This window comes from Helianthus annuus, chromosome 4 (assembly GCF_002127325.2).
Source record: "Helianthus annuus cultivar XRQ/B chromosome 4, HanXRQr2.0-SUNRISE, whole genome shotgun sequence".
Taxonomy (NCBI): Eukaryota; Viridiplantae; Streptophyta; class Magnoliopsida; order Asterales; family Asteraceae; genus Helianthus; species Helianthus annuus.
The window spans coordinates 5,532,954-5,605,042 of NC_035436.2; the positions used below are offsets into that span (position 1 = coordinate 5,532,954).

Below are 72,089 nucleotides of genomic sequence, written 5' to 3' on the forward strand. Positions count from 1 at the left end.
AAGTTTCCGGCAGAAGTTGCAGGTTTCCGGCCGGAATTCGTCGTCAGAATCCGCTATAATCACGCTATGGAGTCGCTACTTAATAGATTGTGAGACATGGGCGCTTCGCTACGAAGCGCGCGATAGCGAGCGGCGAGCGCTATCTTCGCTATCGATAACTATGGTTTATGTAATTAAAATATTTAGTTTGGTAACTCTGTTCGATGTTTTTGCCATCAACGAAACACTTACAATATTACTAAACGACCAAAAGAAACTACCATTTGACCAGTTACCCAACCCACCTTGAACCGTTCATTTCGTCACCACCACAACTTAGTCGAACCCCTGTGTATTTAATTCCTATACTCATAGTGTTAACCGTGAATAGCGACATAGCGACAGGGTACCTATATCCTATATAGCAAATGGCTATAAATAGCAGGCGTATAAATAGCAATACACTAGAAAAAAAAATTAAGATTTTTTATATGTATATTATATCAAAATAACCTGGTATATATGCTATTTTACATGTATTTAACAAAAACCTAAAATCCAGCTATTTTATAGCTATATTTAATTGCTATTTATATTTAAAAAAAACAAAAAAATAAATAAACTGTCCTAGCTATCGCTACAACCCGAATAGCGAGCCTAGACCTATACGCTACTTAGCGCGCTATAGCTCGCTAACGACAGAATGCCACTAAACTTCATAACAAAAAAACTTGAGTATGAACAAAACAAATCAGATTAGCAAAAACAAAATACCTAAGGCTAAAAATTATATAACAAATTAAAAAAAAAAAAAAAACATGAAAAAGTAAAACGATAAGAAGTTCTTCAAAATAATTAACAAAAACTTGAAAGAAAAAAAACAAAGTATAGCACTACAAAACCTAAAACTGATAACAGATAACATAAACTAACCTAAAACTACGATCTGAAACAATATTCAAATTACAAACTGCTATAAAAACAATAACATCAATCATCTACAATCAGAATCGGAAAACATGAATACAAAAGTATAAACAGATCAATCAAAAGGTAACGAATACCTCATCGTATTCTTTCTTCTCGGCCTTTGGTTGTTTCAACGGCTTTGCTTTTCCTCCTGCACAAGCACAGATTATAAGTTATGTGTGAAGAAACTGATAGATCGAATGTTATGAAGGAGATGAATGAGTGAGTGAGAGTACCTTGCTTGGAAGACATGATTGGAAATTCGGAAATTAGGGTTTTGGTAGTTTGCAGAAAAATGATATGATTTGGGGATGAGTGATAGCGTAAATATAACGCGTTATTGTTCGAATACCACTTGACGAGTTGACGTTATTTATAAGCGAACCATGATTGGTTTTTCAATACCCACTAATTTAAGAACCCGCGAATTTCAGATGATGGTAACTAGGGCGGACCTAGTTATAGTGGGTCAGGGTCTCGTAACCCTAATCTTTTTTTAAAAAGTAGTAGAAACGTTATACAATTTTTTGGATGGAGCCATGGTTGTAAAAGTCCCGTCTAAGCTGCAAGTAATCCCGAGTACTCGCTACAAGGTAGGTTGCCGAGGCACGAGTACTGGTCTCTCAGGCCAATTACTCCCCAAGTAATCTCCGCCTAAGCCGAGTACTCCTGAATCCGCCTAGGGAGCGCCTAACGACTTTTGCAACCATGGATAGAGCCCATAAAAAGTATTTCAATGGACCCCATAGGATCAAACATAAGCTACTTGTCTTTCAAACCAAAGGTCATAGGTTCAACACCCATTATCTATGTTTTTTTATTGGCTTTTTACTAATTTAAAGTAATCCATATCCTATTTGCATAAGTACAAAACATAAACTTGTTGGAGTGTCAAGCTCCTTGTCTTTCAAGCCAAAAGTCATGGGTTTGATACTCATTATCTTCGTTTTTTGTTGGCTTTTTCCTAATTTAAAGTAATCCATATCCTATTTGCATAAGAACCACTAAATTATTGCTAAATTGTTGCCTAAACAGTTATCATATTCCACCTTCGTTCTTCAATACCATAAAATCATATATAGATTGTAAACAAACTGATGCAGGCCACACAAGCCTGTATCATGATAGTACAGACCAAGCCCAAGAAGGAGCAGGCCAGAGGATAGTCAGGCCCAAACGTGTGAAGAGGAAGCCCACAAGGTTCATGGATTAATCCACAAGTTGTGCAGAGGAATATTCGAATCATTAGCATGCATTTTCTTATTTATCACATGTTAGATTAATTGTTGCATTAATGGGTAGTTAGTGGAGCATGGTAGGAATTTGTTACATGCATGTCTCCAAGAAATAAGGAACATGGGCATCATGTGCTCATAACCATTGCATATTTAATTCCTTGTAATTTGCTTTGAAAGATATCCAGAAAATTGTTCCAAACTCTTGTCTTCTACCTATTGTTCTAGGAGTGTTTGCCTATTAAAAAAGACTCCATCATTCTGGTGCTTTCATTCACGAATCATCTCCACCATGCCACCGCGTCGCGACCCAACCGGCTCCGATGATTTCCCTCCATCCATCACGGATCAGCTCAGCCAGTTGATCCAAATCACCACCACGACCGCTACCACCGCTGCCTCCACCCAATCCGACCTCAAAACCCAGTTAGCCGCCCTCGTTCAAGCCACCACCAACCTCAACGCCAAACTTGACACCCAAACGGAAACAACCGCTCGTCTTGTTAATCATGTTCAGCAGTTGACCGACAACCTTGAACCGGAAAAAAAACACTACCCGACCGCCTTCCCCAGCCCGCCAAAACAAGAACCAACCAAACCCACGCCACCCAAAAATTACGTTACCTCTTTTCGACGGGTCAAATCTTCTCGGATGGATTTTTCAAGCCGATCAATATTATACTTATTATAATATTCCTCCGGCGGAACGTATTTCACTAACAACTTTCCATTTTGTTGGGGATGCACTTTTGTGGTACCAAAATCAATTCAACAACAATCTGCTCGGGTCGTGAACTGACTTCAAACGCGAGGTAGAGCTTCGCTTCGGTCCGTCATCGTATGAAAATCACGAAGCCACTCTGTTTAAACTCCGTCAAACCGCATCGGTTTCCGAATATCAAACAGAATTTGAAAAAATTAGCAATCGTATCACCGGCTTGTCTGCGCAAACCTTAACAAACTGTTTTATCTCCGGCCTCAAACCTGAGTTACAGGCCGAACTAGCTGTTTTGAAGCCCACAACGTTTCACGATGCATGTGGATTGGCCAGGAGAGTTGAGGATAAATTTGCACATGTCAATAAGCCCAAATCCTTTTATCAGCCCAGGTCATACCCTACCCAAAATACTACTCCTCAAACAACGATCTCTCCTTCTTCTTAGCCTTCTACTGCGTCCTCATCCAAACCAACTCCCACATCATCTCCTCCATTATTATCTTCTCCACCAAAACCATTACCATTCACGAAACTCTCACCAGACGCAATACAACAATGTAGACGCGAAGGTCTATGTTTTCGGTGTCCCGAAAAATTCTACCCCGGGCATAAGTGCTCACCTCCACAGTTTTTATTAATCGTTGACAACGACGATCAGTATAACTTGATGTGTGTAAAATGCAACATATAAAACACATCAATTAAGGCATAAAACTAACCCTTTTTAAGTACTAATGTTGGAAAAAGAGTGTTTTTGTCTTCCTTTTGTATTTTCAGGATGAAATGAGCTCAAAATCACAAAAGAAGCAAAAAGACCACTAATTCTACCATAAATACAAGAAAAGGAACAAAAGTGGACTGCCCGAACCCTCAACGGCACCTCCCAAGACAAAGAGAAGAAAACAGAGTCTGAACACGCCCCGTGTCCAGCGAACACGGGGGCGTGCCCAGGAAGCAGCAGAAAAGACAAACCAGTAGAAGCTTCCATTGCTCACCACGGGGCCGTGTCCAGCGAGCACGGGGGCGTGGTGAAAGTACAGCAGGCGCATTAATTGTAATTCGCAATTACAATTAATGAAGAGAGAGAGTGTCAGACGGGCACGGGGCCGTGTCCAGCGGACACGGGGCCGTGTCCAGCGTTCTGTCCAGCCTATAAATAGAGGAGCTTGGTTTCATTCTCTCTCATCCCTTGGCACACCACCTCTCTCACACCTCATCCACCACCCACCACCACCATAACACCATCATCCACCACCATCATCCATTGTCCATCGTAGAGTGTGTGAGTCGTCTCGGGATCCAAGATTGATCGTGAGAGTTCTTGACAATCAAGGCCATGTTTGCCTAAGTCTCTTACATCACTTGGTGAAGACAAGTGTTTAGTATAATACTTTTTATTTTTAATCTTTTGCACTTTTTATTTGGTTTTGTATTAATGACTTTAATAACTAGTTACTTATGTTGAAGGTGATCTTTCCTTATCGTTTGTCCGTGGTGTCTTGGCATTATTTTACTGTCTATATAAAATAAAAGATTTTCACCATTCATATCTCCACGGTCTATATGGAGGTATGTTGGCTACCTGGTCGGGGGTTAAGGGAACGGTTTGGTAAGGGTCTTGCCCTTGTTCAGCGTTTAGAGGTCCTGCTTGGGACCTGGGTCAAATTTAGTAGGATCTCCTTCAATGCCCATAGGTATTGGATGGCGGGGATCCAAACTCTTTGACCCCCTCATAAGTTAACTACTATTAATACTATAACCCGGCTATTTAGGACTGTATCCCTGCTGACTCAGACTACTTAGCCGAGGGTAACGTCACCGCCAAAAGCGGGGCCTACCATAATTTGCATTAATAACTTAATTCATTATCTTTCAATAATCCGACCCTTTAGGATTGTATCCTTGCTGACTCAAACTACTGGGTTGAGGGTAACGTCGCCTTCAAAAGAGGGGCCTACTACAATAACTAAGATAATCTCTTAAACAAGTGCAAAAGTGCAAAAATAATCAAAGGTTATACTAATACACGTGTCGGATCCAAGTGATTCATCTTGTCTATCTGTTTTTATTTTATTTTATTTTATTTTTCAACATTTAGTTAGTTTTTATTTTTCTTAGTTTAAAACATTTTTCTAACTTTTTGATTTGGTTAGACGTTGAGGATAAACCGGTATTAAAAGCTCTTGTGTCCTTGGACGACCTCGGTATCTTACCAACACTATACTACGTCCACGATGGGTGCACTTGCCCATATGTGTGTTTAGTGTTAGTGAATATCGTGTTTTATAAATTTAAAACTTGGCTAAAAGTGTAAAAAGGGCTTAATTATATATTAAAAAACATATTACACCTAACGCACATCAAGTTTTTGGCGCCGCTGCCGGGGACACAAGGATTTTAAGAAAGTTAGGAATCAACGGCCTAATCATCTTTTTATTTTTCTTTAATTTTTAGGATTTTTTTTTTTTAGATTTTTCTCAGCTTCTGCAGAGCCCAGCACGGGGCCGTGCCTGGTCGGACACGGGCCGTGCTCAGCAACATTACTGGCAGTTTTTGTTCTTCAAGTTACAGAAGGCTGGCCACGGGGCCGTGTCGGTGCAACACGGGGCCGTGTCCAACTTCCAGTGACTGGGATCTGAAAAACAATCACTGTAACTCGGACCACGGGGCCGTGTTCGCTCAACACGGGGCCGTGGTGAACCTTCTGACCAACATTCTTTTCTGTTTTTATTGCAGGACTTGGAACCCGACGCCAACCTCGCGTAGTGTATGAGCTCCAGTTCCAATAAAGACATAAAGGAACCATTAGAAGAACCCGAACGCTTTCTCAGAAAAAGGTTAAAAGCCAAAAACCAAGAGAAGGTTTCGGGTGATCCACCCCCAATGGCGGACCAACGTACCCTCATGGATTACTTACGACCCACCGTAGGTAATCTAGGCGCCGCTATCAATGCACCGAATGTCGAAGCTAACAACTTCGAACTTCGACCGCACTTGATACAAATGCTCCAAAACTCCGCGACCTTTCACGGGCTCGCGGACGAGGATCCCCATCTACATATAACTAATTTCTTAGAAATATGTGATACCTTTCGGATCAATGGAGCATCAAACGACGCCATCCGCCTTCGTATGTTTCCATTCTCACTGAAAGACCGAGCGAAAGCTTGGCTCAACACCCTCCCAGCTGGATCGGTAAACACCTGGGATGAACTAGCCCAAAAATTTCTATATAAGTATTTCCCTCCTTCTAAAACTGCTAAATTAATGGCTGAAATTAACACATACTCACAAGAGGACGGGGAATCCTTATATGAAACTTGGGAAAGGTTCAAGGAGCTATTACGCAAGTGTCCCCATCACGGCCTCGCAATATGGCAACAAGTATCCACTTTCTACGATGGGTTGTTGCCACATACTAGGCAGACACTTGATTCTAGCTCCGGGGGACTTTTAGGTAATCGACGCCCACACGAAATATATAATCAGATTGAGGAAATTGCTCAAACCAATTTTCAGTGGCACACTCCCCGGGGAAATAAAACTATCGCCCCGGGCGCCCATAAGGTAGACGAAAGCACCTCTTTACAAGCCCAAATCGAGGCCCTTTCTTCAAAAATAAAAAAATTAGAAATGACAAAAACAGTCTCGGTCATGGCTTGTGAGGGGTGTGGTGGGTCACATGAAAATTGGAGTTGCATGAAAGAAACGGACGATCAACAAGAAATGGTAAACTACATTGATAATAGACCTAGGCCGTCGGGTCCTCCAACGGGGACCTACAACCAAGGATGGCGAAACCACCCAAACCTTGGTTGGAGGGAGCCCGGCAATAGTAGTAACCAACAACCGCAACGAACAAACTTTCAGCAATCAAGAAATGAGTCACAAAATTTCACTCAACAACAAAGTGGAAGAGAAAGGCTCGAAGATACTATATCTCGCCTCGTCTCTGACACTGACAAGAAAAATTCGGAAAGATTCCTACAATTAGAATCAAACTTTAGGAATCAACAAGCTAGCATTCAAAACATAGAAAAACAAATAAGCCAACTAGCTCAAAATTTTTCCGAAAGACCACAAGGCGCATTACCTAGCAATACCGAAACCAATCCGAAGGCGCAAGTTCACCTCATCACACTACGAAACCGGACCGTAGGGCCTGCAGAAGTACCTCCAGCAACGGAAGAATCAACGCCAACACATCTGCAGGAGAAGGACCCTCCCCCATCAACAGAGCCTACCAAGGCTCCTCGAGTTCCGTACCCCGGTAGGTTAATTCGTCAGAAAACCAATGAGCAATTCGCAAAATTCGAAAGTTTGCTAAAACAATTGCATGTCAATATTCCTTTTATCGAAGTCCTAACCCAAATGCCCAAATACTCTAAGTTTATGAGGGACTTCCTTACACATAAAAAGAAAATTGAAAATTTGCAATTAGTTAATTTAGGCGAAGAATGCTCTGCCCTCGTACTCAATAAACTACCCCAAAAGAAGATCGATCCCGGAAGTTTCACGATTCCATGCTCAATAGGGGAATCACCCGTTCGCAATGCCTTGGCCGACTTAGGGGCTAGCATTAATCTCATGCCCTCTTCAATGTTCAAAAGGCTTGGCTTGGGAACCACAAGCCCCACAAAAATAAGCATACAACTCGCTGATCGATCGGTCAAGTTCCCGCAAGGTGTCATCGAAAATGTCTTGGTAAGGGTAAGCAGATTCGTTTACCCTGTTGACTTTGTCATACTCGACATGGAGGAAGACACCGAGGTCCCCCTTATTCTAGGGAGGCCCTTCCTTGCCACCGCACAAGCAGTAGTGGACATGAATGACGGGACACTAACTTTGAGATACGGGGACGATGAGTTAAGTTTGGAGTTGGGAAGAGAATAGAGGATGACGACCCGGTCCACTACATGAAGGTTATTGATTCAAGCTTGGATGCCGCTCTCCGACGGTGTAACTTGGGAGGCAAGGCACTCCAATCAAAAGACGTGTGACCGGGAATCGGGTCTAGCCAAGGACCCTTATAAACGTGGCGCACCACGGAGGCATTCCGCGGACCTATCCTTAGTTTAGTTTAATCTTTTAGTTTTTGCAGAATAAATCACACTCATGGTGGTAATGGATGAAAAAGGGAACGAGAAAAAATGAAACCATGCAGAAGAACAGAACAAACCGACAAAAATCTCCATAACAGAAGGCTCAACACGGGCCGTGCCCAACCAACACGGCCCCGTGCTGAGCCCCCTGCAGGAAATCACCCAGTTCAGGTAACTGGACACGGGCCGTGTTCAGCGGACACGCCCCCGTGTCCAGGCTTCTGTTTCAATTCTATAATTTTTGTTACTGGCACTTGACCACGGGGCCGTGCCCGGTCAACACGGGGCCGTGTCCAGAGCGCCAGTAACACAAATCTTTGTTTTTAAACACACTTTTACATATTCTAATCAACCAAAAACTTTATTTTTGGACACATTGAGGACAATGTGTAATTTAAGTGTGGGGGGAATGCTAAAACCTTGAAATTTTACAAAATCCTAAAACAAGCCTTACACAAAACTCTATTGGAACCGCTAAACACCCCAAATTTTTTCAAAAAACTTTTTCATTTTTTTTATTATTTACTTGTCTTAGTTTAAGTTGGGAATAACAAGTGATAAAAGGGTTATATTTTTTTTAAATTTACAACCGATAGCGTCGTGATAAAAAGAACTAACATAAGAAAATTATGAAACGGTATAACAAGTCTAGTTAAAAATTCGATTATATATGCTTGGTCACATTAAAAACCCATTCCCACAAAAGTGAGTTTTGAGCCTTTATTGAGCATAAAAATATACATATTTAGATTAAATGCTCATTTTTCGTTTCTTGTGTGAATAGCCGCTCGGTCTTTACAAATCTAGAACTTGCCACGACGATACATTCCCGGTCCTTACCAACTTAAACCCAAGTAAGTAAATGATGGAGGCATTAGGACTAACTATTTTTCTTTCAAAACCATTATTTTTCATTTTTTTTTTACCTACCCAAAATCCCCCTAGAAAACCCCTTTGAGCCTAAACCTTTCATTTCATTACCCCCAAAACAATTTTTTTTACCCACCAAAAACCTTTTTCAATTTTTCACCTTTATTTTAGTAACAAACTCGGTTTTTCATAAACATACCCTTTACGTGACGAAAAAAAAAAATATGAATAATGAAGTCAAAAACAAACAAAAGCTACAAAAGCTTGTTTGGAGAAATACTTCAAAGATAAATGTCACTAAAAAAAATAAGGTATTTTACGAAAACCGACACTTGTTACGATTTTCGCCCTTTTTACTAACCACTAACCAACCACCCACCTTTAAACCCAAGCCTTCACCCCAAAAGTCCTCTTGATATTTACAAAGGTAAAAAGTTAAAAAGGAGGAGGATTGATCGCTTGGCAAGCCTATGGAAAACGTAAGTCCGTGCCGCTCTCGAGCGATTCACTTAAATATACACCTTCGGCCGAGTGATTGAGTGATCTCCCGTGAGGTATGTGAACTTGTATATAAATGGAATTTTGATAAGGCATGTTATGCCCAAATAAGTAGTTTATCTTATGAAAAGTTCAAAATAAATCATGACGAATAGGATTGTAAATAAAATAAAAATAAAACCTATACAAACCTTGGATTCCCGACACTCTAGGACAAGCTAAAAAAAAAAAAAAAAAAAAAAAAAAAAAAAAAAAAAAAAACTTCTCTTCTACCTATTCCATTTGGGAGTGTAAGCCACATTAAAAGAGTTTTGCTTGAGGACAAGCAAAAGTTCAAGTGTGGGGGTATTTGATGTGTGTAAAATGCAACATATAAAACACATCAATTAAGGCATAAAACTAACCCTTTTTAAGTACTAATGTTGGAAAAAGAGTGTTTTTGTCTTCCTTTTGTATTTTCAGGATGAAATGAGCTCAAAATCACAAAAGAAGCAAAAAGACCACTAATTCTACCATAAATACAAGAAAAGGAACAAAAGTGGACTGCCCGAACCCTCAACGGCACCTCCCAAGACAAAGAGAAGAAAACAGAGTCTGAACACGCCCCGTGTCCAGCGAACACGGGGGCGTGCCCAGGAAGCAGCAGAAAAGACAAACCAGTAGAAGCTTCCATTGCTCACCACGGGGCCGTGTCCAGCGAGCACGGGGGCGTGGTGAAAGTACAGCAGGCGCATTAATTGTAATTCGCAATTACAATTAATGAAGAGAGAGAGTGTCAGACGGGCACGGGGCCGTGTCCAGCGGACACGGGGCCGTGTCCAGCGTTCTGTCCAGCCTATAAATAGAGGAGCTTGGTTTCATTCTCTCTCATCCCTTGGCACACCACCTCTCTCACACCTCATCCACCACCCACCACCACCATAACACCATCATCCACCACCATCATCCATTGTCCATCGTAGAGTGTGTGTGTCGTCTCGGGATCCAAGATTGATCGTGAGAGTTCTTGACAATCAAGGCCATGTTTGCCTAAGTCTCTTACATCACTTGGTGAAGACAAGTGTTTAGTATAATACTTTTTATTTTTAATCTTTTGCACTTTTTATTTGGTTTTGTATTAATGACTTTAATAACTAGTTACTTATGTTGAAGGTGATCTTTCCTTATCGTTTGTCCGTGGTGTCTTGGCATTATTTTACTGTCTATATAAAATAAAAGATTTTCACCATTCATATCTCCACGGTCTATATGGAGGTATGTTGGCTACCTGGTCGGGGGTTAAGGGAACGGTTTGGTAAGGGTCTTGCCCTTGTTCAGCGTTTAGAGGTCCTGCTTGGGACCTGGGTCAAATTTAGTAGGATCTCCTTCAATGCCCATAGGTATTGGATGGCGGGGATCCAAACTCTTTGACCCCCTCATAAGTTAACTACTATTAATACTATAACCCGACTATTTAGGACTGTATCCCTGCTGACTCAGACTACTTAGCCGAGGGTAACGTCACCGCCAAAAGCGGGGCCTACCATAATTTGCATTAATAACTTAATTCATTATCTTTCAATAATCCGACCCTTTAGGATTGTATCCTTGCTGACTCAAACTACTGGGTTGAGGGTAACGTCGCCTTCAAAAGAGGGGCCTACTACAATAACTAAGATAATCTCTTAAACAAGTGCAAAAGTGCGAAAATAATCAAAGGTTATACTAATACACGTGTCGGATCCAAGTGATTCATCTTGTCTATCTGTTTTTATTTTATTTTATTTTTCAGCATTTAGTTAGTTTTTATTTTTCTTAGTTTAAAACATTTTTCTAACTTTTTGATTTGGTTAGACGTTGAGGATAAACCGGTATTAAAAGCTCTTGTGTCCTTGGACGACCTCGGTATCATACCAACACTATACTACGTCCACGATGGGTGCACTTGCCCATATGTGTGTTTAGTGTTAGTGAATATCGTGTTTTATAAATTTAAAACTTGGCTAAAAGTGTAAAAAGGGCTTAATTATATATTAAAAAACATATTACACCTAACGCACATCATAACTCCTCGGACATGCCTAGTGCCTTCGAAGTGCCTCCGGCCGATGATCCTAACACACCGAAATTCATGTCCTTGTCGGATGCGGCATTCTTTGGCTTAAGCTTGATTCAAACGCTGCAGATCATCGGGTACATTAATGGTGTTCCGGTTACTGTCTTGATTGATTGTGGTAGTACCCACAATATAATTCAACCTCGCATCGCAAATAATCTGCAACTTCCAACTCAACCATTACAGTCGTTCTCAGTCATGGTGGGAAATGGCCAGATTATACACTGTCAAGGGCACCCGGCCGTCGATGTGCAATTACAAAAGACAAATTTCACAATCCCATTTTTCATCTTCCCGGAACAAGGCACAAATATTGTTTTGGGTATATCATGGTTACGAACACTTGGGTCGATTACGGCAAATTCTTCTGTACCCGAAATCTCTTTTACCATTAATGGTAAACATACCACGTTACGGGGAGAACCTTTAACGCAGCCGGTGTCACTAAGCTCATTATCAACGCTCCTTCGTCACGGATCTATTGCATCTCTACACACCTTAACATTGGAACCGCCACTCCTGAAACCAACCGCCACACCGCAACCCAATTCGACAGACCCAAAAATCATAGCCCTCCTTGACTTGTTCCAACCAATATTCACTGAACCACAATCATTACCACCCACTCGCCCTCATGACCATCACATTACCCTCCTCAACAACGATCAGCCCATTAATGTTAAACCGTACCGATACCCGCACTACCAAAAGCAAATTATGACCCAACTGATTTCCGAAATGCTTGCTAACGACATTATTTGACCAAGCCAAAGCCCTTTCTCTTCACCAGTTCTTCTAGTTATAAAGAAAGATGGTACATGGCGTTTTTGCGTCGATTACCGGGCTTTAAATGTCGTTACTATTCATGACAGGTTTCCGATACCAACTATTGATGAACTTCTCGATGAGCTTCATAGTGCTACCATTTTTTCGAAAATCGATCTCCGATCCGGTTACCACCAAATACGAATAGCACAGGACGACATTCACAAGACAACTTTTCGAACCATGGACGGTCATTACGAATTTCTCGTAATGCCCTTCGGCCTCACCAATGCACCCTCTACCTTTCAATCTGCCATGAATGATTTATTTCGTTCTGTGCTTCGCCAATTCGTCTTGGTTTTTTTTTATGACATATTGATATACAGTGGTACAAAGGAGGAACATTATGACCATCTTAAATACGTTTTCCAGAAATTGCATGAACACCACTTCCATGCAAAAGCCTCTAAATGTACCTTTGGTGTATCGGAAATTTCCTTTTGGGGCCACAGAATTTCTTCAACCGGAGTCGCTCCAGAACCCAATAAAATTGCAGCCATTCAACAATGGTCGGCACCCAATTTGTTTACGACTCTTCGAGCATTCTTGGGCCTAACGGGTTATTACCGACGTTTCGTGAGAGGTTATGCTCGAATCGCGGCTCCATTAACCGATATTTTGAAAAAAAAAACACTTTTGCATGGAACTCCCAAGCTACTGATGCATTCATGCAACTTAAGAAAACATGCAACAGTTGATAACCCTTGCTCTTCCCAACTTTGTGGAGCCATTCGATGTCACTACCGATGCTTCCGGTCAAGCTATAGGTGTCGTACTTTCTCAAAACAACCAACCCATAGCCTTTTTCAGCAAAAAACTTTGTTCCACAATGCAGGCTCAGTCCACGTATACGAAAGAGTTATACGCCATTACCGAAGCTGTAAAAAAATGGCGTCAATATCTCTTGGGTCGTCGCTTCCGTATTTATACCGATCATCATAGCCTTAAACACATCATTTCGCAAACCATTCAGACACCGGAACAACAGAAGTGGGTTACGAAGCTTATGGGGTTTGATTTTGAAATCCATTTTAAACCAGGGAAGGAAAATACGGTTGCGGATGCACTAAGCCGTATTGATATTCCATCATTATTATCCATCTCTTATCCAAGGGCTACTTGGTTGGAAGAGCTTCGTTCGTATTACCTTTCCGATAAGAATGGCAGTAAATTGGTGGCCGAAGTTACAAAGGATCCGATCAGTTTTCCTCACCATGCTTTTCGCGACGGTTTGCTCTATGTGCATGGGAAGCTCTTAGTACCACCAATTTCGGATTTGAGGCATCGACTCTTACACGAATTTCATTCGTCCTTTCTGGGTGGTCATTCCGGTGTGAACGCCACACTTAAACGTATTGCAAGTTCTTTTACTTGGTTTGGTTTAAAATGAGATGTTTCGAATTTCGTTAAAACTTGTCAAGTATGCCAAACCATTAAGACTCCCAATCATAAACCGTATGGGTTATTGCAACCACTGTCCACTCCCGAGTACCCGTGGGTTGACATCTCCATGGATTTTATAACCGGATTACCTAACTCAAAAGGGAAAACAACCATATGGGTCGTCGTCGGTCGCCTTTCCAAATTTGCACATTTCATCGCCTTACCGACCGCATATACAGCCGTGTCTTTAGCTTCGATCTTCATGAGAGAAATATATCGCCTACATGGGTTGCCAAAAACCATTGTGTCAGACCGTGATCCACTGTTTGTAAGTCATTTTTGGAAGCAATTATTCAAGCAAATGGGCACCAAGTTATTGCATTCAAGTGCATACCATCCACAGATGGATGGGCAAACGGAAGTGGTAAACCGATGTCTCGAGATGTATCTTCGGGCGTTTGTGTTCGATGCTCCAAAAACGTGGGAAAGGTATTTGTATTTGGCTGAGTTTTTGTATAACACGAGTCCTCATTCGGCGATTAAGATGACACCGTTTCGAGCACTATATGGTCGGGATGTTACAACTATTCATGATTATGTACCAGGCTCAAATAAAACCGGTTCCATAGATGACTCCCTAGCCCAACATCAACGTATTTTGCACTCCTTAAAGGAATTCATCGCAGCTGCCAAGGATCGTATGGTGAAACATGCTAACAAGAAGCGGACTGACAAAGAGTTTAATGTGGGTGACTATGTGTATTTACGATTGCACAATACCGTCAGCTTTCCGTTAGCAATTGTTCCAACCAGAAGCTGTCTCGACGCTATTATGGTCCTTACAAGATAGTGGAACGCATAGGCAATGTCGCTTACAAGTTAGCTCTGCCGTCCGAATCCAAGATTCGCCCGGTTTTTCACGTTTCACTTCTTAAGCAGAGTTACGGGTCAGTTTCGAACCCGGTTGGTGACCTTACGAAAGTTTTCCCAGATATGGAAATAGCGGCACTACCAGAATCCGTCATTGATTACCGCTTTGGTGATAACAAACAACAAGTGTTAGTAAAATGGGCAGGGAAACCATTAGAGGAGGCCACATGGGAGGACAGTGATGAACTTCAACGTCAATTTCCTGAGCTAGCAGACATTGAGGACAATGCCAAAAGCCAAGAGGATGGGGATGATGCAGGCCACACAAGCATGTCTCATGATAGTACAGACCAAGCCCAAGAAGGAGCAGGCCAGGGGATAGTCAGGCCCAAACGTGTGCAGAGGAAGCCCACAAGGTTCCTGGATTGATCCACAAGTTGTGCAGAGGAATATTCGAATCATTAGCATGCATTTTCTTATTTATCACATGTTAGATTAATTGTTGCATTAGTGGGTAGTTAGTGGAGCATGGTAGGAAGTTGTTACATGCATGTCTCCAAGAAATAAGGAACATGGGCATCATGTGCTCATAACCATTGCATATTTAATTCCTTGTAATTTGCTTTAAAAGATATCCAGAAAATTGTTCCAAACTCTTGTCTTCTACCTATTGTTCTAGGAGTGTTTGCCTACTAAAAAAGGCTCCATCACAAACTGTTTGTGATACATTGGATTATAGTTGTTATGTGTTCTAACCAACTGGTCATTAAGGTTTGAAAACTTTGAAAGTGACCAACTGAAGGTAATAAAAAAACTGACCACGTCCCCAAATGATGACCAGCTTAGACGATTTAATTTTAAATGTTATAAACCAAACCATGAACACGACCAAACGATGACTTGTTTGGACGGTTTAATGGTTATCCAAAATAGCGTTGACATAACTCCAAATTTTCTAAATAAAATAAACACGACCAACAAAAAAATCATGAAAAATACGTTTTAAATAATGTTTCGAGAATCGAACATTTTGAATTATTAGGCACTTCTGATGATATATATGTTTAAAAACTAATTGGTAGCCCTGACCCGACCTGAACAACTACCAACCCGAAAATTGTAATGTTTGGTTGTGAAATTTTTTAAACACCGAAAAAAGCGGACCCCATTGGAAAAAAAATCTTGGATCCACCACTGGTTGGTAAAAGAAAATATCTTCATTATCACCATTGATATAAATATTATGATTTTATACATGTTAAAATACAAAGGAATATATTGGAGTACAAAAACAAATTGAAATACATGAATATGCAACGATCACAATTCGTTGGAAATCTCTTCATAAACCACATTAGTTGTTTTATCTATAGGTTTGCCGCCGTTGTCAAGTATTAGTAGTTTGACTCCATCTCGTGTTTCATCCTAGATAAAGCAACATACAATTGACCATGAGAGAAGACAGGTTGCTATATCGGTCCCAATTACCGATTGTAAAGCAACATCCTACAACAGAACAAACATACTACATACAAAGAAATCGAATCTTCGTGAAATTAAATCTCCACAATTCATTCCATGTCACCCGTGTGCCTTTAACCATATATGTTTTACCCATTCAAACATTTCTTCTTTTATCTCTTTCACTACTTTATAAATCGAAGCCTTCCTTTCACTAAAAGACTTTCCGGTTTCTCGACAAAATAAAAAACTTAAAGAGAACCTTTCGGCAACCATAAAAAAACAACACCAACCGAAACTTGCAACATATTATATTAAAATGATCATTAAAGAAAGACGACCAGGGCCGGCCCTGAGAATTCGTGTACCCTGTTCGAGCTCGAAAAAACGTGCCCTTAGTCCTTAACGAAACTGGGTATTGAGTTCACTAAAAGTCTAAATCTAATGCCAATGGTCTAATAACTAATCTAAACCATAAGAATAGTTTTGTAAGTGAGCCTATGTTGGTGTTTGTACGTGTATACCTTATTAAAAAAATATTGAACATATACTTATCGGGTATTTTTCATAAAAAAACATGCCCTTCGAAATATCGGGCCCTGGCCGGTGGTCCTCCCCGCCCACCCCAGGGCCGGCCATGAAGACGACATCTTAGGCCATGGGGTATGGGGCTTGGGTTGGGGCGTGGGTTGGGGGAAAACGCCCAAGCCACCACCCCGGGTGGGCTTGGGTTGGGGCGTGGCCCTTGGGGCTTGGCTTTCAAGCCGGGCGTGGGGCGGGGGAGCAAGCTGACATGGCGGGCTGTGAATGGTTATAAATATAGGTATATATATATATATATTAAAAAAAACTGAACCCAAGCCCCACCATACCCCCTTCAAAGTGGGTTGAAGACTTGAGTTTTGAATTTCCACGTGTCAACCCAAGCCCCAAGCCCCAACCCAAGCCCCACCATACCCTATGGTCTTAGTATCCATGAAATCAATTCTTTATGTTAGCCAAGATTCGAGTTTTAAAAGCTACAGTTTGTTGCCTAATGAAGTCGAATACTCGGGTGGCATATTCACTCCACTTTATATACCAACATTTATTGCTTTATTTGTAGTTGCCATCTTTGTCTAAATTATATCATCTTCCTCTATCTCTTGCACTAACATATGGATGAATTTTGTTTCATTTGTCATATGCTCTCTCTTTCAAGTGTGCCATTGGTTTTTTCACACCCTCCTCAGTTTTATGTTCTTCAACATTTATGGTGGCGACGATCACCATATTGGTCTTGCTATAGCTATAACTAATCATGCACACCGAAAATAGACACAACCATAATAAAACTCATATAACATTTTTATAACTTTAGATATATAGGGAAAAGATCAAATAGGAAGTTAATTTTTGCTAGGAAGGATAGGAAGCCATAAGATTATGACATGTGGCAAATTGTAAAATAAAGAGAAAGGGTATTTTAGTCAATCCAACTCCTTTTTCTTCCTTTTTCAAAACCCAGTAAATTCAAAAACCCACCATTTTCAAAACCCACAATCTTCAACTATTTCTTCACTTTCTATCTCAATAATCACTACATTATAGTGCGATTTTCATCACCAATCAATGATTCAGAACCCGATCAACGTGTTCTTCAGCTTTTTTTGAAAAAAACCCAGTTTAATTTCATAAAAAAATCTCGTTTTTCCGGTGATTTTGGAGATAATCACTCGATTCGAGCGTTGATAAGTGTTTCTATCATTCTAATTTCGTCAATTGATGAAGAAATCGCCTTAACTCAATTAAGAAATTCTTTAATTTCATTTTCATGATTTGGGTTTTTGATTTAGTCATTGCGTTTTACAATCTTTGCGGGGGTCCGGGGGCGGCAGCCCCTGGCCGGGGTTGAGCTGCCAGGTCAGCTCGGAAATTTTTTTTTTTCGATTAAATTGTTGTACTAAAAACGCATCAGAAAAATTAATTTTCCATAAATTGGCTCATTTCGAAGACAGTAATTCGTAGACAATTCAGACAGTTCACAGTAACAGACAGTTTTATGTGTCCATTGCGTTTTAGAAATAAGAGAGTTTATGTGGTTTCTGGCTATTGCGTTTTAGAAAAAAAAACACATTTTTAAGTGTTTTTAGTCATTGCGTTTTAGGTAAAACACATTTTTTTAGGTGTTTTCAGTCCATTGCGTTTTAGAATGAGTCATTTTTAAGTGTTTTCTGGCTATTGCGTTTTACATATAAGACATTTCTTTGTGTTTTTGGTGCATTGCGTTTTAGGTAAAACACTTTTTTATGTGTTTTCAGTCCATTGCTTTTAGAAAACAGACATTTTAAGTGTATTCTGGCCATTGCGTTTTACAAATAAGTCATTTCTTTGTGTTTTTGGTGCATTGCGTTTTAGGTAAAACACATTTTTATGTGTTTTCTGGCCATTGCGTTTTACAAATAAGACATTTCTGTGTGTTTTCTGGCCATTGCGTTTTACAAATAAGTCATTTCTTTGTGTTTTGGTGCATTGCGTTTTAGAAAAATGTCATTTTTTAGGTTTTTTTTTCATTGCGTTTTACGTAACTGGTGGTTTTTCTATTGCGTTTTACGCAACTGGGTTTTAAATTTTTTTGTTAAAATATAGCAATAGTATACTCGTTTTAAAGATAAAAAAAACGCTCGTTTTTTTTTTGTGCAATTTTTATAAAAAAATAATGTCGTATGAAGAAGTTATTAACGTTTAAAAAATGGGGGGGGGGGGAATTGAAGGAGATAGAAACTATTGGCTTGGATTGACTAGAATGCCCTTTAACAAACTCACGCCCCTCTTTTCTTCCTTTCAATTTCCCTGATTTAATAATAGCCCTTGATTAACTTAATGGATGGTCAAGATCACTTCCTATCCTTCCTAGCCAAATAAACTTCCTATTGTATCTCCACCCTAGATATATATTAAAAAGTAAACATCCTTATCCTGCTACTCAGTTTCTAAATGAGAGATTGAATGACAAAAGAAGTTGGCTTTAACATTGGAGCGGATATAATATTCAGATCACAACACTTTGAACTAAAATTTAGCTATTCTAATTCAAAACGTACAATGCTCAACCATTCTTTTCTTCATGCAAACACAATCCTTTTCCATTATTTTGCTTTAAAGGTAATAAGGTCACTAACAAACATCAAATCAAGAGTGATGCTCACATAACTACTAAAAACATTTAAATCATCCCTATACGGAAGGAACGCGTTGCAGTGTCATCTGAGCATATAAAGAAAGGTAATCTGATCTTCAAGATTGCGATAACCACCCCAAAAAAAGTGTTTTGCTTCCTAATCTGTTAGACCCAGCAAAGAGAGTTCCATCATATCATGATTGTTGGATCTCTCAATAACTAAAATGAAAAACATGAAACAAAAGACAGTAGCTAAATGTTCGTAGTCTGGGAAGTAACTATAGTGCAATAATATAGTATTCACTACCTTACCAAACGATGTCTCCTCTTCGAATAGAACCTCTTAAGTCTTAACCCTTATTTCCACATCAACCCATTATTAGACTATGAGCCCACGGGCTTAGTTAGGTTTCTAGGGTTACTCGTAATCCTAGAAACCTAACTAAGCCGCCGCCGCCCTGTCCAGCCGCTGTTCGTTTTCCGTTTCCGGTTCCTTTTTTTCCCAGTTTCATGTTCAAATAAAGCTTCGTTTTTCGGTTCTAGATTCACCAGTGTTCTTACAGTCTCTTACCACAACGATGATGCTACGGCTCATCCTGTTGATTTCGCATCTCCGTCAAGCCGCCCTTTGCCGCCGTGTCGTCGCCGCTTATTAGACTACGGTCTTCGTCGCGCCGCCTGCAGGATTACGATCCGCCGCTACCAGCCCCCGCTGCATTGTCGTATTGGTTGCCTCTTATAGGATTACGAGATCATTCAAAACTGTGTATCGAAGATTATGGATTGAAGATTGCAAGATTATGGAATTTTGACCGAAATCGAAGACAATTTTTTTAGGGTTTATTATTGTTTTTGTTTTTCAGTCTAAACTTCTAGTTCCATCCGCTACGACTGCGGGAGAGTATTAGACTATGAGCCCACGAGCTTAGTTAGGTTTCTAGGGTTACTCGTAATCCCTATATATTGTAACCTACTCATTCAATAATAATCATTCAGTCTTTCATAATCTTACACCCGTAACCTGCAAATTCACAAACAAAATGCTTTACGAAAGGAGCTTGTGACCACTTTATTTATATATGACCAGGCCATCGTAGCAGAATATAGTTATAGCAATATTAATCATATTTTCTAACTTAGGTTCAAAACTAAAGCAAATCTTCACAACTGAATAATATAAATTCATATCACAATTACCTACGATCCCCTTTGTGTCCTTCACCTTCGCCATCATCTTCAGTGAAAGCCGAATTCTATCTTCAGCGTGCTTTTGGACATAAATTAATATTAATAATATAAATAAAATAAAATAAAATAAAGCCAGAATTTGAACCTGTGTAGGAATTTCTTTTAGTTTCTCTTCAACGATTTCTTTACAGATTAACCGATTAAGATTTCATAGAATCACATAGATATGACGTTAATGCAGTCCATATAAATTTTTCATTAAGAGAAAGCTAACATCTTTAGTCTAACCCAACCAATGAGCCTTTGTCCGTTGTTTGTAAATCTATTCTCACCGGTGCGGGAAATCTTTTGGCCATGTCCCTGCGGTCCATAATGCCATAAATAATGGGATTGGTGGATGACCCGTCAAGCCTTAAACTGACGGTTCCGGTTAGATAAAGAGCCGACTTTCACCAACTCCGCCCATGATAACGTCATCTAACAAGCCCCAAGGCAGGTCTCAGGATGTACCATCTAGGAAAAAGTGAAAAAAAAAAAAACATCAATTATCATCCCTAAGAAATAAATAATCAAAATTAATCTATTTGACTTATATGGTCAAAGTCAAACAACCTGATCCTACAAATAAGAAAAGATAATTGACAAATTCACATGGGTTTCAGAACAGTACTCGTGTGCTACACGAGTTACACAATGTCAATTATATTAGAGTAAATTTCTATTTTCGTCCCTGAGGTTTGTCAATTTTAACTAGTTTAGTCCAAAAATCTAATTTATAACAAATCCAATGAAGTTTGCATTTCTTAACGCTTTTCATCCCTAAGGGTACTTTTTTCCATTTAATTCTTAGGGATGAAAAGCGTTAAGAAATGCAAACCTTAGGGATGAAAAGCGTTAAGAAATGCAAATCTTAGGGATGAAAAACGTTAAGAAATGCAAACCTTAAGGATGGTTTTGTTATAAATTAGATTTTTGGACTAAATTAGTTAAAATGGACAAACCTCAGGGACAAAAACAGAAATTTACTCATTATATTATTTATAAGCTTTTACACAAAATTTTGAAATGAGGTCGAGGCACCAACTCCTGTGTTTTAATTTCTATTAGGGCCTTTTACTAATCGGACATAGCGCTAGTTTAGGTCTTATAATGCAAGTTTAGGACAACTCAACACTTAACCTCTGTTGCGAAAAGAAAGCACAACAACTTAGCACTTGCTTGCATGCCTCAGGCAAGATGCTTTAATCTTTTCAAGCCCGTCTCCATGGACCAATTCTCCATTCTCAAAACAAACCCGGCAAAATAACATCAACTCTTAAACAACTTCTAGTTAAAAACCCATTCAACATTTGCAGTAGACATCTCTATCAAAATGAGGCAGGCTTGACTTTTAGACTTACATGGATTAGATTTTAAAAACACAACCGGCTTACCTGGCAAAAGGATAACAGACTATTGTTTAGCAAGTTTTGAGCGAAACTCATGTCATCATGTATGCCTTATAGTTGTGAAATGTCCTAGTGCAAGAAGAAGTTGGTCAACTCTAGTCTGGCCACAATCTCTCTCGCATCTTCGTTTGACGTTACCTTGCCCTATGTTTTGAAGACCTCCCAGCTTCACCCTAACCCCATTTTGAAAAACCCATGGTGCATTCATATAGTAGGTAGGCCTCCAGATAACATTATAGCATCAGATCCAAATCAGATGGTAACTAATGGAGTTTATCTTATATTCGTGCCACAAATAGACCAAATCTGTGAGTGATTTATGTCTTGCATGAGCTGGTCGATCTTCTCAGCATTCATATTTATTATAATAACAAAGATAATTTGAAAAAGAAAAATAAAAAAAATAATATAGATCTACTATTTATCAACCAAACGCTTATTAATATATATCAATGCTTGTTGTCTTGACTAAAATTAACAACATCGTATTGTGTGTGAGAGATGTTTGAATGTCGCAAAAGAAAACAAAAAGTTATAAAAGCAAGATGGTTGTTTTCTGAATTTGTTAACAAGAAATTCCGTTGTTTTCAAAAGAGGGAACTAATAATATGAATGCATGCACCTTTAATAAATCTTTTTTTACTGATGTGATTTGAGTCGAGTTAGTGTTGAAAAAGATTTATTAAAGGTGCATGCATTCATATTATTAGTTCCCTCTTTTGAAAACAAGGGACTTTCTTGTTAACAAATTCAGAAAAAAAAAAAAACATTTTGTTTTTATAACTTCCTGTTTTCTTTTGCGGCATTCAAACATCTCTCACACACAATACCATGTTAATTTTAGCCAAGACAACAAGCATTTATATATTAATAAACGTTTTGTTGATAGATAGTACATCTATATTTTTTTTCCTATTTCAAATTATCTTTTTTATTATAATTATTTCTTTTGCGGCATTCAAACATCTCTCACACACATTACCTAAGGCCCAAAAATATATAACAAATTAAAAAAAAACCATGAAAAAGTAAAACGATAAGAAGTTCTTCAAAATAATTAACAAAAACTTGAAAAAAAAAGTATAGCACTAAAAAACCTAAAACTGATAACAGATAGGGGTGTGCACGGTTCGGTTCGGTTATTAGCATTATCCGTAACCGAAGTCATCGGTTAATCGGTTCGGTTAATTCGGTTAATTTGTCGGTTTTCGGTTCGGTTAATTTTCGGTTAATAACCAATTAAAACAAGGGGTAATTTTTTTGCTTAGAAATACAGGTAATAGAAGTATAAATCCATGAACTAGATGTATAAATACATGAAATGGATGGATGTATAAATAAATGAAATGGAGGTATAAATGCATGATAGATGTTTAAATACATAAAATTAAGGTATAAATAAATGAAATGAAGGCATAAATAAATGAAATAGAGGTATTATTACATGAAATGAAAGTATAAAACATGAAATACATGTATAAAAGCTAGAAATATATAAAAAAATAAATGATTCGGTTCGGTTCGGTTAATTTCGGTGAACCGATGGTAAAAAAAATATCCGTTAACCGACTTTCGGTTAATTCGGTTTCGATTAATTTCGGTTCGGTTTTGTCGGTTTTCGGTTTGGTTTCGGTTAACGGGTTCGGTTATTGCACACCCTAACAGATAACATAAACTAACCTAAAATTACGATCTGAAACAATATTCAAATTACAATAATATCAATCATCTACAATCAGAAGCACAAATCACAAGTTGTGTGTGAAGAAACTGATAGATCAAATGTTATGAAGGAGATGAACGAGTGAGTGAGTACCTTGCTTGGAAGACATGATTGGAAATTAGGGTTTTGGTAGTTTGCAGAAAAATGATATGATTTGGGGATGAGTGATAGCGTAAATATAACGCCTTATTGTTGGAATAATTGAATATATGCGACATGATTGGTTTTTATACGTATAGATAATAAAATTGAATATATGCCTCCAATAACTAGGACGGACACTCGAGGGTAAGCACGGTCGCCGTCGATTTTTCGCTCGTGTTATTAAATTTTACGGAAAAAATATTTTTATAGTGTAAAATATTGGATTTTACGGCCTCCATCAATTTGAATTTTAAGAGTGGTCTCTGCTGAGTTTTCATTCAAGCTCCGCCACTACGGGTAAGGTAAGGAGCTCCTGGGTTTGAACTCGAGCCAAAACACTGTCGTCACCCATGTTGGTTAGACGGGCGGGTTTAGCTAGCCACAACTATAACCCACATGAAATTTACGTTTTCAAGGTCAATATGACCGTTAAAATTGTGTTTTGACCGTTACTTTTTAAGAAAAAAAATCAAATAACGTTATCTATTTAAGCAACGCATTCCATTATTTTAATCTATCTCATCCATATAAACTTTTTCAATTTTTATTTCTATCTACCAAAAATTTCTCTTAAAATGTCAAGGAATTCGTGGACCGAAGAAGAAGATATTGTGTTGGCTACGTCTTGGGTCGCAACTCATCACGAACGAGCGTCTACTAGTAGAAGGGTTTCGTTTTAGAACCGGGTTTTCCAACAATTTTGTTTCCATGTCGGGGAGACCAACCGAACCATGAATCAACTTAATTCATTTTTCGCGTTTATTCGTTTCAAATGTACAAGATTTCATGGGAGGCTCAACAAAGTGGAAAATCCCGACAATGACCTATTGAATGTTGAAGTCATTTAGTGGCCCTTGTGGACTAAAAAAATACTTACGGCGAGGACTTCGAACATGTTTCAGCGTAGCATATTATTAGGATGTATGTTTACTTTTTTATGTAATGTTTAAGTTCTATTTTTATTTTTATGTGATGTGATGTGATGTGATGTTATGTTTATGTTTTATGTTTAACTGTTTATGCACCTCTAGAATGATGTGACTGAAAATTTAATAAAAATGTGGGCTTCCAATTTAGTAAAATGGGATCTAAGGGGTGAAAAGGTTTGGGCTTACTATTTTATAATGGATATGGGCTCCTAATGGTGAATGGGTTCTTGGTTGGCTTATATTTGTCGTAACGTTCGAAACTCGGAGGTTAATAGAAAAATGAGAATATATGTTACGCATAATAATTACAAGGTCACTTAACCCGAACCCTATAGAGTCGGTTCACCCATGGTTAAAATAACCTAACACTAGAAGTTCTAGGGTAAATGTTTCTATATCGAATTGCTCGATTATGTAGCATTTACAATGGATCATTTTATTTATGTGAGTGAGTTAGTTATATTTAAACAATAATTACACATTTTCCTCTTATTTTAAACCAACTATCTTCACGACTTTTAAACAAACATAGGTAGTGTTTGGTATGCAGGAATGAGAGGTGGAATGGAATGGATGATTACGAGAGGATGAAGAAAAGGGTGTTTGGTTGGTCAATGGAATGGAATCACCCATTCCAAAATGCATTCCATTCCCTCAAAATCATTCCTTCCACCCCCCATGTTTTTTTTCCATTCCATCCTCTCTTGCACCATTCATCAACAACACCACAACCCACCACCTTTGCCACAACCCACCACCACCACCACCCACCACCGACACCATCGCCGCCACCCGCCACCACCTCACCCCAACAGCCACCGCCGCCGCCGCCACCCACTCGCCACTGTTATCACCGACAGCTGCGACCAACCGCTAATGACACTTGTCGCCGCCGCCCACCACCATCGTCGACGCCACCACCACCGCCACCGCCACCACCAACCGCCACCTCTGCTGCCACCCACCATCAACGACCACCTTGCCGCCACCACCACTCGTTGTCGCCGCCGCACCGCCACTCGCCGCCACCACCACCACCCATCGTCGCCGCCGACACCCACCACCGCCACCTATAACCACCCACAATCACTACCACCGACCATCACCACCACCACCACTCACCGCTGATTTTGTTACTCCGTTTTTCTTGCCTACCGAACAATACACAATAATAACTCATTCCATTCACACATGGTAACCAAACAAGACATGGAATGGTAATGATCCATTGCATTCTCTCGTCCATTCCATTACCTCGTCCATTCCATTCCTTGTCCATTCCATTACCCCATACCAAACAGACCCATAATCTTTTCACATGTTTATACTATAAAAAAAATACACCATAAAAAACGAGCATTTTTATTCTCTTTAGTTTGAGTATAGTATTACCATCGTTTATAAAATTTTTAAAACTGATATGTTACGTGATTAATAACGTTTAGGGGTGAGTAATAACCGAACTGTTAACTGAAAACAGACGAAACAGAATCGAAATCAGTTAAAACTGGAGTAACTAAAAACAGGTTATCGATTTTTTTGTACCCTCAGTTATAGCTTTTATACATTCATTTTATGTTTTATACATCTATTTCATGCATTTATGCCTCCATTTCATAAATTATCATCCATTTCATATATTTCAAAGCAAAAAAATAGCCCAAGTTTTGTTTTTGTTATTAACTTAAATTAATCGAATCAAACTGAACACCGACAATATAACCAAATAAACCGAACCGTATAGCCAGTTGACTAATAAAATAGCTTAACTAATGTTTTTTTTCTTCGATTCAGGCTAATAACCGAATCGAACCATGCACACTCAGTGGCGCAACTTAGAGGAGGCCGGACCGGGCCTCGGCCCGTGCGGTTTTTTCGCCCAGTAGTGTTAAATTTCAGGTTTTTGAGAATTTTTTTAAATGTGTATTAGTTCGGCCCAGACTGATTTTATCTCCAAAATACATCAACTCATGCTGAGTTTTAGGTCAAGATCCGTCAGTGTGCACACTTATACCAATCTCTGTATTCTTTGTATTCCCCATCTATCGCGTGGTACTCTTTTAGTATAATTTAATGCATTGCAAATATTTATTACTCTTTTAATATGAAAGGAATAGAATAGCAATGAATAATTGACCCTAATCGAGTAATCAATTGATGTGTACATTTGATTCGGTAAAAAGGTGGCCTTTTTTCATCTTTTTACATTGCTTTTCAGTGACTTGGATAAAGGCTGAGCAACACTATTTTGGCCAGTGTTTTCTGAACTTTTAAGAATATATAACTTGATTGAAAATTGAAATTGAAAAATACTATAAAAATACATATTATATAAATAGTAATCTAATTTATTTAATAAGGGAATGTAGCTAACTAAAAGATCTTTCTTTCCAAGCATGACATTTGACTTTTAGCTGAATAATTAGTAGTCTTTAACTCTATCGTTACAAATACATATACCTACTAAAATTTGTCAGTTATTTACCCAAAAACTAACAAATCAAATTGTTTTATAACTTTTAATGAACATTACATTCCATGACATATAATATGGGTATTTAAATGGGATGTCTTTGACTCTTTGTATATTGAGACGTGAAACCTGATACAAATCTAAAATTATTAGAGATTCTGATCATGTATTTTAAGACGTGAAACCTGATACAAATCTAAAATTATTAGAGATTTTGATCAAGACACGCTTGATTGCAGGTTGGCATGAACACAATCAAATAACTTTTTTTTTGTTTCACCTTTTAATACTATAAAATTACAAGTTTACAACAACAACTACATGTGTAGACTAAAAAAATTCATTAACCTAGATGTGTTCGTGAGTTCGACAAATTTAGACTAAACCAAAACTCATGAACTTCATGTCAGGTTTCTATCATGTTTGGAATTTATACCCACTTAAAAGTAATAATACATTTTAGGTGATTTGCAAGTTTATAACCATTCTATACACACATAGATATGTATAAAAAACTATCAGATTAATTTGTTCATATATTATTTATAACCTTATACGTAAACAAAATAAAAAAGAACATCACATTTATACAACTTTAATTTGTTTAAAAAAAACTTGAAAAAATTAACGTTGTATTTTGTTTTACGTGCTCTCTCAATAATTCGTGTTGTGTCTTGTGTGTATACATATATATTATATTCTTATGTTTAGTACACCTGGGTTTTATATAAATAAATTTAATAATTATTATTACTTGTCTTTAAGTAAACAAATTTTACTATATGTACAATAAGTCTAGCCACATATAGCATTCCTCATTTGGTATAAAGGGTCATATATGCACATTCCATTCATCTCTTGTGTAGTGCCTTAGATTCTCCCCTACCCAAAACTAAAGCCTTTCCTATTTCTCTTACTATTTCCATTCCCATTCTCATTTTCTGTTTATTTTTCCTAGGCATGGAAGTCATCGTCGGCTGGTGCAACTTCGGCTGCCCGAGCCAAATGCGACAACATATCAAGATCGACAACCACGTATTCATCACCTTGAGTATAAATTTGGGTGTAAAAGCATCAACTTGGAGATTTTTATGGAGAAAGACCAAGAAAGAAAAGAAGAAGAAGAAGAAGAAGAAGAAGAAAGTCAAAGGGGTTTCAAATTCAACACAATTTAGTTATGATCCTTGTGAGTATGCACAAAACTTTGATCAGGGTTTGATGTTGAATGATTATGATGATCTCTCAAGATCATTTTCGGCTCGTTTTGCCGTCCCTACTAATGTTTTCCACAAGGGGTTAAGTGTTTGATTGAAACATGTACAACTTGGATGTAATGTCTATGTTTTCTAGTTGCTAGTAGACCTAGTCAATGGATAATAACAAATATGTGTTTCCATGTGTTCATTAAAAATTTTCCTTAGCACACCACATTAAAGATCATGTCTTTCACATGAACAAGATGGATGAACAAAATGATAACGGTTTTACTTAATTTTCTTTTTTTTTTTTTTCAACTCGCAAAATTTGCTCGCTCCCTTCGTCTCTAAACACTGCAACTTCCGACTTAGAACACATTACTCTACAAAATTACCCTACAATAATTACTCTACTACTGTAAAATCATGATTTTTTTTACATTTTGCAATTAAACATCGTTCTTAAGTGGTAGGAAAAAAATTAAAAAAAAATTATCTCATTCACTTCTTACATTAAGGGTATTTTGTATGTTAAAACTCATTTCTGTTTGATCTTTACACTATTATATACATTTATTGTGAGGCGGTTTAATTACTTGTAGCAATTTCGACAATTATTCAAATGGATTAAGAGTCGATGTATATTTTAGTACATCTTTAACGTTCTTATTAAAAGTTTAATTGTTATTATAATATAACTTTTGTAACCATATATATAACAATCATTTATGTGCATGTTATAAAATATAAACAAAATTGTTTGTGGATGAACATGATCCAAACTCTCTTTGACTAGTGCCAAAAGTACCCATTTGATACATTACATACTTTGTTGGACCAGTCCATCTTGCCACCTTTAAAGTTAAGTAACACTCATATTGTAGGGTAAAATAATTACTCTACAAAATTACATAATTACTCTACTAGTGTAAAATCACGTTTTTTTATTCTGAGATTAAAACACATGCTTAATAAGATGGGGAAAAAATATTTAAAAAATAAATAAATACTTTACTTCTTACGTTAAGGGTATTTAGTATGTTAAGACCCATTTGTACAATAACTTAATCTGTATAGAATATATGTTACATGCATACCCATGAAGATAAAGTAAGTATGTAAAATAATGTCACATGTTCCATGTGTATAAAGGTATGTTTCTGTGTGACATGCTTACAAACATATAAGCCAACCTAGAAAATGTTGATCTTATGATTTTTATCTATATCACATAGATAAATATCAATGTTACCAAAAACTATAATGTTTTGGTAGAAAAAAAGGTACACTTAAATTGACCCAACCCAAGAGAAAAGGTTACAATTATAGGAAAACCGGGAGAAGAAGATGATTTTGAAATCATTTAGTGCAAATAGTACCATCTATAAAGAGAGCAAAACAAAAGACTTTTATAAAGGTGGTCAATATCATTCTAGACAAAATAATGATAGATCATGGACAATTCAAATCTTTAAATTTGTCATAAATTGTTTGAATTATTAGGAGACATTTGTTTTGTTCATCATTGATGTGAAATGAGTTTCTCAATGGGCCATGATTTGCAATTAGAAATTACTAATATTTGGTAGAATGGGAATGAGAACCGCTCTTTATATATCACCTCTATGTATTCACTGATTTTCTTCCGCTCCGGCTACGGGGAGTATTCATGGGTGGACTTAGTAACGCAGGTTGGGGGTCGCTTGCACCTCGCGAAGAAAATATTGGTATTATATATAGGTTAAATCTCGAATGACCCATGAAATTTTAATACTGACCCCATGAAATTTCGGCACAGAACCTATGAAATTTCGATATCGACCCCTAAAAAACTAAATTAGAATTTACATATTACAAATATAAATCTAATATAAAGAATTAATCTCAATTAAACGTTACTACAATTATGTAAACCTTTAATTGTCCAAGTGTTAAATTGTTTAAACCTAGTTACCTAAAATGTTTAAGGCTTTAAGCCCACTTTGAACTCTTTAATAATTTAAAAAATGAAGCGACGTGTTTTAAAATTGAAAAAATGTTTGTTGATCGATGATCGCATGAACCCTAACCACTGTCATGCCTAAATTTTTCTTTAGCCGGCTTTCAGGCATGAGGGCTTGCTTTCCTCTTTGTGGGATAAAGCAAACCCTCTGTTTTAGCTGGCTTTAATACAAAGTCACCAGAGGTTAGCCGTCCGGAGAATGAAGATCGCCTCCCGCTGCCCTTCTCCTCTCAGTCTAACAATCCCTAGGCTTTGCATTTGCTCCTCAGGTAACCTCTAATTTGGGTATTGCCTTTACTTCTTTGCGAATTCCGACCCTAAGTGGCTAAGTCGGTAAGTCCCTAACATTGGCTAAGTTGGTAAGTTTTAATTTGATTTAAGACCATGTGTAATGGATATTGTTGGGGCGTGAAAGGGATTGATAACGCCCACGACACTGCCCCCTGACGTTATAGGAGCATGAAGAGGGAGGGACGGTTTTAGTATAATGCCAAATGAAGGGGAAAATTTGGCTAGTAGTGATTGAAAGGGTATGAAGAGGGAGGGACGGTTTTAGTATAATTACACATTTTTTAAAGTGACATTACGAATCTGATGTGGTGAAAAATGTCCCTTATGAGGCGTTAATTAATGATTTTACTTGGTGTTGGTGGGCTTTATTAAGTGACAAGTGTCTTTAATTATTGTTTTACTTAAAACGGTGACTAGAAAAAAAGACAAATGAATCACAATAGTTAAAAGTTTAGTTTGTATTTAATCATACACACGATCACCCACAAATAAACATACACATGCATTAATGGAGTGAAACACAAGCATACACAAACAAATCTTAATGAAAAATTACTACTTAGGCACTCGCGAACATAAATAGGCAAATGATAATTTTGTTTGTATGTTTTATTATTTTTTATTCTTTTTCGTCTGTTAGACTTGATATAATTAGATAAATGAAAATTTTTGTTTGTATTCATCTATCTAGTAAATAAGTAAATACATACATTAAATTAAATTAGATGAATGTGAAATTTTGTTTATGATTGTTCGATTAGACTATATGGTGTGAAGGACATGAAATGGTGGCGTTATTCGACATGTGACGGCCACGTTAGCACGCGTTAGAAAAGTGGCTTAATGCAAAAAAGAGAGGAGTGAGATGGGGCTTTGAAAAGTGGCGTTATTCCACACGTGACACGGTTTTTTATTATTTTATATTTAAAAATTATATAAAATCTTTTTTAAATGTGCCGATAGAGTCCAACGGCTATCTCACACCAATAGCCCAATGCCACGTCAACACCATCGTTACCTCCACGCCAGTGGAAAATGTTTTGCCCCAATGACAACGCTGCCTTCCATGTCGTTTCCGGGATGGTGTGTCCGGCGTGCAAAGGCATAAACGCTACAAAACCACGTCCACACCGTGTGATCTTGGTAGAGAAGCAAACATAAGTGTGCAAACTTTAAATAAAAACATTACTAGGCATTCATAAACATAATTATACAAATGATACTTGTGTTTGTATTTATTAATTTAATTAAATAAATATGAAAGTTTGTTTACGTGTGTTCATTCAGTATGTAACCGAATTAATTCATTTAAATATATGAATATGAAATTTGTTTACATATGTTCCTTTAGTAAATAAGTGAGTATAAGTGAACTTTTCACCGACTGTTTTTACTAGGTGCTCGATTCATATCGTTCCTACTCTCAATCCACACACCCCTTTGTTATTATACGTTGTTTGTACTTTTTTGGCATGTGATGATCATTTTCAGTGTATGTCTCTTATCATGTTGGGTGTATATATTTTAGCATGCATATGGAAACGAAGAAAAGTCAAAGGTGATTTCTTTGAATGAATAAAAACTTGATAAAATGGGAGCCACCAGTCACTCTGCAAAGACAAGAACGGTCCAAGACATATTGCATTGTTAAGCATGTGCCTCAAAGAATTAGAAACCTAAGTGGTATGTAGGTAGCAAAATAATATATAATTATCACTGAACACTACACTATTACGATAATAGAAAGAAACAAAGTACACAATGTAGATTATGTTATTTATGTAAATAATAACCCGCCAAACTTATTTCTTCATATATGTTTTAGAATAAATTATTTTTTGAGTCGATGTGTTTTAATGTTTTTAACCATTTGAGTCCAAAATCAAAAAATTTAACGTCCTGGGTCCTTAATCACTTATTTTATAAACGTTACCCTGTAAGATTAAATATATTATTATTGTAATATTTAATCTTGTAGTCATATAATCATTTATATTATATAGATCAAAATATATTAAACTTATTATATAATTAGTTGATAATTGTTGATAAACCATATTACCTTATTAACTAATTAGGTTTTCTCTTGGGTGTATATATAATGAGATAACTAGAGAGGTTAAAGATTAGACAATTATCATAACTCATCATCATCAAAATCGCCCCGCATCTCTCTCTCTCTCTCTCTCCATATTCACGGACTCAAACCCTAGAGTTCGGTATCACCATCATTAACTTACACCCTAAGGAGGGACCAGATCATCTTGACAAGTATGTAGAACTCCATGGCTGCGTCTCTGACTGGATTCTCTGTTGGCCTGTCAGCTGTTACATGTATTTTCATATATGTTTTCCATTAATTTATATAGAACCGATCAACATACCCTATTGTTAATACTAGTGGTGAATCTGTAACTAGTATCAACCGTGGGCCTGCCCTACGAGCCAGTTCGAGTGCTGTTTTTTGTATCTCGGTCTACTTGTAGCATGTCTGTTATATTTGATTTACAAGCTTTCCTACCCGTTGCCTATGATAGTCTGATTTCTATCACCTTGGCTACAAGTCCTTTGCTTGCTTCTCTAATCAAAATCAAAATTCATTTATATACAAACAACTTAAAAAAAATGATATTTGCACACTTGTTTATAATATATACATGATAGTTATACGTTTTAAACGGTTTGATGCCACTTAAGTAGCTAAATGATGAAATAATAAGTAAAAGTGTAAACTCTCAAAATGGTCTCTAAGGTTTAATCAATTTTGCCACTTTAGTTCAAACTTAAACTTTTTGAATCTGGGTCCAGTGGTTTAAATTTTGTTGCCATTTTCATGCAAAAGCAAAATCTTGTCAGATTTTTCAGTTAACATCCAGTTTTTTTTGTCTTTTTCCTCATTTCTAATTAAGGGCAAAATGGTCAGATTTTTTTAATTTATTATAATAAAACGTTAAAAAACCATTTTGCCCTTCATTAAAAGGGAGAAAAAAGACAAAAAAATGGATGTTAACTGAAAAATCTGACCAGATTTTGATTTTCGATGAAAATGACAACAAAATTGAAACCACACGGACCCATATTCAAAATGTTTGAGTTTTGAACTAAAGTTGCAAAAGTGATCAAACCTTACGAACTATTTTGGCACTAAACTCTAAGGGTATAAGGAGCGGTTAATCACTTGAGAGTGGTAAACTTAAAAATCAACCAATCAGAGTGTGTCACATCAATCAGTGAAAAGTGTTTAACCTATGCTGAAAAGTGTTGGCAATAGTTAGACACTTGGTGAAGTGGTAAACTTAAAAAAAAAAAATGTGTGATTAGTTGAGATGGCATGGACCCCACCACACACACCCCATCTCTCCTTCCTCTCTTCACCGCTTCAGCAACCCCTCACCGATTCATCAAAGTTTACCGCGCGGCAAAGGGGTCGACGGCGGTATTCCCGCGCGGCAAACACCCTTTGCCGCTCAACTTTGCCGACCACACCGGACGCCCTAAGTAAAAACTATACAAAAAGGGGTGGTCAAATTGTTCAAAGACATCAACAATAAACAGAATGGTCTTGAGCTTGGTCAGTTGGTCCCCTCTCATTGAATTCATACTCACTGACAAATCTACCAAATCAAATAAGTCACATATCTTTCCCCAATCAGATTGTACAAGTCCTTAATGCATGGAACATGGTTGGATTGTAGATTGTACAAGTGGTTGATGCAAGGAGAGGAGACATCTTTAGGAATCAGGATCAATGGCCTTTAGTACTTGTGAAGACCATGTAACCAGCTGCATTAATTGTTCAACTCAGTCATCATATGCAAACGGTAACGAAATCTAAATATAGATATGAAACTAAAGATCCCTGACATGAAAATATACATGATTTAGTTTGGATCTTGTTGCTATCAAAGTCCTTGTGGTACAAATTGTTTTTTTAAAGAAAATCCGGTCCAGTTTTTAACCGAACAGTTTTTTTTTAATTCAAAACAAAAACCGTTTTTTATAACCGGTTTCAGTTAATAACTGGTCACAAACCGCCGGTTTGGTTCGGTCTTAAAACCGGTATTAAAAAAAACGGTTTCGGTTTTTTTTCCGGTTACCGTTCTAAAACCGGTTTTTTGTACACCTCTATGTGAGACCAAACGTTCTCATTGTGACTAGATTCCAGGGATGCGTATTTGATACTGGGTACAAAAAAATGTAGCTACAAAATTGTACTTTAGCGATCGAATTTCGGTACTAGTTTCTGACGTTTTTCAGAATCGGTCCTTTCGGTTTAGTACGGTACGTTATTTTACGCACTTTTTACCTTCAAATATTATACCGTATCGATGCCGTACGGAATACCTTCAGACTGGTACCCATTTTTGGGAACTATGAGAACTACTTCACGTGCGAGTTGGGCCACCAATTTTTGTTGAAACGTAGATGAAAATGTTATTTTACCCACTTTTTATCTTCAAATACCGTACGGTACTGGTACCGGTGCCGTATGGAACACTTTCGGACCGGTACTCATTTTTTGGAATTTTCTGGATCGGTACTTTCGATACCGGTACGGTACGGAACTAAGCTCATCCCTACTAGACTCTGCGGCGAGATTAAGTATTTGCTTTAGGTAATTATAAGTAGCTTTAGAGAGAGAAAAGAGTATTTGGATTATTGTTCTCTATCGGATGACATTGACATTTATAAACACCTCATATCTCGAGTTGCTTCTCGCTTGAGTTGAGTACAAAGTCTAGCCATTCCCGCTTGAGTTGAGTTCATGTCAAGTTTTTGATTTTGTGTTGGCTTGGACTAGGGGTGTGCAATAAACGAACCGTTAACCGAAACCGAACCGAAAACCGACAAGAACCGAACCAAAATTAACCGAAAGTCGATTAACGAATATTTTTTTTAACCATCGGTTAACAGAAATTAACCGAACCGAATCATTTATTTCTTTATATATTTCTAGCTTTTATACCTTTATTTCATGTATTTCATGCTTTATACTTTCATTTCATGTGATAATACCTCTATTTCATTTATTTATGCCTTCATTTCATTTATTTATACCTTCATTTTATGTATTTAAACATCTATTCATGCATTTATACCTCCATTTTATTTATTTATACCTCAATTTCATGTATTTATACAATCTATTTCATGTATTTCTAAGCAAAAAAAAATAGCACTTGTTTGAATTGGTTATTAACCGAAAATTAACCGAACCGAACCGAACCGAACCGAGAACCGAAAACCGACAAATTAACCGAACCGATTAACCGATGACTTCGGTTACGGTTACGGATAATGCTAATAACCGAACCGAAACATACACACCCCTAGCTTGGACCCACCAACCCGCAAACACGACCCGTTTATTATAAAACTTTAGAAAGTTCTACAAAATATAACAGAAAACAAGTTACACTTTTAATGTAAAAAAATAGAAAAATTAATGTCAGAAGTGGGATTTGAACGCACGCTCTCTCACGAGAACCAGAACTTGAGTCTGGCGCCTTAGACCACTCGGCCATCCTGACCTTTTATTCACCTCGGTTAGTAGATTTTCTTTCTATTGATTCAGAAAGTAACAAAAAGTTAAAAATTGGGACATAAATTTATTACTTTAAATACAAATGCAAGTTTTATGATTTATACAGTTGTAAAAAGAAAAATTTATCCAATATAATATTTGCTTTAATTTATATCTTTTTACTAGATAGACAAGGTGACTTTAGCTACCATCCTTCATGACATAACTCATTCCTTCTTGACAAGGTTAAAATTTTAAAATATTTCTGATATCCTTATGTATGATTCTTTGTATTATATTTATTTCAATACTTTTTATGTAATTCATTATAGATATATCTCTTTTAAACGTACTAATTCTCCTCGATTTAGACAAATTTCATTGTTTATTTGCCTTTGTGTATTAATTTTTCTTTCATTCATGTTGAAACAATGGTATGTAAATGTAAATCCAAACAAACAAACCAGAAATAGCGACAAAACCAGGTGACAAAATCTTATTTAAACCAACCCAAAACTGCGCCCCCCCCCCCCCCCCCCCTCCTACAATATAACCCATTACACTATAAGTCCAGCGGTTGCAACAATAATACAAGTCACAAATACTGAGCCCAATATACAAGCCCACACAATACCAGCCCATATAACCAACATAAATAACCATGAGCCCATGAGGCCATATAACACGTTCCAAGTTCATAACCATATGAATGAAATATAACATGTACATTTTAACAATTCACCATCCTATTTGATTTGGATAACTGCCCCACAAATTATGAAGTTATATGTTACGGTAAAAAAAACATGCCTTGCATTTTGTGTACATGTTTAAAATATTCTAAGGAGGTATACAAAAAGCAACTTAATTCAAACTACAACTTATGTTTCTAAACTTAAAAAACTAGTGTATCTTAAAGTCTTAAATGATTAAAATGCACCTCATATTAGACACGGTTCTAATATATCCTACAGGGATGTGCATCGAGTAAAACACCGTTTTCGATTGGCTTGGGTTTTTGAGTCTGGGTGTCCGATTTCCTCTTACTCCACCCATGGAGGAATATTAAATAGACATCAGATAGGGTTTATTGTAATTGCTATACATAATTAGAAAATATGATTTAATTAGATTTTCCTTGTAATTATTCTTATTGGATGTTGAATTGATGATAGGGTTCTTTATAATCAAGGATATTGGATTTTAATAACCACAAGTTTCAATATTTGATCGATAACACTCGCACCTTATAAATTGTACCACACCACTCTCAACTTTCAACTTATTTTCTTGTGACACTCCCAAACTAACTGAACCCTAACCCAATTAGTTTTTGCTTACGTGGTTTTTTGCTAACGTGGCATCCGATGTCAGCTAATTGGGTTACTGTTCAGTTAGTTTGAGAGTGGCATGGAAAAATAAGTTGAAGGTTGGGAGTGTTGTGGTACAAATCGAAAGTTGGGAGTCCTATCGGCATTTGGTGAAAGTTATGGTTATTTAAATTGAATATTTCTTATAATTAAACTAATTCTACTTACATATAGCGAATAACCCATGCGTAAAAACCAAACTTACCAGCAAAAAACAGATTAAAACGATTTTAAACAAACCAAAGCCAATCTAAACTTGACTGACTAACTAAAGTAGTTATGATTTAGGATTTAATCAGCTTTCAAGTAAAATTTTAGAGTAGAAAAGTTTTAGTGATAGGTGAATGAGTTAATTCAACATACGAAGATACCTGCTTTGACTTAAAAAACCTGTACCAAAAAGAACGACCACAGTGGGAGTCGAACCCACGACCTTTTGATCCGAAGTCAAACGCGCTAATCCACTGCGCTATGCGGTCTTCTTGATGTCTAAATCTGTACTCATTTATTATTATACATTATTTAATAACCAAATTTCTTTATCTAATATCTTTTTTAAATACTTTATTATATCAAAAGTCGACCGCATAGCGCAGTGGATTAGCGCGTTTGACTTCGGATCAAAAGGTCGTGGGTTCGACTCCCACTGTGGTCGTTTTTTTTCTGTATAATTCGTCGGCTTTATCGAGATGAAAAGTCAGCTCGGCTGGTAAAATGTTCGACCGGGCTCGTAATGTTTTTATTTTATTTATTTTTTACAAATATTGATAAGATAAAAAATTGACATATCTGTGTATATGTATTATTTTTATTTTTCTAATATTTTAAAGACCGAAAAGCACTGGTGTACAACTGATTTTTTTCAAGCGGGTTGCGAGTTTTTCAATAACATTAACCACAATGAATAGAGAGACCAAGGACTTCGGAGGTTCCCAAAACGGAAGTCATTGGATAGGAGAGGGCATTTATGTGAAAGGGGGAGAAGAGAGAATGACGTTTTTAGGTGAGGGATGGTGGGCATAGGTGACAAGGAGTGCGTCAGGTGTTGGGTCTAAATGGTAAAGTCATTAGAGTTAAGGCGTTGCTAATGTTTCCCTTGAGGTCAAGGGTTCGAGTCCCGCCAAAGACAGATTGGTGTAAAATTTGTTGTTAAAAAAAATGTGACAAGGAGTCATTGACCTCTTTTATTGCATACGCTTAAGTATTTCAATAACTCAAATACAATATCATTCATTTTGTACCTTTCATTCAAAAAGAGTTGTAATATTGGATTAGATGCATGTTTTATAGTTATCTTGAGTCGGCGGACCCAAATTTTCTTTTTCAAAGGGGCAATAAGGGGTTTAACTAAACTTTTAATAAGAGCAGAGAGTTCGAGTTTTCTGCTTAAAAGTAATACTAATTTTGTTTTTTCATTGCTTATAGATCCAACGTGCTCGCATCGATGTGTAATTAGCCTAAAGTGTTGCAAACACCACCTCATAAACTCTTCGCTTGATTACCTCCACCATCAATGATGACACATGGACGTCGGTTCGCGCCTAACGGCCTAAGGCTTTAGTAAAATCGCAATACATTTTCGGGAAATTTGCTAAAAATATAACCGGTTTAAACAGTCCACAAAATTCATTGTCTGGGGACTACCTACTTATTTACAATGTTTTAAAATCCGGTTTTTATACCATACCGGATTTGGCTCAGAAACGGTTTAACCGGGTATATCGGACGGTTCAATCGGGTGTACCGGACGGTTTAACGGTTCTACCAAACGGTTACACAGGTACAACTGGCCGGTTTGAACTTTGAACCGGTTTTTAAAACATTGCTTATTTAAGACTCATTCTTAATTATTGTCATGCATAAAGAAATACAATGAGGCATGAAATGGGTTGCTTGATTTGAATCAAATTAGATGAAAATTACATAACTGGCTAAAAATATATTGATTTGGTTAAACTAATTTTCTTTTCACAACAAGCAATTTATTAACAGTTTCGGTTCACGGTTTAGCCTTCCACGATAACTTAATGTCGGCCACGGCTTCACCGACAGTGAGATACAAACCGTTTGACCCAAACGCCTCCAAACTATTCGACCGGTGTAGCTTTTCCATCACACTTCCTGTGGGATTTGCCAATACAAGCTGCATTTTCCAAATGAAATATCATATACGCATCGTTAGGTTTTACAGTACAGCGTACCATACAACGTTACAAATAAATCTAATTACCTGAAGAGATCGGTTTTCAAGCGTCTTTCTTAGCTCGTTCATCATCGCGAGCCCACTCGTGTCTATAGCAGGCACAGCTGGGAGTTTACATAAATATTGTTTTGTATTGAGCGCGCGCGTTATATAAATAAAACCATATTTTAGGACACACGATAATTTAAAAGATTGTAACTAGTGCCCTATGGACAACTTTTAAAACTATTCGACCCGTTATATATGTGACATACACTTAATATTACATATACTAGTTGAAGTAAACCATTTAAAAACGAAATTTCGGTGAGTGATAGCATACCAGTCATGTCAATGACTACACACTTTAACGTACTGCCCGCGTTGGCTGCAATCCAATCTTCTTCCTCCCTTAACCATCTCAATATCCTGCGAACATTCGAGATTGAGTATCTTTGTATAGGTTACACAAATTTTACAGTTACTGCACCAAATAGTAAAAACTTTCACGCTTTTGTTGTTATACGTAAAGAAAATCTATCGGTTGATATAACAAATTTTTATTTAGTTATCATTTGGTGCAGTTGCCTGCAATAACCGTGAAAATGGCGGCGCACACCCATGCACCCATTTTTTGTTTTTCACGGTTATAGTAGATCAACTGCCTCAAATGGTAACGAAATAAAAGTTTGTTATATAATTGGTAAAAAAAAGCCTATTAAATTGTGTGACAAATAGAATATTACAATTTGGTCTAGTAAAACCAATAAATTTAATATATTGAATGTTGATTGCACATAGTTAACCTTTCATATAGGTAAGTAGAATTGGCAAAGTAAATGGGAGCTTGAATTCCAAGTATAACAAATGAAGGCACTCTTTGAGCTTCTCGGAATCGATCAAGATCTTGATAGATTTGAGTGCCCGGAATGTTTCCTAAGACACTCGTGTTGGGTCGCGTCACATGTAACAAAATTTTGAAAACCGAGATTCCTACCTACAATGAAACATGAACATCATTATTAAAACCTAAAGGTCGTTAAATGGACGGATAAGCAAACATGTCAAAGCGGGATGGATCGATCATAACGGGTTATGAACGGCATAGGTCAACCCAAAACATTATTATTTGATAAAAAAATTACCATATCACTAAAACAATTTAGAAAAGAGTAAATTACGTTTTTGGCCCTGTGGTTATATCACTTTTACTATATTAGCCCAAAATAAGAATTTTTAACATATCTGCCCCCATGGTCTCTATAACTAACCATTTTGGCCCCTAAGTCTAACCATTTTAGCCCCATGGTCTTTATAACTAACCATTTTGGCCCCCATGATCTCTAGACTTAGGGACCAAAATGGTTAGTTATAGAAACCATGGGGGCAGATATGTTAAAAATTCTTATTTTGGGCTAATATAGTAAAAGTGATATAACAACAGGGGCCAAAAACATAATTTACTCTTTAGAAAATTATAACTATGAAAAATACACTTTGTTCAACTTTTGACCCGTTCAACATATTCAACCCATTTACCCTTTTTAGCATATTATTGATTTGACCCGTTTGACCCTAAAGATAAAAAAAATGCCCGAATCAACCCATTTATAAGTAAACGGGTTAAATCTAACACCAGTATTAAACCCTTTCTCGAAAAAAAAAACATAAGGATTTTAAGATTTGATGTTGGTAAAATATGGTTAAACATAATGTTTTGTAGAAAAAGGATGGAAATATTACTGCAATGGCAAGCCCAACAGGGACCGAGACGAATAGAACACCAAGAAAAGACGATAAGCAAGCCACGAAATCAAGCTTGTCAACTTTCCAAAGACGAAATGCGCTTTGATAATCAATGAGTCCAATAACAGCAGTAACAATAATTGCAGCCAGTATTAAATCTGGTGTGTACTTAAAAAGAGGCATCAAGAACAAAAGTGTCACAAGCACCGTTAACGACATTATTATGTTCGACATTGCGGTTTGTCCCCCTGCATTTTCGTTCACAGCTGATCGCGAAAATGATCCTGCAAAACACAAAAAGTAGTTTGTTAATTTGTTATACTTCTTAGGTTTTTTTTTTTTTTTTTTTTTCATGTTCTTAGTTAGTGTTTAGTGTGCCCTTTGAAATTGATTATATGATATTGAATAATCAAATAGTCACTTGTGTTTGGCAAATTCAGAATTATTCAAGTAAATAATAGATAAAGTGATCAAAATGGACATTTTTATATAGAGTTAACTTCCATTTTGATCCTTGTGATTTGGTTATTTTAACGATTTTGCCCCAATAGTTTAAAAATACTCATTTTCCTCCCTGATTTTTCTAACTTATCGTCATTTTGCTTCCCTGCCTCTAACTCCATCCAAAAAAATCCATTAACTAGAAGGGTATTTTGGTAATTTTATAGATAAAAGCAAGGGTATGCAAGTCTTTTCACCTAAATAAACCTAAAACTTGTTTATTTACATGTATATAAGTAATTCTTTTCTGATCCCCCATCTTTCCGACCACTCTTTCTACCGGCCATCACCATCCACCACCACCTTCCGACCACGACTACTGCGACTTTTAACTAAACGTTTTAATTGAGTTAGAGCTAGGGAGTAAACTACCGAAATGCCCCTATTTTTAATTGAACGTTCTAACTAAGTTAGAGTCAGGGAGTAAACTGGCGACAAACTCGAAAAATCACGGAGGGAAATGGCTATTTTTAAACTATTGGAGCAAAACCGTTAAAACGACCAAACCACAGGGAGCAAAATGAAAGCTAACTCTTTTATATATCATTGAAGTGTTAGAATTTAAACTGTAACATTTATTTCCTATCAGCTATAATAAGAAAATATAAATTAATTATTAACCATTAAAAAAGAACTATCATCCATATTTCAACACTAACCATGATCATATCTTATATTTTTCCACACTATATATAAAGATGTCTTGCAAAATAAAAATGTTTAAATTCGAACCTGTAGTGACGTAACAAGATGAGCAAGAACCCACCATGTTCATAAGCCCGATTGCTATCATTTCTTTGTTTCCGTCTACTTGGTAGTTCTTCAATGCCGCAAATGTTCTTCCAACCGCTATCCCTTCCTACAAATTAGCATACACATGATTGACCAATCATGGATTCATTTTTTTCTAATGTATAGTAATGTTCAAAACGATAGGTGACGTAATGAGCCAAGCCACTCGTGAACTATTCCATATCGTCTCACAAAAAAGTTCAAACTGAGTTGTGCTTAAATGAACCCGAGCTTGAATTAAAGCTCATTTAAAAATGAGCACTCCTACTTGAAAAATTACTAACAAGCCCGACTCCAGCTTTGGAATTAGAGGCGGGCAAAAAAACGGTTATTAACTGAAATTAGAATCGGTTATTAACCGTGTAACATTAACCGGTTAATGATTAATTTTTAACCGCCGGTTAGTAACCGGTCATAAATACTTAGTATAGGAAGGGGTTGGTTAACGTACAAATGGCCTTAACGCACGATGCGTACGCTGTGAAATATAACATGCGGAATTGAGGTCATAAACTCGGAAGCAGTGGCGAAGCTTGAGATTTCCGACCGGGGGGTCGGAAGTCATCGGACCTAAAATTATACCTTAAAAACTATAAAACCGGGGGGTCGAAAACGTATATATCTAAAAAATTCTATACGAAACGTACATATATAACACTACTGAGCGAAAAGTTCGGGGGGTCGGGCGCCCCTCCCGGCCCCTTCAAAGCTACGCCCATTCTCGGAAGACTAACAAGCCCGGACGATTCATCATGCGGCTTCACAAACCCGGACGATTACGACATGCGGATTTCACAAACTCGGACACTTCTTCATAAACTCGGACAAATTCCAACATGCGTCTAATTTTTTTTAACATGCGGGATTTTGTTTTTTTTTTCATGTACATGCGAATTTACCTCCCATCCAGAAAACCGCATGTTGTATACCTAGAATCCGTATGTTATAATTTCACAGGGTACGTTAAACCTAATTGTATTTTACACTTTCTCAAATAGGAACTGACCGGTTCACCGAAAAAATCAAAAAAAGAAAAAAAACCTGCAGGTTATTAACAGAAAATAACTCGTAAGTTAACCGGACGAGTTAAAAAATTACCGGTTAAAGTCAAATTAACCGGTATAACCAGTTAACCGAACCGGTTATTAAAATTAACCAGTTTGTGCACCTCTATTTGGAATTGTGCTCGATTTGGGTTGGGCGCAGCTTGGCTCGTTTAAACAATTTGTCCCGTTAAGTAATTCACCAAAAACATACCGTGAGCGATAATAATCCAGTAACAACACCGGTTTTGACAGCAACGGCGAGAAACTCGCCATGGAAATATAGCATATTTGATGATGGTGGGTTCACACCCTTGTCCAACTGACCAATCTGTAAAGAAAGTCAAAATTTAAGGGCCATTTGGTTACATTTTAAACTATAGGGACTAAACTAGTTACCCTACATATACAAAAACAAGTTGGGGGAATAGTGCTTGTGTGGCACTTCCCTATTGGACCATACTATTTTTAATTTAATTTTATTCTCAGTTTAAAATTACGTTTTCGTCCTTCGTTTAAAATTACGTTTTTGCCCTCAGCTCAAAATAAAATTATAACTTTGCCCTTAGCTCAAAATTACGTTTTTGCCCTCGGGTCAAAACCTCTTTTTTTATTTTGTTCCCAGTTTAAAATTACAGTTTCGCCCTCCGTTTAAAATTACGTTTTTGCCCCCCAGCTTAAAATAAAATGTTTTTTTTTTCCTCTAGCTAAAAATTACAATTCTGCCCTGAGCTCATAATTATGTTTTTTCCCACAATTCAAAATAAAATTATGTTTTTCCCCGTAGCTCAAAATTATGATTTTGCTCTCAGTTTAAAATTATTATTTCGTCTCCAGTTCAAAATATAATTACGATTTTGCCCTCTGTACAGACATACATGTTATGAGAGAAATATTCGGCTTATTGCCCCGCAACGCGGGCGGGGCAAAAACTAGTAATATACAATTTGAATTGTGTTTTTCTTACAGTTGCTATAGTAGTAAGGTTTGATTCAAAAAGAGCAACTACAACTGTTGATAGAATAACTGATGCCAATGGAGCTGCTGCTGATACCCAAAAGAGTTTCGGTTTTCGCATGCCCTGCGTTAATCACTTGTACCTTTCAGTTAAAATTTTCTAGCGCGGAATATGAAGTAAAATTTTCTTTTACTTCTATAAGACCATGTGTATGTGTAGTGGTAACAATTTATAATGCCCCCATCATGGGGCATTATCTGACATGTGGCATCCTAGTCACACTTGGGCATTATAGCAAAAGTGGTGTAGTGGGCATAATGCCCTATAATGCCCCTACCAATCATTAAACAAAAAAAAAAAAAAAAAAAAAACATAGTATTTTCTCATTGGCTAGTCAGACCCATTCAAACCTTCCACAATTGATTTTAGGCGTTTTCATTAAAACGCCAAACCATTTTTTTTTGCCCTATAATGCCCTATGTAATGGTGAAGGGAGCGTTTTTTTTGCCCTATAATGCCCCACTACACATGGTCTAATCACAAATACGGAAAAGTATTTTGCGTATTTGTGGATCATTAGAAATGTCTTGTGACATACAAACCTGACCCGCTTTGTACTTTCTTAAAAGAAACTCATATTGTACAAAAAAATTGCATATGCGACAAAAATTTTGCATACTCGACAAGAGTTTCACGTACCAGAAAGAAATAATTTAGAAAAAGTTGTAAAATGTGGAGCGGATATTGTATATTCTAATGAAATTTGCTCATTTATAAAAAGAGTTAAATGTCATTTTAGTCCATGGGGTTTGGGTCATTTTGCCAGTTTAGTCCAAAGGTTTCATTTTTCGCCTGTGGATCCAAAAAGGTTTCACCGTTACCCTTCTCGTTAACAGAAGGGCAATTCAGCCATATAAAATGACTGAATTTCCTTTCTCGTTAACAGAAAAAATGAATGAAGTTAACCCAGTGGACTAAAACGGCAATGGTGAAACCTTTTTTGACTCACTGGCGAAAAATGAAACCTTTAGACTAAACTGGCAAAATGCCCCAAACCACAGAGACTAAAATGGCATTTAACTCTTTATAAAAATATAGAAGTAAAAACTGGACACTAGCGTGTACTTATTCGTACAAAATGGACCTATTAGTGATTTTCTTCATTCATAACCGCAATGTCATGTTTATCAAACCGAACAAATGTATACATTACGGCTTGTCGAGTTCATTTAAGCTTTTAAACTCAACTCATATAGTGGAAAACAGTTTTTATGTGACACTATAGGTAACATTTATAAAGCAATTTTTGTTAAGTTGAAAAGAAGCAGGAATATTTGCAATGAAAATTATAAATAATCATATTAATAATATGATATTATTATGTTGGATGTACTTACAATTTGCCTAGTAGCTAGTAAGCAGGCCAAAAAGCTAAAGCCCATAACAATAGTATGCCAAGACCACTGCATAAACATAAAAAAAAATTAGACCTTTAAGATTCCCATTTTCACAAGACAAAGAAATTGTATCCACTAATCATATTTCTGAATCTACACATTTGTCCATCATAAAACTAAAACCCTCAACCACTGGGGAAGAGACGTCTTTTCTACACGCCTTGATATCGTCAGGTTACAAGTAGGGCTGGCAATTTCAGACACGGACACGAAACATGACACGGTCTTAACAGGTTCGTGTTTGATCCTTAGGTCGACACGATAAGACCTGATAGTTTTCGTGTTGTGTTTGTATTTACCTACTTCGTGTTTGTGTTTACCTGTTTCGTGTTTGTGTCTTATCGTGTCTTAACAGGTCGTGTCTGACACGATATGCCAGCCCTAGACTCCACACACCACTCCTCCAGGTCAAGTTCGTGTCTTAACAGGTCGTGTTCGTGTCTTAACACGATATCCCTAAAATCTTCCCAGGATCCCTATGACACCCCCAAAAGTATAGTACCAATCAAGATCAAAAGTTACTGATCAGTTAACGACGTGGTGACACAACATACTAAGTGTTAAGTTGGGGGTGACGGGCGTCAAAGTGATAGTTGAGGGTGACAGTGGCCAATAGCCAATAGTTAGGGGTGATAAAATCCAATAACCCTTTTATTTAAGTCATCTGATTTTTTCCATTTAAAAAAATCACAGTAATGTTACTATGATGTTTCTTAGTTACCTCGTCTCTTTGCGCTACGACTGATGATAAAACGGGGATTATTTGCATTTTGCTAGTGAAATTGACGATTCCAAGTAACCCTTTTAATTGTTGTAACGAGACGATGACTGCTGCCCCAGCCATGAAACCAACGAGTGTCGCCTTCGATAGGAAATCAATTATAAATCCTAATCTGTAGATCAACATGTCTTAGTCAACTTGCTAAAATCTTACAACATAGATGCCTCACTTATGGAAAGATTAATATTTGGTTATTTAATAAGAAATCAATTTTTTCTTCAAAAAAAAAAACTAATATTAACCGAATCAATATCAAAACCAACTTTTAGGCCGCATGGTATGGTTTGGAGCCCCTAGGGGATCCATTATGCAACCTCTTCGCCATATCACCAATAGAGTCCCCCTTTAACAACCAATTTACGAGATAAAAACCCTCTTTTCATCAATAGCGCCCCTTTCACACACACACACATCTCGTTATTGTCTGCCATTAGAACCACGACCATTCAACAGTTCTCATGGTATAGTTGGGGACGCTATTGATGAAACAGTTGTTGAGGTGGCATGGGGGTGTCGCCCCATACTGCGTAATCTTATATATTTTTATATTATATTTAAAAGTCTATTGTAAGTTTTTCTATTAATGATATATTAGTTGTTATTTATTTATTCTCATTTATAAATTATAAGGATTGGTAATCTTTTATTTAGTCTTAACTAATCAAACCACCTTTTTCAACAACCGAATTATTAACCGCAACATTAGTTAGCAGTTCGGTTATAGGCCATAACCGAACCAAACCGACTCATTTTAAGTTGTACCGTACAAGTTACGTGGAATAAATGGTACCTAAGTAGTCCTAGAGAAGCTTGGAAAAGGCCAGCAAAGAATGTAGCGGTGAAAGCCAATCTAAGGTACAAAACCGGGTGCAATGAGTAAGAAACGGCGTCGTTTAGCATTGTTCCCATCACCAATGAGGCTATAGAAACTGGACCCACCGCTAGATGTTTAGAGCTTCCCAATACAGCGTATATCAATGGTGGCACAAAGCTTGAATCTGAAAATATTTTCATATTTAACATGAGGTTAATGTTTTTTTAAGAAGTTTTTATGAATCATTTTTCAAAAGTTTAAACATGAACAAAATGTTACTCCAGCCAGACTTAGTTTTGCTATTCAAAAATAGGTAGCGGCGCAGCTTGTTATCCGTTTACCAACTATCTCAATTTAATTCATAACACGAGAATTTCATTTTTCTAAAATTTTAACAAAGTTTTTAAAAGAATTTGTCGGTCGGTTTAGGAATTTTACTTGTACCTTTAAATCTTTAATTATTCTAAAGTGAATTATACACATGACTAGAGGTGCACAAATCAGGTTTTGGCCCAAACCAATTCGGGTTCAGTCAAATATAGTCAACCCTAGTTGTTGGTCAAACCGGGTTATATGGGATAAATGATCGGTTTTGGTTGAAACTAGAGGTGCAAACGAGCCGAGCCAAGCCCGAGCTCGAGCTCGATAAGGCTCAGCTCATTTCAAGTTTTTTTCTCGAGTAGCTCGCAAGCCGCTCGGCTCGTTTGCACCCCTAGTTGAAATCGGTTCGATTTAAAAGCGGGTCATAATCGATTCAGTTCGGGCTTAATCGTTTTCAACCTAGTTTCAATCCCAGGTCCAGGTTCTCTCAAACCGACTTTAAGATCGGGTTTGGTTCTGTTCAGGGTTTAACTGTTTTCAACCCTACAGGTCAGGTCAGGTCGGGTCCAAACCGATTTTAAGATTGGGTTTTTTCCCAACCCAATTTTTTTTCACCTTACACATAATTTCGAAAATTTAGCAAACTAGCCAAATTTAGGAAATGGCCCCTCATGTAATAATTTATTCATTCAATATTTAATCCAACTTCTTTGAGATAGTTTTCTCTATTATTTTGTGCTACCACTTTGCGTCATTAACGGTACAATACATTACAAATAGTAGGTCTTTTAACTTTTAATTACTAAAACATCATTATTCTTTATTTTGACCTTATCTTATGCATTTTTTTTATTACAAAGGCTCAATAATCCCAAATAATGAAACCGTTAGTTTCAGTTTAGTGGATTATGATCAAATACAAAGGATCCTAATTGTAAGAAGTGTAAGAAGGATTTATAGAGTGACAAGTGTCCAATAACCTAAAAAAACCCACTACACAAAAAAACCCCACTACAAAAAAAAAAAAAAAAAAAACCCTTAAACATCCACCACCACCAAAAACCTAAACACACCCCCCACCCCCCACATCACCCACCCTAAAAAAAAAAAAAAAAAAAAAAAAAAAAATTGCCGAGGGGGTGGGGGTTTAGGTTTTTGGGTGGGGGTGGGTGTTTAGTTTTTTTAGGTTTTTTTTTTTTTTTTTTTGGGGGGGGGGGGAGGGTTAGGTTTTTTTTAGGTTTTTGGGGGGTGGGGTGGGGTGGGGGGGGGGTTAGGTTTTTTTAGGTTTTTGGGGGGTGTTAGGTTTTTTGGTGAGGTATAGTTTTTTTTTTTTTTTTTTTGCCGGGGGTGGGTGGGTGGGGGGGGGGGTAGGCTTTTGGGTGGTGGTGGGGTGGGGTGGGGTGGGGGTGGGTGTTTAGGTTTTTGGTGGTGATGTAGTGGGTTTAGTTTTAGGTTATTGGACACTTGTCACTCTATAAATCCTTCTTACACTTCTTACAATTAGAAGCCTTTGTAGAATAACTTGACCCTCAGTTTAGTTTGGTACAATTTTAATTTACAATTGTTAAAACCGTTACTAACAATTTGGTCCAAAAAAAACCGTCAAAACCAGACCATAACCACACTAACCAAGCCTCATTTATAAAACTTACATAAGCCAATCACAGGAGGCAGATTTGCAAGCTTTGCATAACTTATTCCCTACAATTAAAACATAAAATTATAATCATAATAATTGTTAAATACTTAAATGTAGCATATATATCTAGAAAAAAATATCTCGTACAATTGGGCTTAACGTACATTACGTACGCGATTAGAAATCACACGTTCATAACATGAAATCGCTTGTTGAAAATCAGAACTTCACATGTTCAAAAAAAATAACCATTTTCGCATGTTTGTGTATATATATATATATAAATCGCATGTGTGTATAAAAAATCATTATTGCATGTAATAAAAGATAACCCAAATTGCATGACGTTTAATAATACCAAAATCGCATGTTGATAATGCCTCGCGTATGCATTATACGTTAAGCCCTATTGTACAATAACCGGCCTCTATATACAGGGGCGGATCTTAGTGGAGCCGTGGCAGGGCCATGGCCCTGGCAAGTTTTTCGGCCGTAGTGCTAATTTTCCGCATTTCGATCGAAATTTTGTATATATACTATGTTCGGCCCTGGCAAGTTTTTCGCCCGTAGTGCTAATTTTAGTGTCCGTGTCTTTCGGCTCTGACAGGTTCAACGGGCAAGATCCGCCACTGTCTATATATCTAATATATGCATGCATGCATCATGTATACATGTACCTGAGGGATAGCAAGGCTAGCAATGGTAAGACCCGAAACGACGTCGGACCAAAGAAGGGCGACGTTGTAATTAGGCGCCCACTCGAAAATGGGTAAGACGAACTGAAGAGCAAGTTTAAATTTCGTTACTCGCGTTTGGTTTTTAAATTTGTGTAGGGGATCGTCGGCGAAAAAAACCTCCAACAATTTGTGCTTGAGTTTCTGAAAACTCGTTTTCTTCGGCGGAAGATAGACGTCGTGTGGTTCCGGTGGCGCCATTGTTTCCGGCGGAATTGATATAGAGATTGTGGTGGTTTCTGGCTGGAGATGACCCGACCCGAATTTGTCACACATGCTGTTTGTGTTTAAACTAGTTTTGTGATTATAAGGACAGTTGTGGTCGTTATGGGTTTAAATAGGAATATAAGATGTTGATTAAGGGTAGGAATGGAAATTGATGTTGGAACCAAGGGGCAATATGGGGATTTGTCAAATGGATACAAAATTAAGTAGGAAAATTACTAAATAAACAAGATTTATCAAAAAAAAAAAAAAAAAAAAAACTTTTCAAAATAAACATAACTTTTTTACCGTTTTCAAAATAATCAAGTTAGCGATGGGCTAGTCAAATGGATACAAAATTACGTGGGAAAATTACTAAATAATCAGGATTCATCAAAAAAAAACTTTTCAAAATAAACATAAGTTTTTAACCGTTTTCAAAATAGTCAAGTTAACGATGGGCTAGTCAAATGGATACAAAATTACATGGGAAAATTACTAAATAAACAAGATTCATCAAGAAAACTTTTCAAAAATAAACATAGCATTTTAAGCTTTTTAAAATAGTCAAGTTAGCAATGGGCTAAACAAAAAAAAGGCGCTAGGTAAGTCTTTTAGCAGCTAAGCTTGCTAAACACTAGAAAAGCCCTTAGAAACCGGCTAAACACTAAAAAATCCCCTAGTAGTTGGCTAGGTACTAGTCATTTCAACCGCGAAGGTGATTTGACGCAATTTGATTAGTTTAGAAAGATTTGAAAATGCTTAATAAGTGGTGTACATTTTGAAAGGTATTTTTTTTAAGTTGTATTTTTTGATAATTACGTTTGTTTTTATTTAGTATGTAATATAATATGATGTTTTCCTATAAAAATTAAATACATCGTTCCGTTATGCTTGTTTGTAATCGGATTTCGGTGTTCATAAAAAAATCCACAAAAATAGTTGAAAGGTTATATGATCACATCAAAAGGGGCGGAACTACAGGGGGGTCAGGAGGGTCCAGTGACCCTCCGGCCGTCGGCCGGCGATGCAAGGTTTAATACTTCAGCCGGTGGGTTTTTTGTATACTGACCCCTGTGTGATGGTTACAGACTTATGAGATTGTTACTGAAGTGTAGTTACTTTGAAAAAGAAGGAAAGGGTAAAAAGTTCTCACCGGTTACTTTTCCGATCAGCGTAATGATTAAGCTAATGAAACTGGTGTGAAGATGTAGAGAAGATAAGGGTACATTTGTAATTGCACAATTTAATAATAAAGTCAAAATGTAAGAAGAGTCAATGTCACTGTTTTACTGCAGACTTGCTTTAACTAGTTTGTTTTATATGAAGTTAAGCGTTAAATTTCAGTAATGTAATATAATTAACAATTTAACGTAACTCTTTATTGAGTTAAATGTCATTTTAGTTCATGTGGTTTGGGTCATTTTGCCAGTTTAGTCTAAAGGTTTCCTTTTTAACTTGTGGGTCCAAAAAGATTTCACAGTTGTCATTTTAGTACACTGGGTTAACTTCATCCATTTTTTCTGTTAACGAGAAGGCCAATTCGGTTATTTTATATGGCTGAATTGCTCTTTTAGTTAACAGAATTACATACAAAATGACCAAATTGGCATTCTCGTTAACAGAAAAAATGGATGAAGTTAACCAAGTGGACTAAAATGGCAACTGTGAAACCTTTTTGGACCCACATGTTAAAAATGAAACCTTTGGACTAAACTGGCAAAATGACTCAAACCACAGGGACTAAAATGGCATTTAACTCTTTTATTTTACTAGAACTTGTACGTTTTTTTTTTAATTTTAGCCTATTCGTTGATTTGATTTACTTTGAACGTTAAGATTTATAATTTTTTTTTCATTCTTTTACCATTTTAATTTTTAACATCAACAAAATAACTATTTATTACAGTAGTAGCGGATGTGTATATTGTATATTCTGACCCTCCAGTTAAAAGTTTCTGGTTCCATCACTACATCAAATGGGGCAAATGATAATTTTGAACATAATAAGAAAGAACCTTCATATTCGTTACCAATGTATTCACCTGTTTATAACCAAACTTGGATGCTATTTTCTATTTTTGACATATATTGTAGAATTATTTTTATTACTATTTGTAGTTTTATGTGTAGAAACTAGAAAGAGAGCTCTTTATTTGTCTCGTTTGTTACATTGTTAAAGAAGTTTCCATATGTGTCCATTAAATGGACGTTAATGGCCTTGTTGCACATTCACTTTTTTGGACTTTATATTTGTTCACATGTACTAGTGTCATCATCCTCGATTTATATTTTTGACTCCTACAATAAGTTTCTTCAAGGAACTATGCTTTAGATTCTTTTTTCATTTTTGTTTAGATAAACCAAAAGACATTATAAGCAACTCCTTATGATTGTCAACAAAAATTGCAACATAATTCGACTTTATGAGTGTAAATGAGTTGAGCTATCCGTAGATTACTCCAGAAAAATTCGATAAAGTCTTTTTTTTTAAAACAAATGATAGATTAATATTATTGAGGATATGTATAATAATTTACATCGAGATAAAGTCTTGGATCAAGCCAAATTTAAAAGAGCTTTTACCGAACTCAAACTTAAATTACACTTCATTTTACAAACAACCCCAACACGAACTTTGTACATTGAGTTTCACAACTTATATAAATAATATATATATATATATATATATATATATATATATATAATATTTATATAACATATTGTATTACATAATTACATGATAAATATTATTATAATTAAGGGGTTGTTTGGTAGTCTCTTAATGGCCATTCAGATGCTACCTCTTAATGGTTTAAAACCTCTGAATGAATAAGAGGTAACCTCAAGTCTGAATGGTTAAGAGGTAACCTCCGAATGGTAAATCATCACATGTCACATTCTTCTACCTTCTCATTGGTAAAATTCTTAATGGTTCCATTAAGAGATAGCCTCTTAATGATCATTCAGAGGCAACGAAACAGCCCTAAATGTTGATGTGATTAAAAAAAACTTAAATAATATAAGGATATAAACAAGCGGTGTCGTTTACACCCTTTTAAACTATTTGAATATAAGTTATATTATCAGTTTTTCAAAAGTTGAAATTCTAGTAAGTGTTAGGTCTTTTTGTTTCTTGGTAGTTGATATGCTTTGTATTGATTTTTCCGGTTCTTGTTGTATAGTTAATCCATTATATCGCATAAAATGGGAGTGCAATATCTTTTGGCGCCCCCAATGAGCCAACTAAAAGAAGCAAATCAAGAAATAATCCAAAATTGTATATTGTATATTGTATACTATTCTATTCTATACTAATAAAAGATGAAGTGAATGAACAGTAGATTCACTTCATCTTTTATTAAATATTATTAAATATTTTTTATATGTGTTATTTAGTAGGTTTTTACATGTGTTATGTGGTTCTTTTATATATCTTATACTGTGGGGTATAGTGTGGTGGGGGTTTGGGGCATGGGTTCATACGTGGACTTCGAGTCCCTTGGTGGTGAGTGACGTGTTGGGTCGGTACGGTGGGGCGGGGCGGGGCGGGGCTAGCCCGCGTGGGTTGGCCAGTTTTAATAAAATTAAAAAAAAAGCCTAAAAACGGTTATTTTTTAAATTTTAAACATAGCTGCTATGACCTAGCCAACCAACCAATGGAGGACCGCTAGGCATGCCCAACGCCCGGGCTGAAACCCCCGCCCAAGGGGCCACACCGAAACCCAAACCCACCCGGGGTGATGACTTGGGCGTTTGTACCCAACCCCCGGCCCATACCCCATAGTCTTATGTAAGTTGCGTTTGTTTTTTATCGATGTAATTCACGTGTCAGTATTTTTGATCATATCAAGATTTTTTTTTCTCTATGGGTTGTTGTAACGAGTGAGGTGACGTAACAAAACAAACCGATACCGATCAAATTCCCGTCGTGTTGATATAGTTTTGGTCATATCATGATTTTTTCCTCTATTGGTTACTATAACGAGTCTCAGTACCGTAATTAAACGAACTGATACTCACCCAGCGCGCAACGTTAGTGATCGAACCGTTGGCTCTAAGCTAAGTACCTAAGTCGCTAGTCCTGGGAAGGCTTAGCATCAATAAAATGGTAAAGGGCGCTTCATTCAATAGATTGGATATACTAATAGAATAGAAACTGAATGAACAATAAATTTAATATATATTAATTAAATAAATAGTGATTTCAATTAATTAAAACAAACTAAATCAATAGTGATCTAGGAAATATAAGAATATGGGGTATGGGGCGGGGTCGTGACGTGGGTTGAGTACAAACGCCCAAGTCACCATCTCGGGTGGGCTTGGGTTTCGGCGTGGCCCCTTGGGCAGGGGTTTCAGCCAGGGCGATGGGCGGGGCTATCAAGATGACATGGCGGGATCTCATTGGCCAAGACAAGTAGCCGTAACGGCTATGTGTTAAAAAAAAGATCTAGGAAATATTATAATATGGGGTATGGGGCGGGGGTTGTGGCGTGGGTTGGGTACAAATGCCCAAGTCACCACCCCGGGTGGGCTTGGGTTTCGGCGTGGCCCCTTGGGCGGGGGTTTCAGCCCGGGCGTTGGGCGGGGGTTTCAGCCCGGGCGTTGGGCGGGGCTATCAAGATGACATTGCGGGATCTCATTGGCCAAGACAAGTAGCCGTTTGGGCTAGCCGTTGGCCAACGGCTATGTGTTAAAAAAAAGATCTAAGAAATATTAGAATATGGGGTATGGGGCGGGGGTTGTGGCGTGGGTTGGGTACAAACGCCCAAATCACCACCCCGGGTGGGCTTGGGTTTCGGCGTGGCCTCTTGGGCGGGGGTTTCAACCCGGGCGTTGGGCGGGGCTATCAAGATGACATGGCGGGATCTCATTGGCCAAGACAAGTAGCCGTTTGGGCTAGCCGTTGGCCAACGGCTATGTGTTAAAAAAAAGATCTAGGAAATATTAAAATATGGGGTATGGGGCGGGGGTTGTGGCGTGGGTTGGGTACAAACGCCCAAATCACCACCCCGGGTGGGCTTGGGTTTCGGCGTGGCCTCTTGGGTGGGGGTTTCAGCCCGGGCGTTGGGCGGGGCTATCAAGATGACATGGTGGGATCTCATTGGCCAAGACAAGTAGCCGTTTGGGCTAGCCGTTGGCCAACGGCTATGTGTTTAAAAAAAATATCTATTCACTATAAATACTCACACTTCTATTCATTTTTTTACCACAACTACTCCACCTCTTCTATAATGATCTCTATCTTATTTTTAAAAAAAAATCTCATCCAACCACAATACGAAAAAATGAATCCTCATAATCGAGGTTTTGACCCGAACAATCCGTGGGCATTCCAAGAAACACCTAGCCCAGCATCCAATCGTCCAATTGCTCCCTTTTTAATGCACTCCACGATGCCGGATATGACTGGTTACGCATCGTTTATCTCGAATCGTTTGAAGAATGATGTCAGTCAGTTTACTTACTATGTGTATAAAAGGTAATCTAAACTGTGCAATTACTTGTATTGCTACGTTGTTACATGATTTTATGAGCTCGGTACCAATCGGTACCGAAAATACCGTTACCGAAATCCCCAAAAGTAGGTACCGGTACCGAATATACCTGGTACGGTACGGTACGGTTCGGTACCGGTTGGTACTGGTACAACACCGGTATTTGAGGGTAAAAATCGGTGAACACCGGTGCCGAACCGGTACCGAAAATACGTTACGTTTTTAGTTCGAGCTACTTTTTGTTATTTGACATGTTTTGTCATTCTTATAGAACGATTTGGTTTAGCGCGCCGCAACGCGCGCGCATGGTAAACAACTAGTTAATATTAAAAAATCGTATTGTAAAATTTCAAATATTCATATTTCATAACATAATACTTAGTTTTTTACTTTTACCAAACCATTTGAATCTTTTGAAGCTAGATTTTTTTCTATCAATAAGGTATTGAATTAAACACACACTTTATACGCGTAAAGAAATTACGTTCAAAGATAATACGTAAATTGCTAGGCCTTTTTCGGTTCCTTTTTTGCATCATTGAACTATTACTGCATTTTTTCTATCTATCATACTCCATAAATCTCATCAATAGCTGAAGAGGTATGGTCCTAATTCCATGTCCACATGGCAGGGATCACACCATCTTTTCCATCCAATATGGCGCCTACATCAACAACTAAATCCAGAAGCTTCTAGAAGGTTCTGGAAGACGTCAAAGTGACACCAAAGATGCTCCTTCCGACAGAAAGGACGACACGTTTCGCCAGTAATCAAGCGCCATGTGTCCTGCAACAAATCTGGGTGCAGACCGACAGCAGCAGTACGATTTCTCCAGCATGGACGAATATCGTCGCGCCACGTGGACCACTATCTTGACCACAACAGAGGAGACCAAGAGGATATTCCCCTTGGCCGGACAGCTGGCGCCCGATAACAGCTGGCAAGGTCGCTCCTCCCTTCTTCACCCTCCGGCTATAAATAGGACCCTTCATCATTCAGGTTATCCATTCTGTTCTCCTCACTTTTCACCCACAACACACACTATTTCTTCCTCAGAGCAGTACTTATTCTCACGCCGGAGCCCGGTTAAGAGGGAAACCCTCATCTTCCCCTCTTAACGAGCTAACGGTGTTGTTGTTTTGCAGGACCTTAGTCATTGGCGAGTAGAGAAGGAGATTAAACCCACTTAAGAGACAATCCAGCTAGTTAACCACCGGTGTTAACCAGTATTTCATCATTGGCGCCCACCGCAACTTTTGCAAACCACTTTCATCTCCTTTTTCTCCAAAAAAACTCTCTAAAATGACTAAACCAAACCCTTCCCCTCAAGTGGACGGAGAAGTCTCTTCCTTTGAACTGATTTCGAACACCGCTCACGTTCAAAGAGTCCAAGGGAACGAGACCATCCGAGAAGGGCGAGGAAACAATGATTTCCCTAATATCTTTGGAAGCACTTCCAGAGTTATCAATCAGACCACAAACGGAGCAGCTTTCTAAACTCCACCGGTAGGAGTTAACAAAACACCTCCGGAAGTTCCAACACCAAACCATGGGGCTGGTACTTCAGCACCATCGGGCCAAACACAGTTGAACTTTTCGGCACTTTTAGGGCTACCCGAAGGAAAAACCCTGGCTTCCTGGTATGTCGAACAAACAGCCTCTCTGAACCTTGTCTATGCGCAACTCAGTGCACAGCAAGCTTTGCTCCAAGCACAAGCTAACCAATCCGCTTTTGTCACTCCACCGCAAAGGCCTCCGAGTACTCACATGCCTCAGCAGACCAATGAGTGGAACTTAAATCCTGAGAAAGCACCCAACGTTAGAAGGCAAAGTGCGCACGATACGCGCGACACGTACGGTGAAACGGAAAGCAATTATGTACAATATACTCACCAGCAGAAAAGATCAGTGCACAGTCGTTTAGGTCCACGCAACATAAACGACGAATGGAATAGCTACAATGAAGAAGATGACCCGACATACAAGAAAGAAAGCACGTTATTCAGCAGATTACCACCAGAACACGAAGCATACAAACCCCACAAGCGCGCGGGGTAAAATCCAAATGCAGAACATGATTACTCGTTGAGCTACCGCCCAGATGGCATAGCTGAAAACTCCAAGTTCATCAAAGAGATTGCAACAACCGATATCGATAAGACAGAATTGCCACACAATGTAGGCAAATACAATGGCTTAACAGATCCTGGCGACCACCTCCAAGTCTTCAACGGCGTAGGGACCACAGGTGGTTGGACATTACCAACTTGGTGTCATCTTTTCGCACAAACCTTTGTTGGCGCGGCGCGCGTCTGGTTTGACAACTTGCCAGCAGGAAGAATTAAATCATGGATCGATTTTCGAGACAAGTTCCTCGCACACTTCTCCCAACAGCGCAGGCACACTAGAGATCCAGCTGATTACTTAAATATATAGAGGAAATATCACGAAAGCGTAGAAGATTTCATTACCAGATATAACAAGGAATGTCTGAAAATCGGAGATGTGGGTGAGAAGATGATGCGCGCACACTTTATGAGGGCAGTAAAGTGTGATGACCTGATCAAACGATTGAAAGGAAGAGATGGAGGCCCCAAAGATTGGGACACCTTCATCGAAGCAGCAAAAACGATTGCGCGCACCGATAAACAATTGACCGGCGATGACAGCCGTCAATACAATTACAGCCAAACTGATCGGCGCAACAAGAAAGGAAAAGGCCAATCGTGGAGAACATCTGGTTACAAAGAAAGGAGCCCGATAAGAGAAGACGCGCGCAATACCATCAACCAGATCAGTCATCGCAAAGAGGTTAAGAGAGAAAACAGGGAAAAGCAGTGGACACCCCTGATAAAGACTCATTCCGAGGTCTTGTCAACCGAGAACCACCAGTTCAAACCCCCTTTATATATGCGAAACAAAAGGGGTCAAGACCCAAATTTTTTCTGTGAATTCCACAAAGATACAGGTCACCTGGCTGACGACTGCTTTAGCCTAAAGCAAGAGATAAAAGAGCTCTGAGAGATGGAAGGCTCACCCATCTGGTAAAAGGGGGAAAGCGTGATAATCGCCAAATTCAAAGAAGGGAAGAAGGTTTGGACAACAAAAAACTTCGAAAATTAGAAACTCACATGATTCAAGGGGGACCACGGAGACCACGAAAGAACTATAACAAGCGCACACAAGATGACTATTGGCGTGAAAAACAAGTTGTTTTCCCCGTGGTGAGAGGGGGCCCAAGAGAGAGAAGACCTATAGTCATCTCTGGTGTGATTAGTCATTACCAGACTGACTAAATTTTTATTGATCCAAGGAGCACCGCAGATATCATCTACGAACAATGCTTTAATCAATTCGACCAGCAAGACAAAAAGCGCTTAGAACCAGTAGATTACCCACTAACTGGTTTCTGCAACGAAGCTGTTTTCCCTCTTGGCCAGATATCGTTCCCGGTGTTGCTCTCGGATGGAAGGAACTCAAGAACAGAAGAAGTTACATTCATGGTGTTGCCAGCTAGCTCAAGACATGATATCCTCCTGGGAAGAGAGTCCCAAGGAGATTTTAGTATGATCTGCTCAGGTCCACATTCAGCTGTGGGGTTCCCAACAGAGACAGGGATAGCAATAATTTACGCAAGCAAAGAAGTCCTCGCAACGGACGAAATCATACCAGCAAAAACCAGCAAATCTACACCACGCGCAAAAGCTGAAAAATGGACATTGAACAGCGCGTATCCATAGCAAACTGTCACTCTGGGCCCAGCAATGTCTGATCTCACGCGCGCGACGCTATAAGGTTGCTATTTGAGAACATAGACGTATTCGCATGGACGCCGACCGATATGGTTGGCGTTCCACGACACATAGCAGAACACAGATTAAATGTTTCTGAAAGCGCTAAACCCGTAGTACATGCGAAGCGTCACCTGGGAGACATAAAGCACGATGCAATGCAAGAACAAATCACAGAGTTACTAAAGGCTGATATCATTAGAGAGATTCGTTATCAAACCTGGGTAGCCAGCCCAGTCATGGTTCCCAAAGGCAACGACGGGTGGAGAATGTGTGTTGATTACAAGGATCTGAACAAGGCATGCCCGCGTGATTGTTATGCTTTACCAGAGATTGACGAAAAGATCGATTCCCTAGCATCGTTCAGGTGGAAATGTTTCCTTGATTGTTATAAAGGATACCATCATGTGCAGATGGCTATCCAAGACGAAGACAAAACTGCATTTCGCACACCAACAGGGTTGTACTGTTATACAAAAAATGCCCTTTGGTTTAAAGAATGCAGGTGCAACGTACCAGAGACTGATGAACGAAATGTTCAGTGACGCAATCGGCAAATACATCAAAGTATACATGGACGATCTGGTCATAATGAGCAAGGAAGAGAGTATGATGCCAGTAAACATTCAAAAAACGTTCGATACATAAAAAAAGGGAGGTGATGGAGTGCATGCGGTAAAGAACAAAAAGTTGGCAAGATCAATGATAACAGCGACGGTTGATACTGATGACCATATGGTTGTATTCATATTCAACATAGGGTATCCAATATAGCGTGCCATTAGGTGTAGAATGTAAAATAGTTGTAATTGTTCCTTTAGTGTAGAAAGTACAACACTTGTATTCATATATACATAAAAAGTAAAACATATAACATTCTAATTAATAAGGTATGTGGCGTGTGTACGCACTTGTTCAACATTTATTGGGTGATGATTACGGGGCGTTGGTAATGTGATGCACATGTGCATAACATTATGTACTGATGGTTAACAGTTTATTTGTGATGATCATGGATTGTTAGCAACATAATGCAAATGTGCATGATTATGTAATATATGAAAATAAAAGTAACGACTGTAAAAAATAACGGTTATTTGTTTAATGTTTATAAGTGATGAGTATTGGGTGTTAATAATGTGATGCACATGTGCATAGTTATGTATTGTTGGTTAACGGTTTATTTTTTTTTATGATTACGGATGGTTGGCAACATAATGCACATATGCAGGATTACATGATGTATGAAAATATAAGTAAATTATGTAATAAACCAATTGTTTGTTTAATGTTCAATGATAAAAAAAATAAAATGGTTAATAATTAAACATGGATTATGGGGTATTGGCAAAATAATGCACATGTGCATTATTATGGTATAATTGTAAATAAATATGATTTACTTGATGAGATAATAATGGAGCATGTAAGAGTAAACTACGAAACACACTTTAATGGATATAATAACGAATCATGTGAGTGTAAACTACGAAACACGTATAAATGTATAATGCCTTTAATCTCAAAACGTATGAATTGCAACAGTTGTTAATTTAAATTTGTAGATGTTGTTGCGGTTGATGTTGAGGTGGTATCACAGGAGATTGAGTGTTCAAAAACGATGGCATTGTCTGCTTATACACAAGGGTCAAAAACTCGAACCAACCATCGATTACTGAGACCACCCACAGGGTGAAAATGACCTACATGTCCACAAGTTATTTTTGCATCTTTCAAGAAGATATTCAATACATTCAGGTGATGAACACTTTAATGACATTTCCATGATATATATATATAGGCACATCACAAAGCGTGATTCTTAAACTCAAAAGACATAATCTTCCCAGCCGTTCTAAAATTACAAATTAAATCCTTGACAAGAAACTTGGAAATCTTAGCTGAAAAAAAAAACAGAAAAAAAAACGATCCAAAGCAAATTAAAGCAATAGGGGATTATGTATCCATAGATTCATAACAACATTTATGTCTACCACTCCTCTTTTTATTCTTCATGCCCTTCCATTTTTTTTGTATTTTACTTCCTGAGTGTTATTGTGATACCCCAGGAAAACCAGTAAACAACACAACTAGCTTACTCAGTAACCGCATGCTAAATTTCGGGACGAAATTTCTTTTAACTTGGGGATAATGTGACAACTCGTAATTCGGACCTATCTTTGTGTTTGATGTAACGTATGTGAACGTTATGTGATTATGTGAATTTGGTTGATTAATTGAATGTTATGTTTGATATTGTGTTATGTGTGTGTATGTAACTCGATCGCACAAGCCCATTCGGGCCACACCCTTGTACTCGAACCATAAGGGCATCCCATGAAGGGTTCGGCCCACTCCCTTACTTCGAATAACACCTAGTATGTTAGTATAAATTCTACACTTCACCAACACACACAAAGTTTACCAAACCCTAGCTCTCTCCTCTCTCTCTAAGCCGACGGCCACATCTCTCTCTCTCGAAGCTCTCGAAGCTCTCTTGGTTCGGCCCACTCCCTTACTTCGAACAAGGGTACTGGGTAAACGCATGGTTACGAACGAACTCACGATTTCTGAACGAACTCATTAGCTGAACAATTAACTGTGAACTCGCTCAACTTTGTTGTTGACTCTCTGTTACATGCCTTGCAGGACGTTAGGTACTCATGGAGCTTGCACTGGGAGGCGCAGTCGTTGTGGGACATGGACAGTGGATGCCATGTTTAAAACATTATGACACTTTGAACCTATTACTTATGTTTGGGTTTTCACAATTATGCTTCCGCTAAACACTTAACTATGTTTTGTTTTGAACACCTTTTATATCGATGGGTTGAACTTTATTTAGTACTTGCAATGTTCCATATGATTGGTGGCTTGATCCTGGTCATGTCACGCCTAAAATTTGATCGCAGTGTCGCGCTTCGGTCAAAGATAATATTTATATACCCTAATTACCCTTAACAAATAGCTAGTGGCAGTAAGGGGTCGAACCACGAAGAGTATGTGGTTTGTGTACGGATTTGATTGAATTATGAAGTTATCACAATTATGAAGATTGCTAAGATATATTTTTGTGTTTTTGTTTGATTGGAAGATGTGAACTAGAATTACTAAAATGATTAATTAGATTAACTACTCAAGATTACTAAATGCAAGAATTGGAAATGATTGTTTGAACAATAATGAGAAAACAAGGTTCACACCCGGTTTCAACAATTGCAAGACTTAGGGTTACTATGTATTTTAATTAGTTTTACTTGAAATAGTTCGTTAACGGGTCGCAATCACAAAGCTTAGGTGTCAATCGCTATCAACGTCGTAAACAACGGACCATGATACACTTCGTTACTTTGGACTAGCAAATCCTATCGAAAGACAAGGCATAAATACGTGTATTCATTTCACAAAGTCAAATTTAATCATTCACTCGACAGTTTGCAAATTCAATACCAACGTAGGACAATTGTCTAAGATTCAAATGCAATTCAAGTTGTCACAAAACAATTAACAACCATAATAAACCCTAAACCTTACAAAAGTTTACACCGGGGTGAAACCTCCAAGGAATTAGCCGAGCATGATCGAAGAAACTTGATCACCGGATGTTGAAAGCTTGACTTGGATCATCGTGACGTGTGAAGATGGATTGATGGATGAAGGTTAGGGTTTTGATTGAATGATGATGGTGAATGGATGAGTGGAATGGTGGATTGGTGAATTTATGAAGCTAGGGTTTTGAAATCAAGAAGAAGATGGTGGATTTTCTTGATTCGGGTTGTAAGAATGATGGATAGGTCAATGGTAGGTGAAGTGTGTGTGATAATGGCTCCAAGAATGGTTTTCAAACTCCCACTAAAGTGTAACTCCCGAATAATGCCCCAACAACCCTTTTTGACAACAATCGCGCAACAACATTGGAGGGCCGTCGCCGACGGCCTGATGCCCCGTCGGCGACGGTCCATGCTTTTTGACTTGGTGCCGACGGCAAAGCTCGCTGCTTACGGACAATTTTGGGCGACGGTTGATTACACTAACCGTCGGCGACAGCCCATATGGGCGTCGGCGACGGTGCCCAGAAACCATATCTTCTGTTTTTCGCGTTCCATGCTCCCGGTTGACCCGTCTCGCGTTCCGGTGGTTTATTTTTCATCCCGGTGACCCGTAAAGCTCCCGAAAAGCTCCTTAAACTCCGTTAGACCTGCAAAATACATATCTAATCAAGAGTAGGCAATTCGAAACTAAAACTTGTGTAAAAACATCAAATTAAACAATTACAAGCACCGGTTTTCGACCACGTATCACATCCCCACACTTGTCTTTTGCTTGCCCTCAAGCAAATCTGTTTTTCACTTTCACGTGGGTCGAACAATGAATACACTCCCCATTCCCGAGACGAAGGTTAAGGTCCAATGTCATGCTAAAGTTCAAACTCTTTACAATGTTCAACATATTTAGCGGTAATGTAATTTTATTTGCACAAATGGTTACCCAAGATGAACCCGCCCGTGAAACCAACAGTTCATGCACATCCCTCACAATGTTCTCTCCACTCGGCTTATAAATTGGCTAATATTTATAATGTATTAGCACTTCAAAGAATATGCACTCAAACCGATTAGAACATATACCCGCATAAGCTTGCAACTCAATCATTCTCCACTATTGATCACGAACACTAAGCACAAGTCATAAGGTCTTGTAAGGGTTGTAACGAGGCTAGGCTAAGGGTAGGGATTGGGATATTTTTAAAGTGGCTAAGGCGATGAAAATTCGATTTTTATTACAAAACACGAACTTATACAAAACTAAATACAACTATCAACTATAAGGCAACAACTTTCGCCTTTTATTCAACGACTACTAACACATCTTTTTGTATTTTTCTCAATGCCTTTTCAACTCTTTTTTCATAACATTTTCTAATTTTGATTTTTTTTTACAATCAAAATAACTATACAAATGTAATTCCTATAATCGAATTTTCATCACACAGGTTTAAAAGAAAAGGTTTAGCGGTTATGGGCTATAGGTGGTCAAACGAAAAGTTTAGGCTCAAATTGGGCAACTAGGGAATTTATTTGGGTAAGGATAGATAAATGGTTTTAAGAGAAAAGGTTTACCTAATGCCTTAATCATTCTCGTGCTTGTATTCGGTCTATAGTCTCAAAAGTATCAAAAGTTGCAAGTTCTACAATATATGACTAATGGTCCACTCAAACAAAGCAATAAAAGTGGCTCAAATTCTCACATATCTAGAGGGTATGGTATGTGACATGCATAAACTACTAGTTTCTTAGACGGATTATTCCCAAATAACCACCCACTAAATACCCGTCATGCTATTAACTTGAACTTGACCATGACAAAAGACCAAATGGTTTGTGACATCCCTCGTTGACTTAGTTACTTGTGCTTTTAAGATCGCTTTTTTAGACAAGATATTTTGAAAAATTTTTGAAATTTTCCCCCATCCCCACACTTGAGGTAAACATTGTCCTCAATGTGTAGTGTTTAAATGAACGGGTCAAAAATGAAAATTTTTACTACTCCCTCATCCCCACACTTGAAGTACATATTGTCCTCAATGTGTGAAAACTAGAGTATTAGATGCACAAGGGATGTGACACGGCTAATTCCCCCAAATTTTCACCCCGGAAATAAAATACAAAAATACACTCCACTTATTACTAAACTACGAATCAAGGTAAAAAGGAGACGCATGCACCTGATTTTTGTCGCTTGATGCCCATGTTTCCTTCTTCTCTTCATAAAAACGGTTGTCTCTCGAACATCATATACCTGCAAATTCTAACCCTTGTGTAGAAGCATGCTTCTCACAACCATTGAAATTTGTTAGGATTGTAGTTCTACCGTTTTTATAAAAGTATTACCAAGCCATGCGTTAGATTACCTTGATTTTTATGGAAAAAAAATTACAACAACAACACACCTAACTCACTTTCGTAGGAATCACGGTTGCATTTAGCTCATGCAACAAGCCCTTTTAAACCCCCCAATAGCTTGGGAGGACGAGAGGTCTCGTGAGGGTTATATAGGGAACACACCCAAAAAGTTCGTTTAACTAGGCGATAATTTAAATAACAAAATGAAAATAACGAAAACGAAATAATAATATACAACAACAACAACAAACGTACCTCACCTCTACCGCTGATATCTCTCATTCGGGTTCACTGGCGGATTCGGCTGGTACGGATAACCAGTGAGGGCTTCAAACATATCCCTATAGTTATCTAGCGGGCTTAACTCTTGTTGAGGTGGCGGTTGGTACGGCATCGGAACGAAACTTGAGCCGACTGCTTCGGGCCAATGAGGGGTTGGATCCGATGGCCCCTGCGGATGAGGAAGATTGGGGTAATCGGTCCATCCCGAATGCTCAGCATATGGGAGACCGGCTTGGTAATCTCTTTGATGGCGTTCTTGGTCATGGAGCACCTTGAAGTTATTAATCGCCATCTGGTTAGAGAAGGCCAACGCTCCCCATCGGCGTTGGTCCAAATCTCTTTACGTGGTTTGGCGCCTAGCCTCCTCTTCTTCCCATCGCTGCCTGTGGGCCCTGTAACACCCCGTGTTTTCCAAAGTCAAAGTCAAAGTCAAGTGTTGACTGTTATTGGAATTAAAGATTAATAAAGATTAATTTCATTTTAGTTTCATTTTGATTTTCATATTATTTGGAGTAAGTGTTGTATAATCAAACTAATCGACCGATAATCGAACTGTGAATCAACGACCGACTGTGAATGATAGGAAGTAACAATGCAATAAAGCTAGTCAATCAATAATCAAGCTAATCAAATCAATCATCGAACTCAAGTGTGGATAGTTTTAGTATTTTTATACGTGTGCGTGTGCCTTATGTGTTACTTGTGCATGTTTACTTTTATGTTAAAGTGTGTGGTGAATCAATCAAATCAATCAAGACTCAAAGGTGAATCAAACTCAATCGAAATCGAATCCAAATCGTGGTGTAAGGATGCTTGTATGTTAGATATAGTAGTTGGAACTAAAAGTAATTTGATTAGGAATTCTATCATTCTCAAATCATCGTTCATCGAAGTCGAAATATCAGAAATCGTCGCAAAACACTCAAAACTAGGCAAGCCGTTCGAACAGGGCAACCTGATCGAACAGGCTAGCCGATCGAACAGGGCAACCTGATCGAACAGGCTAGCCGATCGAACAGGACTGTTCGATCGGACAGCTGCTCGATCAGGGATGCTGTTCGATCAGCTGACCCTTTCCTCTTTTGGAAGCCTATAAATAGGGCTGTCTTTGTCAAACTTTCCACTTTTGGAAAAGCTCTGACCGACCAGCCTCTTCTTCTCACTAAATCTCAGATTTCTCTCAAACCGGTAAGTATTTCACTCTAATCCTTGTACGTTTTTGTTCATTAATCGATTCTCCATCTTTCTATCTTTCAAAATCTGAATTTCATCCATGAAATCACCAAGATCTAGGTGTTCTTGAGTGATGTCATCATGGTGTTCTTGGTGTTCATCAAGAACTTCATGTTCTTGACTTCATTCAACCATGAATAAGCTAGATCTAACCGATTTCCACATCAATAACCTAAAATCTTCCAAAGATCTTAACATTTCACGGTGGGAGAGGATTGGAAGATGGGTTTTCATCTATCTTTCAACTCTTTGACACTCAAAAAGGTGAAAACGAGACTTGAACCGATTTACAATCAATCTAAACAAACACATGGTTCAAGATTCGGGTTTTACCGAGAGATATACCGATTTCGGGTTAAACGTTAAACTTAGGTTCCAAACCGTCTCTGACCGAGCTTGGGTGATTCCTGCTCGAGTCAGTAGACTAAGTAGGGACTTCAGCTTTGTGGTTCAACTCGTAGTCAAAATATCTCCAAAATATCAACAACTAACGGGAATAACCAAGTGTTAAGTGATAGGTTAACCGAATCGAGAAGCTGGCCGAACGGCTAGGCTGTTCGATCGAACAGCCTAACCGAACGACTATGCCAGCCGATCGGCTAGGCTAACCGATCGACTAGCACTTAGACCCACCAACTCACAAAGTGTAGTATTGACGAGGTACTGTTCGATCGACTACGCTACTCGATTGTAATCATTACTGCTCGAATCATGAAATACTATACTTCAAAACACTTAGACATTTCGAAACATTGGAATGTCACCCGATCGAACATGCCAACCGATCGAGTGACATATTTGAAAACAATGCAATGCTAACCGATCGGTTGGGCTAACCGATCGAACAGCTGTTCGATCGGCCAACTTGAAAGGTAGAACCAACCATCATACACAAACACATCCTTCACATCAAAGGAAGAAACAATCCACTTGAAGGAACCAGCCGATCGAGCCAGCCAGCCGATCGAATGGATGTTCGAACGGACTTTCAAACCAATCGAACAGCCCACTCGATCGAACTGCTGTCCGATCGAATGGCCTACTCGATCCAAGTACATTGTTTACTTTTTCCGCGTTACTCATCGTTGTGTTATCAAACTATTCAGGCTAACCTATTCTCAGTGCTCCCTTCAATCCACGATCAACCACTGTGAGTATACTCGATCCCTTTTTGCTTTCAGCACTTTTGGGTGTTACATACGTAATCTATCAAATTCACAAACAACACAAACTATTTGAACGCTAACCTACTTGCATGTATTACTTGTCTAAATGATTGCTGTTTATTATGTTTACACGTGGAGTGCTATCTGCCTGCTTTAGCAACGTAGTACTATAGTTTGGACTCAGCACCCGTTCCCACGGGGGTTGCTAAGGACAATTACTTGCATGGATTACGGTGGTAATCATGTATTGCGAACTGTCTCGGACAGTCAACTTGAAGTCATTGGTATCGATGGTCCCATGTTGATAATTTACATGCATCGTTTGCCCTTGTGTACGTGCTTGGTTATGCGTAAACTATTCGAACTCTATATGCTATATCAAACTTGTGTACTCACCTTTACATTATATGTATTGACTTTTATTTTAACGTATGTGACAGGTGTTTAAGCTACTAGCGTGCTAGGGAAGCGAGGCAATAATAAGCTTCTAGGAGCCTGTGACCTTAGGACAGTGTCCACGTATCTGTTCCAGGGCCATAATTATCTGTAGATCTTGTACTGGCACCTGTAGTCAGTAAGATTTACAGTTAGTCGTCTAGAAGTCTTAAGACAATATTTATATTCGGTCTGTAATAATTAAGAACATGAGTTGTCGGAACAGTTCCCATATTGTTTGGTTGATTTCTATGATAACTTGTTATTATTTGGGACACGGTATGGGACGTGTTATATAACTGAATTGTATGATAGTTGTTGTGGAAACTTCTGAACAATCTGTTTCGCTCAGTGCCGCGCCCCGATGATTCCGCCATCGGTTGGGGTGTGACAGATTGGTATCAGAGCCATAACTATAGGGAATTAGGTTAGACACGATCTAGTCCGGATCGCTGTCTTAGAGACCTAGACTATAGTTAGGAACCAAGAGACCAAGTTTATGTGCTTATTTTATGTTGATTCCTTCTATTCTATCATTACATCCGAACTCCGAGCCAAATTTTGTAATTTGGACGGGATTAGGAGTGAAACCCTTAAATTCCTGCCTAAATTACAAATTTTTGCCAATTATTTTGTGCGAATTTCTATCAACAAACAGGGGAGAATTATACCAAATTAGGGCTGAAACCCGTAATTTGATGAAAACTTTCCTCTAAATTTTCTTAAAACAAGGAAGAAATTGCTGAGCTAGGGGTGAAACCCTAACCTTGGCAGTTATTCCGACCTTATTTTATCTCGCCAAGGCAATTGACGGACTCCAACGACCTGAACTCACGAGTATGGCCTAGAATGCGCATGCATAATGCCCAAGAATCGAGGCAGAGACATGTCCCCTAGAGTCGAAAGTGACGACAAGTCAACTGTGAATAGTTAAATTGCCATGGTTAGTCAAAGTCTAGTAGCCGCAGACAATCCATTTTCCGATTTTGAGTGTTGCTTCGTTAATTTTTATATGATTCTCCTGTTTACGTGTTTTAAGATTTGTTGGTTACTCCATTTGTTATCAATCTGCGTGACCTTTGCTGCTATCCTATCTCGATTCGAATCCTTGTTGATGTGATCTAAACAAAACCAGTGTGCTATGCTACGCTATACGACTAAGTTAGACGATACAGTGTGATGCTACCCGATATGCGAAACAAACGACACTCGACTTGTGGTTATAGGTTTCTGTTTTCTGACAGCCTCTGTGATAAAATTGCGTACGTGTTTAGGAAATTAAGTGCTCTACTTGCTTAATTGCTTATGTGCTCTAATTGCTTCTGTGCTTATGTGCCTCTATGATTATGTGCTTATGTGATTATATGTGTTACGTGACGTGAGATGCGACGTGATTCTAAGCTTTAGTAGACTAAGACGTGCGAGATTCGAATTCGTTGTGTTGAGCCCTATGGCGATGTCTATTGCAGACCATGTCGTCATCATCAAAGCCTCGCCAAACTCTTACCCGTCAGGAAAAGAGAGATCGACGTCTCGCCGCGATCATCTCAAGGTCTGTGGCAAAAGCCGTCAGTGATGTGTTCGAGAACGCAAGCAAGTCATCTGAGGAATCCCGAACCCTCACGCCCAAAGACTCCAACAAAGCTACTTTTAGCTTCAAACAATTCAAGGCATGTGGGCCAAAAGAGTTTACCGGTGAAGAAGGCCCTACGGCTCTGTTTCATTGGTTTGACTCGGTAGAAGTCACCCTTCGTCAAAGCGGATGCCCAGATCACCTCCGTACTCTCAATGCTACCGGTGTCTTCCAGTCGCGAGCTTTGGACTGGTGGACCGCAGAAAGGAACAAGCGCGGGAACGACGCTGCATACGAGCTGACGTGGAAAGAATTGAAAGCGATCATGATGGACGAGTTCTGTCCTCCCCACGAACGCCAAAAGTTGGAGGATGAGTTCTGGACCATCAAGCAGAAGGAGGGCGACAACGCTGGTCTCACTGCCCGTTTCAAACAACTGAGCATTATTTGTCCAGACCAGGTCAAGACTCCCGAGATGACCATCAAGAAATACATCCGTGCTCTTCCGGATTGTGTTGCAGACTATGTGTTCGCCGCCAAACCCGCATCAATCGAGGAAACCTACCTACTCGCTGCTGAGATTAACGACAAGCGAGTTAAGGCTGGTGTCTGGGATAAGCCATCCAAGTCGTTGCATCAAGTTACTACCGCATCAACCGACAACCCTACTGCTCAAGTCTCCAAGTCCTCGAGAAGAAGAAAGAAGAACAAGGGTTGTGCCGCCGCAACCAATGCTGCTCCTCTTCAGTCAGTACCGCCACAACAGCAACAACCACAGCGCACTGCGCCAGTGATCAATGCGCCGCCAGCGAAGCGTGCGTACACCGGCCCCCACCCACTCTGTGCTACATGTTCTTATCATCACCCGGTGGGTGTGGCCTGCCGTTTCTGTGTCCACTGCAACGTTTACGGGCATTTCACTGCGAATTGCCGCTATGGTCCTCGTCAAACGCAAGCTCAAGCCGCTGTTAACCAAGCCCTGCTACCTGCTCCTCAAGCTCCTCAAGCTGCACAGGCCCCGGCAAACAATGTTCGGACCTGCTTTGCATGTGGTGACCCTAACCACTTCGCAAACCGGTGCCCGAACAGGGTGGTGAAACAAGAAGCCCAACAACCCCAGCAACAACAACAGCCTCAACAACAAGCCGCTCACGCCAGAACTTTCAACATCAACGCACGCCAGGCTCAAGCTGATAACAACGTGGTCAATGGTACGTTCCTTGTGAATGGTATATATGCATCATGTTTGTTTGATACTGGAGCCGATAACTGCTTTGTGTCATTTGAATTTGAGAAGCTTCTTAGACGTAAGCGCTCTTATCTTTCGACACCCTTCGAAGTAGAAGTCGCTACCGGAAGAACCATTGCTGTCAATTCTGTGCTCCGTGATTGTACTCTCGAGCTCAACAATCATATATTCCCGATTAATCTCATTCCAATGCAGCTCGGAAGTTTCAATGTCATAGTAGGCATGGACTTTCTTCGTGAAAACCGTGCTGAAGTTGTGTGTGCCGATAAGATGATTCGTTTTGTGCTAGCTAGTGGTGATATTCTATGTGTTTATGGTGAAACTACTGCG

General features: G+C 38.2%; 1 protein-coding gene, 2 long non-coding RNA genes and 3 other non-coding genes across 9 annotated transcripts in view; 1 reads left to right on the forward strand and 5 right to left on the reverse strand.

Moving 5' to 3' along the window:
• The window catches only part of LOC110935586, a 3,107-nt gene extending 1,763 nt beyond the window's left edge, over window positions 1-1,344 (reverse strand). Inside the window, exons 1-2 of the long non-coding RNA XR_002589217.2 lie at window positions 1,185-1,344; window positions 1,044-1,099 (exon numbers count right to left, since the gene is read on the reverse strand). This is a non-coding gene — a long non-coding RNA (uncharacterized LOC110935586). The remainder of the gene's footprint in view (window positions 1-1,043; window positions 1,100-1,184) is intronic.
• Window positions 1,345-19,035: 17,691 nt separating this feature from the next.
• LOC110935585 lies at window positions 19,036-23,747 on the reverse strand. Of its 4 annotated transcripts, XR_002589214.2 has the most exons (5): window positions 23,618-23,747; window positions 21,787-22,783; window positions 20,686-20,866; window positions 20,363-20,432; window positions 19,036-20,186 (listed from the first exon to the last, which is right to left on the reverse strand). It is a non-coding gene; the product is annotated as an uncharacterized LOC110935585 (long non-coding RNA). The 4 variants fall into 4 exon arrangements; XR_004891949.1 differs by having other exon boundaries at window positions 19,036-20,432; XR_004891948.1 differs by having other exon boundaries at window positions 20,363-20,866.
• Window positions 23,748-36,006: 12,259 nt separating this feature from the next.
• On the reverse strand, window positions 36,007-36,090 carry TRNAL-CAA. Its single transcript has one exon. It is a non-coding gene; the product is annotated as a tRNA-Leu (tRNA).
• A 1,768-nt stretch (window positions 36,091-37,858) lies between these two features.
• TRNAR-UCG lies at window positions 37,859-37,932 on the reverse strand. Its single transcript has one exon. It is a non-coding gene; the product is annotated as a tRNA-Arg (tRNA).
• Window positions 37,933-38,034: 102 nt separating this feature from the next.
• On the forward strand, window positions 38,035-38,108 carry TRNAR-UCG. Its single transcript has one exon. It is a non-coding gene; the product is annotated as a tRNA-Arg (tRNA).
• A 1,237-nt stretch (window positions 38,109-39,345) lies between these two features.
• Window positions 39,346-50,633, reverse strand: LOC110935584 (probable sulfate transporter 3.4). The gene is made up of 13 exons (XM_022177958.2): window positions 50,365-50,633; window positions 49,701-49,749; window positions 47,704-47,911; window positions 46,854-47,025; window positions 46,073-46,138; window positions 44,685-44,798; window positions 43,932-44,048; window positions 42,615-42,741; window positions 41,379-41,665; window positions 40,442-40,632; window positions 39,979-40,064; window positions 39,684-39,760; window positions 39,346-39,596 (listed from the first exon to the last, which is right to left on the reverse strand). Exons 1-13 carry the CDS (start codon window positions 50,620-50,622, stop codon window positions 39,453-39,455), a joined length of 1,896 nt encoding a protein of 631 aa, XP_022033650.1. The 5' UTR covers window positions 50,623-50,633; the 3' UTR covers window positions 39,346-39,452.
• Window positions 50,634-72,089: the final 21,456 nt, after the last annotated feature.

Coding starts and splice junctions, on each gene's coding strand:
- LOC110935584 (XM_022177958.2), bottom strand. CDS start 50,622: ATGGCGCCACCGGAACCACACGACGTCTATCTTCCGCCGAAGAAAACG. Junction 44,049..44,684: donor ACCTTACTACTATAGCAACT/GTAAGAAAAACA, acceptor CTTTCTTTACAG/ATTGGTCAGTTGGACAAGGG. Junction 41,666..42,614: donor ATCTTGTTACGTCACTACAG/GTTCGAATTTAA, acceptor TGTGTTTTGCAG/GATCATTTTCGCGATCAGCT.